The 60,948-nt window shown below is 45.3% G+C and overlaps 1 protein-coding gene and 1 long non-coding RNA gene across 2 annotated transcripts; one reads left to right on the top strand and one right to left on the bottom strand.

Annotated features, from left to right (window-relative positions):
• Positions 1–7,275: 7,275 nt before the first annotated feature.
• Positions 7,276–18,705, top strand: LOC125162823 (uncharacterized). The gene is made up of 3 exons (XR_007151189.1): positions 7,276–7,422; positions 18,429–18,540; positions 18,617–18,705. It is a non-coding gene; the product is annotated as an uncharacterized LOC125162823 (long non-coding RNA).
• LGALSL (galectin like) lies at positions 13,193–21,037 on the bottom strand. Its single transcript, XM_047854274.1, has 5 exons — positions 20,483–21,037; positions 19,606–19,677; positions 19,367–19,455; positions 18,549–18,726; positions 13,193–16,343 (listed from the first exon to the last, which is right to left on the bottom strand). Exons 1-5 carry the CDS (start codon positions 20,516–20,518, stop codon positions 16,200–16,202), a joined length of 519 nt encoding a protein of 172 aa, XP_047710230.1. The 5' UTR covers positions 20,519–21,037; the 3' UTR covers positions 13,193–16,199.
• Positions 21,038–60,948: the final 39,911 nt, after the last annotated feature.

Below are 60,948 nucleotides of genomic sequence, written 5' to 3'. Positions count from 1 at the left end.
CACATTATGGTATTTTGGGACATTGTAGCGGCCGTGTAGGATTTCATCCTATGATCACATTTATTTACTGAAGACACTCATTAGGTTGTTTCCAGATATTTCCCTACATGAAACAGGCTATAACGAATTCCCTGGCATCTCTGTCTTCAGGCATACCTTAGACTGTTTCCTTGGGGTAAGTTCCCAGACGTGGTATTTCTGGCTCAAAGGGCAGATGCACCTTGGATGCTTTTTGCTAAATGGCCTGCCAACAAGTCTGCTCCAGGGTGTGTTTGAAAATGCCTATTTTCAAAGGTCTGATCTTTACTAAATGTTCTCTTTTGCTTTATCAAGTGTTTTTAGAAAGCCTGTTGGAGGTGCGCCTGGGTGGCTCGGTCGGTCAAACGTCCGACTTCAGCTCATGTCACGATCTCATGGTTTGTGACTTCGAGCCCCGCGTGGGGCTCTGTGCTGACAGCTCAGAGCCTAGAGCCTGCTTCGGATTCTGTGTGTCTCTCTCTGTCTGTTCCTCTCCCGTTTGCTCTCCCTCTCTCAAAAATAAAAAAGGTTAAAAAATTTTTTTTTGAGAAAGCCTATTGGCTCTTCATGTCCAGGTGAGGCTCCTGACAGGAAAAATTGGCTTGGGCGTCTTCAGGAGGTGGTGTGCAGGCATGTACCTGGGCTGCCATCAGCAGCGGGGATTTGACCTGGAGCAGCCTCTTGGCCCATAAGGTGCTCTTTGCAGTTCAAAAAAGGAGCAGAAAAAAGAGCCTCAGTGTTCACACACTCTGAAGCTCATAAAGTGTTGAAAGACAAGGAGAGAGACTTCTTTTTACAATGCTTTCACCAGAAACTGAGCCCTTTTGAGACTAGGGGCCATAGGAAAGTCTGGCTGCCGGGAGGTGACATCTACTAAGTGCCGTGTGAGTCCGAGGACCACACAAGGCCGCTCCTGGTTCCTTCACATCTGGGAGTGGAGATGGGTCTGAGTCCTGCTTGCGCCAAAGCCCTAGATGACGAGGCTCGTTGTCAATGACCTGAGGACCGTCAGTGACTTGAGAACCGCAATGTATTATCCACGACGGTAAAACCTACATCTTAAAGCATATTCGCATGTGGATAATTTAATCATCCCGGTGACCGAAATCAAGGCCACAGAAACCGTTCATAACACATATGAATTGCTCTAGGTCACACAGCTAATAACCGGCAGTTTTAAAATTGAGAACAAGTTTCCTGAACCTGTACAGTTTGGCCTTTCTACTCTCCTGTGGTGAATATTCTTATCCTGTGCATCCCGGGTTATATCATTTTCAACAGAGCCACCCTGAGGCCAGCGGTGGGGGTGGGAGGTGGGGTGGTGGGGGGGGAACAGACTCTAGAGTGAAAACACGAGGCATGTTTATTAAGTGCTTCCTGCCTGGGTGACTGGAGGCTCCGTCAGCCTGGATCTTTGAGCGAGGATGATGTGGATGCCAATGCCATCCACGGACCTGAGTTAGATACATAGCATCAGGCAAGAAATAAACCTTTGTTGTTTTCAGTCACTAAAATTCCAGGACTGTTTATGACTGCAGCACACTACCTAAAGGGAAGAAAGATAGGGAGTCTGGTGGAGTATGAGGGAGAGAAAGTTACCCAGCAACAGAGCTGGCCATTCTTAACACCTTCTCCCTCAAGACCCACCTTACACTTGGTCACTGCCACCTGCAATTCCTGCATGAAGTTATGGGTCAGTTTTTGGAAGGAGAAGTGAAAAGCTCATCTTCTGGGGAGCGTGGGTAGAGAAGAGAAGCCCAGAACCTGGAGGGTCTGGCTGTGAGGACAAATGTCTACCTCCCAGAACCACAGATAGCCCAGTGGAAGGTGTGTGGAACTGCAGAATTCAGTGCCCTCTCTGTTCTCAGCCTCAGCGACACATGCAGGTGCAGTGGGCACTGCAATTCAGCCTCCTGTCCACCAGGGGGCCATGCACTGCTCCTCAGGCACATGGGCTACTCAGGACTCTTTCAGGGTATGAGTGGGGCTTCAACACCCTTATTAAGGTCTAGCCATCCTTCTTATTGTCCCAACCTTATGTCCTCTTGGCATTCATAGCCCCATTTTCTGACCCAGTTGAAAATCCTCTCAGGAACGCTTGCTCTCCCTCATTTCATAGGGGTGAATAGTCCTCCCCAAGGTGGAGAATCCCAGGACCCATGAGTGAGCCATCTCTACAAACCAGTGCCTGTTCGGAGTATGGGCAGTGGGCATGCCTGGCAAAGGTGGCCCTTGGCACCCGTCTTTGGATAACTATGTCATTCTTAGGTACCACAGATGATAAATTTATCTGTGTTCTCTTTCAACAGACTTTGTGCTAGAAGTATCTCTATAGAGCTGAACCATCTACAATGCCTCCGGGAGACTACTGTACTTTCATACAGCTTCCCAAGTTCACCGGGCAGTGCTTCATCTCAGCCCTTCTCTTTGGTAGGGCATCTCTCTAAACTGACTAGGCCCTTCTCTCTTTCTGTATCTGCTTTCCTTACCCTTGAAGACAAATTCATTTTCTTGGAGGGCCACCTTCATTACTCCCTAAGCCGGGATAATCCTTGGAAAGCACGTGAAGTATTTGGAGTACACAACTCCTTGCCTTCCAGGGCCTCTCCGGCAGCCCTGGGTCTCCCATCTCACCTCTACTTTACATACTGCCTCCTCCTGCTCCTGACTTTGCTCCTGCAAAGACTCCTAGGCAGAAGGATACCTGCGTTTCATCTCCACATCTACCTTTGAATTTTTTTTTAACATTTATTCATTTTTGAGAGAGAGAAAGACAGAGTGCGAGTAGGGGAGGGGCAGAGAGAGAGGGGTGATGCAGAATCCAGAGTAGGCTTCAGGCTCTGAACTGTGAGCACAGAGCCCGACATTGGGCCTGAACCCACACCCATGAGATTTAACCTGAGCCGAAGTCGGACGCTTCACTGACTGAGCCATCCAGACTCCCCTCCACATTTACCTTTGGCAAACTGTAATTTTAAGCAGTTGACTTCATCTCCCTAAGCCTCCGTTTTCTCATCTGGAAACTGGCAATATTGGATCACCTCAAGAATGAGTTCTATGCCTTCTGTCAATTCCCTCTCTCACTTTATTTATTTAATGTTTATTTTTGAGAGAGAGAGAGAGAGAGAAAGAGAGAGTGCATGCATGAGCAGGGGAGGAGCAGAGAGAGATGGGGACAGAGGATCCCAACCGGGCTCTGCGTTGACAGCAGAGAGCCTGACATGGGGCTCAAACTCACAAACCATGAGATGGTGATCTGAGCTGAAGTCAGATGCTTAACCAACTGAGCCACCCAGATGTCCCCCTCTCTCACTTTAGACCTAGCCTTCCAAGTCTCAGTCCTTCAGGACAACATCTGTGCTTCCAGATATTTTCTTTGAATTCTTCCCAGGTGCCTTCTAGAGGTGGGGCCTCATCTGTGAAGTGTGACTCTGATGGTGGGAACACCACAGCCTGCATCAGGTGGGTGAGTGGAATTCTGGAACATGATTTTGTGGTTTCTACCACCCGTTGCAAACAATCAGCCATGCAGAACTTGGTTGTCTAAGTGGTACTCTGGATTTCTTCTGTAATATGGGACAGAGGGTATGACATCCTACCCTCCTGACCTAAAAGGGGCTGGGTGCTTTGTTCATTGCTTCACCAGGGAGTTACTTTTTGTGGAAACGAGAAAATATGATCCTTTTCTCCTCTAGAGCCCTGGGTAGTTGTGGCAGCTTTCTAGAATGGATTAAAAAAAGAAGTATGTGCCCTTTGGGGGTGAAGATGGAAGCCATCTGGGTGACTTGAAGAGAGCTTGAGACCAGGCAAATACAAACCCAGTGTCATGACCTCACATTTGCAAATGACTAAAAATTTGCCCAGAAAGCATGGATGACTAATCCACGCAGGAGCCTTCCCAGTGAGGAAACTTTAAACAAGAAACAACAACAAAAAAAACCTATAACAAAAAACAAAACAAGGCCAAAAAACCCCAAACAACAACAAAAAGATGGGATAATTAGTAAGGCTCTTAGGACTCCCCAGAATTACAGCCGAGCAAGCTCGTTAAGGCCTAAGTGGTTGTTTTCCATCTGGCTATAGCTGCTGGATGCACTCGGGTGGCTTACCAGAATAAGGATGCCCTGTCACTGCTGTTTTACCAGACGCTAATTAATCCCTTCAAACTGTCGCCGGGAGGTGGGTCAGGCACATAAGCCTCCCCTGAAGAATCGACCAAGACAGCAACCGGGGCCCCAGCTCACCCCAGAATGGCCCCAGGGAGCCATTCTATCTCAGGTCACTCATCACCCTTCCTCAGCTGGTTTTCACTGTGTCTCCACAGAAAGCCCTGCCCAGGATCCCAAAAAGCAGTGAGGCGCAAAGTCGCACCACGGACAAGTCACTTAAGCTCTCTGGACTTGTTTCTCTCCTCTGCCATATGAGAACCTAGCAAGCCCTGCTATTCAGGTAGCCTCAGTAGCCTCAGAACTGCTAAGTTGAGGTCGGTCCAGAATATAAAGTATCAGATGAGCGAGTCTGAATTCTCGTGTAGTTCTTTTTTTTTTTTTTTTTTTTTAATGTTGCTTATTTTTGAGAGAGACAGAGAATGAGTGGAGGAGGGGCAGAGAGAGGCAGACACAGAATCCGAAGCAGGGTCCAGGCTCTGAGTTGTCAGCACAGGACGTGGGGCTTGAACTCATGGACCGTGAGATCATGACCTGAGCCAAAGCCAGACACTTAACCAATTGAGCCACCCAGGCGCCCATCTGACATAGTTCTCACAGAAACTGTTTGTTGAGCTCTCGTTACACTCCAGGCACTATTCTAAGTGCCACAGGGATAGTCGTTTGCTTAATCCTTATAATAATCTTGCAAAGAGTTTTGCAGTCCCATATTACAGAAGAAAAAACTGAGGCTCAGATTTGTCAAAACTTATACAGGGAGATCACAGAGCTGGCAAGCAGCAAGATTTGAACCCCAATCTGTCTGTCCTAATGCTCTTTTCCTTTGCATAGTATTTCTTTTTTAAAGTTTGTTTGTTTGCTTATTTATTTAGAGAGCACGAGCAGGGGAGGGGCAGAGAGAGAGGGAGACAGAGAATCTGAAGCAGGCTTCACACTGTCAGCGCAGAGCTTGATGTGGGGCTTAAACTCATGAACAGTGAGATCATGACTTGAGTCAAAACCAAGGGTCGGGCACTCAACTGACTGAGCCACCAGGTGCCCCTCTTTTTTTTTTATTAACTTAAAAAAAATTCCCGTATAGTTAACATACGGTGTTATAATAGTTTCAAATGTACAACATAGTGATTCAACAATTCTATACATTTTTCAGTGCTCATCATAAATGTACTCTTAATCCCCTTTACCTATTTCACCCATCCCCCTGCCCAGCTCCCCTCTGGTAACCACCAGTCTGTTTCTTGGTCTCTCTCTCTGTTTCTCTCATTCCTTTGCTCATTTGTTTTGTTTCTTAAATTCTACATAGGAGTGAAATCATATGGTATTTGTCTTTCTCTGACCGGCTTATTTCACTCAGCATTATACTCTCTTGCTCCATCCATGTTGTTGCAAATGGCAGGATTTCATTTTTTCTAATGGCTGAGTACGATTCCATTATGTGTGTGTATGCGTGTGTGTGTGTGTGTGTGTGTGTGTGTTGATGGACACTTAGGCTGCATCCATAGTTTGACTTATTGTAAATAATGCTGCAATAAACATAGGAATGCATGTATCCTTTTGAATTAGTGTTTTTGTCTTAAAAAATTTTTTTTAATGCTTATTTATTTTTGAGACAGAGACAGAGCGTGAGTGGGGGAGCAGAGAAAGAGGGAGACAGAGAATCTGAAGCAGGCTCCAGGCTCCAAGCTATCAGCACAGAGCCCGACGCAGGGCTGGAACTCACAAACTTTGAGATCATGACCTGAGCTGAAGTCAGATGCTTAACCGCCTGAGCCACCCAGGTGCCCCTAGTGTTTTTGTATTTTGTGGGTAAATACCCAGAAGTGTGATTATTGGATCATAGGGTAGTTCCATTTTTAACTTTTTTTTTAATGTTTGTTTATTTTTGAGAGAGAGAGAGAGAGAGAAAGAGACAGAGTGCAAGTGGGGGAGGGGCAGAGGGAGGGAGACACAGAATCCGAAGCAGGTTCCAGGCTCTGAGCTGTCAGCACAGAACCCGACGCGGGCCTCGAACCCATGAACCATGAGATCATGACCCGAGCCAAAGTCTGTCGCTTAACCAACTGAGCCACCCAGGTGCCCCAAGAGGCAACTTCTTTACAATTATTAGGGAAGTCGAAGAGGAGACATTAAGCCTGAGTCTTGAGGACAGAAAGAACCAGGAGGTTCTGGCATTTTCCTCCCCACCTGTTTTGATGTCCTCACTCTTTGCTTCCTTGAGTTGTTTTGGAAATGAGGCAAAGTGTTAAAGAAACTAGCAAATGGCATGATAGAGAATTCTCAGTTTTCATGGGGCCTGAATCTCCCCCGTGGAGAAAATTGCCTTTTAAAAGCCCCTTTTGGAGAGCTGGTACAGGCCAAATAGCTCTCTGCATAAGGCAGGCAATTGGGGAGATACAGAAACTGCCTCGGAGAGCGTTGGAGAGGGCTAGAAGTTAAAGAGGGACTTGGGGAGAAAAAAATGTCTACTAAGGGTTTTTATTCCCTTGTTTTTTGAGTGGTGTGTGATAAAAGACGCCTTCCCACAAAATGACCCATAAAATTTCTTGTTCCCAAACGCTTTCTGGAGTAGGTTGGCTTTTTGAGGATATGAAAAAACGTTGGGTCCTCCTCCAATCGTGGCTTTAGGTCAACCCAAGACTGTTCACAGGAGGCCAACCACTTATGGGTTAGACAAACACCTAAACACGATGGCGTGAGTCATAAAAATAAATAAAGGCTTCTGACCACCACTGTGATTCTGAGATGGACGGCTATGCTCCTGACGCTGTTCGGTGGCATCTGTCGTACTGCTGACAGCTGTGCAGAGGCTGCTGAAGACTCAGGGCCAGGCAGGTGCCACGGCAGCTGCCCACATGGCTGCCAGCATCTAGCACCATGCCTGGAACGCACGAGGTGCGTGGGAAACGTCGGTGGGTACACGACTGCATGTCGTCCGTGCTGCCGCTACCTCACCCTTCAGCTCTCTGAGGGGTGGGGTTCACACGGAAGCAGGGTGTTTATTGCAGCCCCTTGTTCTAGGATTCAAGTATAGCTCCACTGACTTGGGCCTGGGACAGCGTGAGGGACAACACAGAAGTGACTGCAAAGTTATCACTTTCTCCGGAAGCTTGCCTGCCTTCCTGGAACAAACTGCCTTGTGGACTCTCTCTTCCTCTGCAGTGTGTTCTTCCCCAGAGGCACGTTGGTCTGTCATATGAATATGCCTTCAGAAAGTGCCTAGACGTTCCTGAATTTGCGGGTGAGTGCGGCTTAGGTTCAAACAGGAAGTTCTGCCGCCTACAAAATTCCCTGAGGGTCTAGACCGAGCATAAGCTCAGCACAGTCTGATGTTCTAGACGTGCGCTGTCCAGTATGGTAGGCACTAGCCACATTTTAAGTGCTGAACAGCCATGTGTGGCTGGTGGCTACTGTATTGGACAATGCAGATTGCAGAATCTCTCCAACGCCCCAGAAAGTTTATTAGACATCCCTGTCTAGAACCAGAGCTCAGAAAATGGATTCTGCTATCAAGAAGCTGGCTATCATGTATAAACAAGAAAACTGTTTACTTGGGCTAAACGGTGGAAATCTGTCACATGTCGTTAGGTACAAAAGTCAGCATGGAAAGCTTGGGGACAAAATTTCCCTTGAAAAAAATCCCTTAAGAAGGGGTCACTTTGGAGGCTAGTTCTCAGTAAATTCAACAATGCAGTTCTTCGTTCAGTGATGGAGAAGGTCTTTGTTCCTCTGGTGGAGCACCAGAAGGAGAATCTGGTTGGTGGTTAGGAGCGAGGCACAGGAAAGATCAATGGTATCTTTAGACATGGGCCCAGGGACCTTAGAGGACCTTTGAGGGCTCAGCTGGGAGGCCCAGGAAGCTCAATCACGGAAGGCACATCTGAGTCACATCCCCACTCTCAGGCCCTTTGCTCTTCCAGTGGATGACAGGTGGAGTATTTAATGGTTCTTTTCTATACAAGGTGGTTTTGTCTTTTTGCTTTGTTTTGTATTTTGGTGCCAAATGGTGGGGCTGAAGTTGAGTACTTGAAATGCATCTATGATATGATTTCTCCATAGATATTCTAGGAAGGAGCCCTTTCTTTGCTGGAGGCTTCTGAAAGGAAGGTCTTCTCTCTACCAGAGACCCATGTGTTTTGTAATTTAAAAATAGCAAATTCCTCCTTGAACTTGCTTTGGGAGGCCAGAATTTCAACTACATCACTGAACTTTGGGAGACATAACACTGGCCCCTCAGCTCAAACCCAAAGTTGGTATGTACGGGGGCGGGGGTTGGTGTAGCACGGAGGTGCAAAGGGCACTCGGGGCCTTGGAAGCCCAGCTGAAGTCTTCCGGACCCAGACGCCGCTCCTGGGTCACCCTAGCAAGCCCTGTCCCCTGGAACTCCTAGAGCATGTAATGTTCTGCCCACTCAGACTGGCTCTATTTGTTGACGTGTATCTTCATGTGTATTTTATATGTCCATGACCTGTCTTTCCAGTTAGATCATAAACTCTTCCAGGTAGACGACATATGTCCTTTATCTCTTTTTATAACCCACGGTGTCCAACACGGAGCCTTCATATAAAAGTGCTCCGTTTAATCCCAGCTTCACTACATTAGCATCCAGTTATAAGTGATTCCCTTACGAGAGAGAAGAACTATGGGCATGAATAATTATACAGATGTGCTTTAAGAGCGTGAACTGTATAAAAGTATTTGCCCTTTCAATTGAGCAAGCTGAATTTTTAAAAAGCATTTACGTAATTTCAAAGTTATTGAGGATTGCCAGGGGGAATCCCAAGTCAGGAATTTACACTGCTTACAAAAGCAAAGAGAATGAAGGTTAGTTGCCTTCTACCCCAAACTGTGAGGTAACCCCAATATTGGATTTTAATCAGAGTCTTATGAGAACAGGTCTCTTTCCAACCTCCTCAGATAAAGTCACTGGACTTCTCCATAATGTGTGGGTTTTTTTGTTTATTTAAAGATTTAAAAAATGTAGGATAAGGGTGCCAGGGTGGCTCAGTTGGCTGAGCATCCAACTCTTGATTTCAGCTCAGGTCATGATTCCAGGGTCATGGGGCTCCAAGCTGAGCATGGAGCCTGCTTGGGATTCTCTCTCTCTCTCTCTCTCTCTCTCTCTCTCTCTCTCTCTCTCTCTCCCTCCCCCTCTGCCCCTCCTCCCCACTTGTGTGCATGTGCTCTCTCTCTCTAAAGTTAAAAAAAAAATGTAGGATGGGGCACCTGGGTGGCTCAGTCGGTCGAGTGCCTGACTGCGGCTCAGGTCATGATCTCATGGTTTGTGGGTTCAAGCCCCTCATCGGGCTGTGTGCTGACAGCTCAGAGCCTGGAGCCTGCTTCAGATTCTGTGTCTCCCTCTCTCTCTGCCCCTCCCCTGCTCACGCTCTGTCTCTCCCTGTCTCTCAAAAATAAATAAACATAAAAAAATTTTTTTAAAAATGTAGGATAAATGAATGGTGAATTAGCATCTTAGAGTAACAGACCACACTACTCCATGAAGATTCTCATTAAAAGAACTGTTTTCAGTAGTTCCTTATCTTTTTTGTGCATGTCTTCCTTATTCACTTTTTAACGTAACATGAGAAATCATTTTATGTTGGACTAAAGATTATTTTTACTGCATTAGGAGAAACCCATGCTTCTCATATTGGAACAAATGTAATAATTCAGCATAAAAAATCTCTAATTGTATTTTACAAACATCATTTTAAATATTGCCTAACACACTGCTAACTTTGGCTAGATTTTAAATAAAATAGACTTCAATGAGACAATATTAAAAGCATATCCCAAGGGATTAGACACAGCCTCAAACACTGGAGGTTTTCTTACTGTTTTACAACGTTGTGGAGAACTGCTACAGGAGTTGGTATCATGATTATTTTCACTCTGGCTTTACCAATCGTGACAAATGTTTTACTCCTGCCCCAACTGCTATTACCTCTGGCTCTCCAAACGTGATGATACAATGATGATACAGTGTCATGATTTCCGTTTCTCACAGGAGGCATAAAGTGCCCACTTGAACTGGTGACTGATGGTTAGTGTGATATTTGGAAAGTTCTTAATGTGATGGTAACTGCGTCTAGCACTTAGTGCTGCGATGCAGATTACTCAATTTACTAATGTATTTCAACAATTAAAACATTTTTCCCCCTCTTTCAAAAAAAGCAAATAAATAAAGTGCCTACCTAAGCTTACACAAGGAATCCCTGAGGCAGGGGTGCCCCATTCTCACCTCTCACCACAGACTCGCTGCTTCTCCCTCCTGTTCCCAGACCAGCTGTTTAGGTGAGCTTTGATTATTTTCATCTCTCGGTTTAGAATTAATGACAGCATACTGACAGAGAGGGAGTTGCTGGGGTCATTAGCAAACATTTGCTATCATCCTTATTCATGAAACCTTGGAAGGCCCCCCAAACCTCACATCGTCCCCAAGGCTCATGGCTGGCTTGCTGCTTCCCAGGGCCTATTATTTAGGGACAGTCTGTTGCTCTTTCAAAGAACGATGTCTCCTTACTTCTGTAAGACTTTGCTCACCTGGTCACCATCTTTCCCTGGGAGATGGAAGGTACATCAAAGCAAGAGAAAGCGTCAGTGGCTATTTCTTCCCCTTCTGTCTTGGTTGAGTATTGTTTTGGCATCTGTATACACCTATTTTAATTAATTATTTAGTGTTTGTCTTGCAAGGCAGTTCTTGGCCTTGTGCAGGAGACTTTTTTTTTTTTTTAGGGAAGAATCATTGTGAAATTAACATGGTGGTTAGTAAGCAAGGCATGCACGCAGTGTTGCAGCGTTTTCTTGTGAAAGGAAGACTCTAAATTCATTTCCAAAATGCCAGGAACAGCTCATTTGGGCCATTACTACTTGCCCTCTGACCTCTTTACAAGTTATATGTCACTCTGTGTTATTTGTCTCAGAGTAACGATTGGGTCCCACCCTGACAATTCTCCAATGAATAACTGATTGAAATAGTTACCAATAAGGAAGGCAGGCTTCCCCCACAACCTCAATCTTTCTCAGAGCATCCACTGTTTAAAACAGGTGTCAGGTCCTCCTGAGGTCCAAAGTCAATCCAAATAAGGAAGATTTCTATAAAACTTGGTTGAAAGGCACTTTCTTTTACTTCAGTGTCTTATATTTGAGGTAGGGATAGAGTGAGAAGAGGAGGAGGTTAAATCAGGGATGTTGGCACACAGCTGTAGAGCTGTAATGACAGTTGCATGATTTTTTGGGGGAGTGCAAGGATGTCCCTGCGTCGAAATGCAATTTTCACAGGAAGATATGCACAGATCAGAGTATCACAGCCCCATAGAATCCAACAGTTTGATTAGGTGAATGTGTATGGAATTCACCAAGGCAGAGCTCCTTAATTTGGGATCCAGGATGTTTCCCAAAAATACAAACTCTTGGGACCAACTCCAGATCTTTTGAAACAATCTCCCGGAATGAGGCTGGGCTTGCGCCTTTAAGTGGGCTTTCTGGGTGATTCTTAAGCACACTAAAGTTTAAACCCACCAGAGACCTTCGTCAGTTTTACTCACTGATGTATTGTCTGAGTGCCTAGAACAGCCACTGGCACAGCTCAATAAATACCTGTTGCATGAGTGAAGACCTTCAGTGTTTGAGGCACTTGGAGGCTCCAATTATAGCTGTCTTCCACACCATCTAATCCACAATGCTGTCACAAAGCAAGTATAATGTCATATTTCAAAAGGGATCTTTCTAGCGAGGCTGTGGGGCACGGAAGTTCCCCCATCTCTGTCCAATAGTGTCAGCAAACTGTCCCCACCTTAACAGGTGCGCATATAGGTGCCTCCCTGCCTATACTTAACTGCAAAAGCTGTGACAGAATCATGCCTCATAACTTTGCATCTTTGAAAAACAAAAATGGAAAAAAGGGATTAATAAAAACATTTAAGGCGTAAGTAGGACCCTAGAACCAGCATGTGAGTAAATATCTCTGCTCACCTCCCGAACTGAAGCTAGGCAAACTTCTATAAGCTATAGTTTTATTTGTAGGCAGAATAGCCAAGGAATCAAGTTTCCTTCCTAATCATTCAAACCACAGGAAAGAGAAGACATGGATATTCAGTCTTGCTTTTGTATATATACTGTGCTAAGATTATATGTAATGGGGCGCCTGGGTGGCGCAGTCGGTTAAGCGTCCAACTTCAACCAGGTCATGATCTCGCGGTCCGTGAGTTCGAGCCCCGCGTCAGGCTCTGGGCTGATGGCTCGGAGCCTGGAGCCTGTTTCCGATTCTGTGTCTCCCTCTCTCTCTGCCCCTCCCCCGTTCATGCTCTGTCTCTCTCTGTCCCAAAAATAAATAAACGTTGGAAAAAAAAAAAATTAAAAAAAAAAAAAAAGATTATATGTAATGATTTATTAAGAACCCACTGCATCCTTAACAGGTAGATGGATAAAGAAATTGGTACATCTATACAACAGAACACTACTGAGCGATAAAAACTATTGATAACACACCACATGAATCTCAAATGCATTACGCAAATGGGAAAAAACCGACCTCAAAAGATTACATACTGCATGATTTTCTTTCTAGGACACTCAGGAAAAGGCAAAACTATAGAGAGGGGACATGGAACAGTGGTTGCCTGATTAGGGGTTAGGAGTGAGGGACAAATTTAACTATAAAAGGATAGCACAAGGGAATTTTGGGGGGTGATGGAACAATTCTGTATCCTGGTTGAGGTGGTGGTTAACAGGAATCTATGCATGAGTTAGAACCCGTGGAAAGTACATCAAAGTGAATTTACTGTATATAAATTATACTTAAAAAGAAAACCCATTGTACACACAACATAAACTCATTAGGTCTCCGAGGCACTTTCCTTCCCTTGATCAGTTTATCAAAGTGGGAAACATGTGAACAAGTGGTCTTGGAGCATATATTAAAGTGAGGGAACACTGTTAATACCGTTTGGTTTATACTTAAGTACATCATATCTGGTGCCAAATTTAGCATGTTACAAACCAGAAACCGCTTTGTAGAAAATTCCTTTATTATAGTGCAAATAACTTTCAGCAGTGACATAATAATGTAAGAACACATTTAGCAACATTTTACACCACGCAGTAAATAAGAAAGTGTTTCCTTGAAAATATGTGATCATAAGAACATTATTTCTACATTAATGCCGGAAAATGCCAAGGCTGTTTCTCTCAAGGCCACAGGGCTCCCTCCCTCTTTTTGGATATATATATTTTTTAGTACAAATGAAAGGATTTGCCATTTTAACAAGTCACCATCAATTCCAAGAGTGATCTCTTAGGGGTTTTGAACTGAGGTTGGCAAGATTCGAAACGGGGTTTCAAATTTTAAAAAAATAGTATTTTTCAGACAATTCTGGGACAGCCCAAAAAGCAGAAGTCACTTCTATTAATTTTTAAGTAGATATACACATTCAATTCAATTTTGATGCAGAAATGGACAGATTGTCTAAAGCCTGCCTTTCGTTCCCCCAGAGCCTGACTGTTATTTATATTCCTTGGTTTTGGTCATATTGCAAAATTAGGCTCTGGTCAGAAATAACTCCTTACACACCCAAATGCTCTCCTGTGAAGCTTTAAATTGCACTTTCCACCCTGAATTCCCACCTTATACCTCACATGCCAACGAGAGGCAAGAACACGGTTTCCAGTTTCCAGCTAATGATTAACACAGCCCCCCTGCTAATTTCGTTATACCTGAATCAAACCATCACATCATTGAGATTAATTCCAACAGGCTTAACCAAGAGGTTCCCACTGGCCTCCCAGAGAAAGGAAGGGTTAACAGTGTATCTTCACACTAAGCTGCGTAAGGGCTTGGCCGATAAGCAGTTAGCCGATAGGTAGAGAGAACAGTGTCATTTCCAATCAACACACCCAGCTCCTCTGGTTTCTGCTGAATTATGCAGTGCGTGGGGATGGACAGTCACTCAAAGGAAACCTCCCGTGGGGGTCTTCCACCAAAACCCCTACAAATATAGTTCAGGGTGCCCTCTAAATGCCTGTACAAACACTCCTCAAAATCTAGTGGCTTGAGAAGCCACGAGAAGTTAATCACAGGCTTGAAAATACCTGGAGCCACAGAACAGCCCTCTTGGCTGAATATGGCTGATTAAGTCAGCTGGTACATAAAGCTTTTCAATGCTCAGCCAGTCTCGTTGGATAAAGTATCTTCTTCTATAACACAGTGGAACTGTGCTAAACGGTTTCAAAGTTGAGAAGAACCCAAATACATCACCTATAAAAAATTCACAATTTTAGGTTGCTTTTTCTTAAGACTTTGGTACTGAAACACTGTCTACATTCTCGACACGTGAAAATGACGTGGCCACTTCCGTGTCTCTGCATGTTGTGTAAAAAAAACTCCAAAGCAAAGCAGGGCAAGGACGTGTCATAACATGATGCAGTATGCTGTACAAACAAAACCTAAATTATATATAAATACACCCCCACCCCAGCATCCCTCAGTCCTCCCCACTACCTGACCAAAGCAATGCCAGGGGTCCTTCTCTCCAGGGCCAATGCACTTTGTGACGTCCAGTGCCCAGGACTCCGACCATCCCTTGCCGCGTGGTGACATTTACAGTACTGCAGGCTCCTCCTGATGACGCTCTGCTGTCGGATGGATCAGTTCCACAAGTGCACGGAAACTCTTCCAGCTTAAGTGGAAGCATTCATACTATTGGCTGGGCTCAAGAGACCTGGAGTTCTGGGAGTTAACCTTCCAGATAAACTAACTGGATCATTTCCTAATCCGGATCCCCTCTTATCCTAATGTCTCAGCACAGCCAACACAGCGGGAAGCATCCTCTCCTCTGAAGCTCCAAAGGCATTGCTTAGGGACATTGGCGAGGGTCACGTGATAAAAGTAATACAATGAGCTAACAGCTTAAGTCGATATAAATTACTTCCAAGTAAGTTATTTGGGGCCACTTGCTTCTGCTTTACATTGCATTCCAGAATCATTTTCATAGTATACTTTTAAAAGTTTATATAACAGTTATTTTCAAAATTGTCTATGCAATCATCTGTTATATGTTTTCAATCAGTTTAATAACAACTTAATGAGCTGTTATAAAGACCTGGGAAAAAGTAGTTAATTAGTCTTAAGGAAGCCAATACTGTGCTAATTCACAGTAAGGAGAAAAAGTCATGTAAGTAGAATTCATGTAATCGTCGATTACTTGAAAAGCAGTTTTATCGAAATGTTGCCAAGTTTTCCCAAAAGCACTTACAGCAATTTATATCAAGAGATCCTAAGTTTAGGGGTATGGAAGATACAATTCTTTCATGATTGTAATATGTAGTTTTCCCCTTTGGACCTAAGATATTTGTACATTCAAAAGTTCATAACTTGTTTTTGAGACATTAATCATTCCCTAATACATACACTGAGTATAAATAAATAACTCCGAGAAAGCTTTCAAAATCTGAATTAACAATTATGTTGTGCAAAAACAAACAAACAAAAAAAAAAAGAAGAAAAAAACCAAAAAAAAAAACCAACCAAACCTCGAACAACCTACATTCTATGTAAATACCCTGACTAAAATGTTGGTTGTGCTACACGATCCCACTTCAGTGCAGAAATGAGTTGATTTCGGTGTACCGTCTTTGTTGGTGGTGGTGTTGTTTTAGGTCTTTAGCACTTTTGTTTCTAAGTATCACCTTGTTTTGAAAAGATGAATAACTTGCTACCAAATCACAAATTATCACAAATCCATGTCCGTTTAGTCTGAATAAAATCCAGCATAAATGTATTACTTGGTTCTGGAAATAATGGCTCGGTGTCTTTGTTCTGACGGCTTCCTAAGGGCAAACCACAGTCTGAAGTTGTCATTTTGGGTCTAAACTGCACGGAAAGAAGAGACAGGGAAGCTTGCTTTTTTGTTTTTGTTTTCTTTTTAAGTCTCCAGATCTTGCTAGGACACTTCTTCCAGACCGACAGTCAGATAGTCGTGGCACCTGATCCTATTTGAAACGGAGGTGGTTTCAACAGTGTCAGCCAAGCTTAGTGATCTGGAGGTCCCCGTTTATCTTTATGGTGTCGATTGCAGATAACGTTTGAATGCGGTGGTAAAAATCAAAAAGTTGGTGTCCGTCCACAAACACTCTGAAACGTGGGTGCTCACAAAGAATTTCCACCTGGAAGAAACAAAATCATCATCTATCTCTCTCTCTCTCTTTTTTTTTTTTAATCATCATCTATCTCAATTCACAATTTCACTGAACCCTGCTGGGGAAAACAAATAAATAATACTTCATTTTAGAGAAAGGCACCATCTTCAGTGGTTCTCAAGCATCGGGGTGTACTAGACTCATACAGAAGGCTTGTTACGACACAGATTGCTGGGCTCCACCCCCCAAATTATCCATTTAGTAGGTCAAGGGTAAGATCTAAGAATCTGCATTTCCATCAAGTTCCAACACGATGCGGGCATGGCTGGAATGAGGAACACACTTTGTGAACCATTGCTCTATACTATTCAATATCCTTTAAAGATTTATTCATGCTTTAATTTCTCCCTTCTCCTCGTACTCCAGAAAGGGACATAAAGTAGCATATATTTATTTATATGAAACATAATGTCTCCACTGTCATCCCCTGAACAATTTTTTTCTTTTTAAAAAAAAATATTTATTTTTGAGACAGCGTGAGCAAGAGAGGGAGGGGCAGAGAGAGAGGGAGACAGAGGATCTGAAGCAGGCTCTTCATTGACAGCAGAGAGCTCAATGAGGGGTTCAAACTCATGAAGTGTGCGATCATGACCGGAGCTGAAGTCGGATGCTTAACTGATGAAGCCACCTAGGTGCCTCCATCCCCTGTACAATTCTGTCATACCCTCAGAGAAGACCCTAACAAAGCAGAACCGGTACCCCCTTAGTAGCATGTAATAACAGTCTAGACACTCAAACATGGTAAACACTACAGCAGAGAGGAGGTAATTAACCCTGGACCATGTGTAATTAACAAGGCTTTGTTAAGCTAAACAGAAATGCTGATTCCATACGGCAAAAGCTTTTTCTTCCTCTTTTCCTCAAGTAATTCACCATACATTTTAATCATTGGTTCTGTACTACGTATTCATTAAAAGCACTGGTGGCTCCCATGCAAGAAGAGACTTTATATGTGATATTAGTCACATTTAATACATATTATTACTAAAACTGTATCACCAAGAAGGGCTGATTTCATTTCAATTTGGTTGTTGGGGAGCATTATATTCTTGGCCGTCAGAAGCTCTGGTTACTCATACTCATGAGCTACGCATTAAGATTCATCATTGAGAAAGTGTCACAGTCAAAAAAAAAACAAAAAAAAGGAAGAAAAAAAACCTGTCACAGTCAAGAGGAGTCTAAGGGGTCATTACCATTCTAGAGAAGGGGGAGGGCACGGGACATGGACAGGGTTGCCTTCCCCAGGCTACGATGAGAACAATCTCGATTCTATCACTGATGTAGACGTCGTGGATTCTTATTCCTCCCACTACTTCTTTATAAGGCCCTTGTAAATTTCTAGATGAAGAGCAACAGGTTAAGGATAGCTGTGCTTTTAGTAGGCTTATATGCAACAGGGAGCTTTTAACTGAGTTGTCATTATTGTGATGTATATTAACAAGGTGTAATGCAGACAACTTCATTACCAGGACTGATAGTTCAGTAAATCCTTTCCTAACACAGTACCCACACTACTTGTATCTCTTGGCATTGGCCTTCATAGAGGAAGGTGCTACTCATATTGCTTGGTTGGATGGGAAGTTTGGGCTGTGCTTCCTGCCCACGAGATAGTGGAGAGCCAATTTATACTCATCTAGGCCCAAGAGAAGGAGTCTGTCAGCCACACAGCCTGTGGCAATAAAACACACTGAGGCTACTTAACCCAGAGGCAGAAACAGGACCAGGCCGTACAGGCAAAAGCAACAAGAAACAATGAAAAGATCATCACTATATTCTTTAAAAGGTCACAACCAATAAGGCTTACTGCTCCTTACAGGTTGAGGAAAATTCTAGCACTTATTATTATTTATTAATCAGGTGTTTCGGGGCCAGTATAGATTACGTTCCCAGTACTAGGTTGAGTACTACATAGAAAAGTATTTATTCTTAGCAATCCAGACATGGGTTTATTTACTAAATGTACTAGCTAAATAGAGCCAAGAGCTAGTATGGTATTAATTCCTATCAGCAAACAGAGCTCTTTTGATCTTTTTTTCTTTTTTTTGCCGTCAGGTGACAAATTTCCTGGACATGCAAAAATTCTGGCTGCTTAAAGCATTCTTGGCATACACTGCCGGAGAACAGCATCATCACCCTGCCAGCAGTTAGAATTGAGGCACTCGAGGTACTCACCCTGAATGGCTGGTCTGGGATGAATGGAAAGTAAGGGATTGCTGACTGTTCTTCACCTCTTTCCCCAGATATACAAGAATTTCTGAGTAGCTGCCGGTCTGTGAATACAGCTTTGAGTTCAATTGCCACATCGGCGGGAGGGTCTTCAGAGTCACCACAGGTCAAGCTGATGGCAAAGCTGAACAGAAAATTACCTCGTTAATCAGGGTTGGCCATGACAACACTTGCCAATGACCCAGGCCCCCATACTTGCTCCTTCTTCTCAGGGTGTGTTTGCTTTTAATGGGCCACTTTTTACACAGGGAATTGGGCTACGTATGGAGAAGGAGGATTACAATCAAGCCAGGCGTTTTGATACCTAAAGGAGGCTTTGCAAAAGGACTGATATTAGGGATGTCAGATACTTCAAACCACCCACACATTTGTACCTTAATCCATTTCAGAATTCTCAGAAGCAGCCCCAGAAATTGACCAGGGGAATAATAGCTTGTAAAGTCTGCCTGCCATTTACATTGACAGATCTTGCTCTAAGCACCATGTTTAAAAACCCTTAGAAAAAAATCCTTTGGCCTCCCTAAGGGTCAAAGAGAAAATGATGTGGGCCTATATTTATAATCTCTGATATAAATAGCTGTCTGGACAAATGATGGCTAGGATTCATACACATTCTTTTCATGGGAACATGGTACTTTCTTGGCGCTTCTAACTAGCAACACTGGCCACAGGGAGAGGAGGAGGGACAATAAACCACAACAAGAGTGGGCGCCGCCTTGTAACTCCCTGATAAGCCTTCCCGTGACAAGGACTCTCTGTCTTACCTCTCTGGGTTGAGGTCTACGATGCCCATCACCAACACCTTCTTGCCTGGTCTCATGCCACCTTTAATGTGCCCACAAAATGGAACTATCTGCAAAGGATGACAGGAGAAGCAGGAAGTTTACAGCCTGTAGGGGAAGAGCCAAGCCCTCAGATCCTGGGGACCTGACTCATTAGAAAATGCAGTTAGAAAGAAAATGGGTACAGGCGGAGACACAGAGCACAGAACTAAATCACTTACCAGTCGTGGGAAGTACACGTCGGCTTGAACTGGAGAGCCCAAAGAGTTGTTTAAATGCCCATCATCTAGTTTCTAAAAATAGAAGCACACAGATTGGCTTTCCAAAGGCTCTAGTTTTGGGGGTGGGGGCGGGAGAGGGGAAGGGGAAGGGGTGGGAAAGAACCTACAGGGATCTGGCTGAATCCAGCAGCCTTGGCAGGACACAGGCAGCGTCTGCAGATGCTGCCACCTCACAGCCCATTGAATAACCGCAGAAAGCCCCGGAACAAAACCCGTCCTTTCCACCTGGTAGCTAAGCTTCTGAAGATCCCCAGACCTTCAGATCTGGATCAAAATCCAGGTCGAGGCACACCGGGGAGCCAGAGCCCCGCGTCGGTGGAGGACAGGCCCCTCTTTAAATGCAAACGCCTCTGGACCCGCTGTCGCCCAGGCCTGTCCCGAAGGACGTGGCTGGAGTGCAGGGCCGCGCTCAACTTCTCTCGGGAGCCCCCGGGCCAGACCCATTTCCAAGGGGGAATCCCCGGGACGTCGGAGGCGGCGGCGGGGCGCGCGCCCCAGACACACTCACACACGCGCACACTCACACGTGCAACGTGCACACACCTGGCCGCCGGCTGCACGGCATCGAGGGGGCAGTCGGTCACCCCCATGCCGCCGTCCGCCCCCACGCACGCTCCCTCGGCTGCACCCGGGGCGCCCCGCCTGCCCCCCAGGCCTGCCTCTCACAGCCGGCGCTCGCTAACAGGTACCCGGCGCCTTCCCACGCGGGGGGCGCCGGGCTGGGCCTCACCACCTCTCCGCCGCAGCCAGGCTGGGCAGGCGGCGGTGTGCGGGGCCGCGGGAAGGGGGCGCCTCGCGTGCACCCCTCCGCACTCACCACCGCGGCATCGCTGTCGGCCACGGATCCCGCCATCTTCTTGCACTGCGCGCCGGGGTGCAGGGCTGGCGGCCCGGCGGCGGCGGGGGACGTGGGACGCGGCGCGCGGGCGGGGATCCCGGGGCGGTCCTGCGCCGGGCGGGGGCGCGGGTCCGAGGCTGGCTCGGGCGCGCGCACACAGGCGGGCACGCGTGCGCGCACGCCTGGGGCCAGGCGCCGACCAGGCAGGCTGGGCCGGGGAGGAGGGGGAGGGGAGCGGGAGGCGGCTCCGGCCGGGAGGTCGGAGGTGGCCGCTGCTGCCGGACCGCCGCTGCGCGGTCGGGGCTGCTTTCTTCCTCGGGGTGCTGCTGTCGCCGCCCGAGGAAGAAGGGTGGCGAAGGCCGCGTCGCGCTGGCCCTGGGCGGCATTTAAAGGTCGCAGGGGCCCGGCTCGGGAACCGGGAACAGGGCGGGGACCCAGCTGGGCTGCCGCGGCTTGCTCAGCTTGCCCTGCCCCTTGGCCATTGGAAGGTGGCGGGAGGCTGGGGCGGGAGGGACGGGCTAGTCGCAGTCGGGGCGTGCGGGAGGGAGGGCGGAGGTTCTGGGGGCTGGGGAGGTGGGGACCAGGGCCAGCCAGGTGACAGGTGCTTGTGACACTTTCGCCCCTCCCTTCCAGCCAACCTCCTTCCTTCTGTCACGTCCTGGGGCAGGTGGAACGACGGAGGCAGAGGTCAAGGGAAGACTGGAGGGTGGGAGCGGTATCCCAGAGCTCGAGATTTTTTTCAGAGAGTAATTTCTTTCAGAAAATTCCTTCAGAGTGGAGGGGGAGATTCATTCGGCCCTCTAGGATAGAAAGATAATGAAGTCTCTAGACTTGAATAAATAAATATTTGACCCACAAGCAAGAGGCAGAAAGGACTCAAAGTAAGGACTTTTATATCCCAGGAGGCTAGATAACAGAATAGGCCTCTTTCTCCCCTGTGGGAGGGGGCCGGTCTGGGGGACACTGGAGGCTGTCTAGGGCAGGGGTCTGGCTAAGTCTTAACCAAGTGGAACTGCCCATAGTGAATCCTTAGCCCCCATTGCGACCTGTCTTTTACAAGTCACCTGCTCTGTCCAGGGTAATAAGTTTCTTACTGGAAAACTCCTTATATCCTTTGTGGAGTCAGTCATTCCCAGGGGTACATCTCTCTTTTATTCCAAGGCACAAATTCCCTTTTGGCATTTCCACATTGGGATGATTATGTAACTTCTCAGATAAAGCTGTATCAACATACCCTCTATTAGGTGACATCTTGGCTTAAGCATTCCACTGTGTGAGTCACCAGGGTGTTTTACACTAATAAGCAGGGAGCATGTGTGGCCTGCTGCAGTCCCAGAGGGGCCCTCAATGGCTCCCTTCCAGCCACTGTTCCTGGCTGTGTGTCCTGGAACATCACTGCAGCTTTTATGTCTTAGCTTTCCCTTTATGGACCAGAGCTAATAATGGTAATCCCAGTCCAGTGTGGAGAGTTGCCTGCACACATGTGTATGTCACAGTCCTATGGTTTGTGTGCTCTGAATTAGACACCCAAGTGCATCAGAACTGTGGCTCACATTTTTGCTCCTGTTTATGAGTCTTAGGGATTGTTTAAAATATTAGGCAGTTATAGGAAACTGCTGACATTTTGAAAGCACACTGAAATGTATCCCAATTTCTGAGAGTATGGTGTGGAGAAAAAAAAACACTGAAGTCATTTTTCGTCATTAGTTAAGCATGACACAATACATCTCGGTGGTTAAAGAGCCTGTGCTCTGGGTTCAGATTCTGGATTTACCGTTTACTAGCTGGGTGATCTTGGACAAGTTTCTAAGCTTCTCTGTGCCTTAGTTTTTTCATCCGTGAACCAGAGATGACAGTGATGACAATAGTTGGTTCTTGTTGGGAAGGCTGAGTAAATTGGTCCTTGTACCTTCCTTAGAATAGTACCTGGCACATCGTAGCACTTAGACTTCAAAAATACTGAGTGTCTAGGGGCGTCTGGGTGGCTCAGTTGGTTGAGCATCTGACTTTGGCTCAGTCATGGTCTTGCGGTCTGTGAGTTCGAGCCCCGCGTCGGGCTCTGTGCTGACAGCCTGGAGCCTGCTTCGGATTCTGTGTCTCTCCATCTCTCCGTCCCTCCCCTGCTCATGCTCTGTGTCTCTCTGTCTCTCAGTAATAGATAAACATTAAGAAAATTTTTTATAAAAAAAATACTGTCTGGGGATTCAGCAGGGATTTTTTTTTTTTTTATCTTCTAGTGGGGAAAGGCAGTCAATGAATAAATAAATATGTAATGTGTCAGGTAGTAAAAGTGTTAGAAAAAATAGGAAAGAAAGCAAGGTGGGAGAGAGGGAGAGAGAGAAAGAGAGAGAGGAGGTGGAATGGTGTTATTTACATAGGGGTGGTCAGAGAAGCCACCTCTGGTAAAGGGATGTTTGGGAAGACCCCCGAAGAAAGGAAAGGAGGGAGGGAATCATTTGGCAGTCTAGAAGAAGGGGCTTCTGGTGGATGGAACTGTAAGGGTCAGGATCCAGTGAAGAAAGTGTTGGGTGCTTTGATAGAAGAGACAAATAATGACAAATAGATTAGGCTGCGTAGGCCACGTGAGGATTAGCTTTCACCTAAGGGAGGTGGGAAGACATCGGAAGTTTCTGAGCAAGAGGGTGACCTAGTTTTCCCTCTGTTGTAGATACGTCCCTCTGGCTGCTGTGTGGAGTGATCTTTGTGGGGAGGGGAGGGCACAGGAGGGAGGGTAGAAGTAAGACTTCTGTACCAGGCCCGCTACACGGCTTAGACACGGTGGAAGTGATAAAGATGTGAGAAGCTGTGGGCCTTTGATATAAGTCCTAGCTGTTATCATTATGTAGCTGAGAGAGTTCATATTGCCTTCTGAGCCTGTTTCTTCACCTGCAAAATTAAGGGGTTGGGCTCTTTTGTCACTCCTTCTTAGCTCTTAGGAAGTTCTTCTGATTCCTGAAAAGATGTGTAAACATCATCTGAATTTGAATGGCTTTGAGAGTAAGTGCTGCTGAATGCAAGCAATCTTGGGTTGAATCTTCACCTTTATAAGGTGAAGAATAGTCCTTTGATTTGTTTTGTAAGTGGAGTTGAAGATATTTGGATTGCTTGGGATGAGTTTCTTACATCTTGGGAATGGGAACAATAGGAAGGTACTGAAGCTTCCCAGAATACTTTAACATGGAAAATTGCCTTTTATTCCAAAATTGCCTTTTATTCCCAAACTACTTTTTATCCCCAAAATGCTTGATTTCTTCTCAGTCTATAGAGTGACTCATTTTGAATATGAAGAGGAAGGAGAAAGCCTAAATCAAATTTTTGTTACAACTGAAGCTGAGCAGAGTCAAACTGCTTTTTACAGGGAAGAGTCGTTAGCAAATTAACAAATTATAGAGCCTAATTAATTTTTATTTTTAGTTGTGTAGTGAAGGATAGGCAAACTGCCCTGTGCTTTGATCTCAGGCATTTACGTCTAAAATAACATTAACCAAGATTGTGACCCTTTTATGAGATGCAGCAGTGAAATTTCAAGATGAACCGCATTACTACTGGAAACTGCTAAAAAGGCTCAAGAAAGGGGGAAGGCAGTCAGGCAGATGGTTAGCATCAAAAAAGAAGTATAAACAGGTCTTTGAAGGTAGAGTTTGCTGAAGGATTTTTCCAGATGAAAACAGTAGATCACTTCCTTTTTCTCTTCCCACGTAACGTGTTTTATTCACACGTGTGCATGCAGCGTTTCTAATATTGGGGGGACACTACAACATTGATGTAAATTCAACAACCATTTCACGGGGATTGCTTTGTTCTATGATCCCATGGACCACAAGGAAATATTTGAAAAGGCACGAGTCTTGTCTTCGAGGGGCTTACAGCTCTCTCTGAGGACCACTGGCAGAAGGTAGTGGTTGGTAAGGTAATAAGGACCTCGGACCCATAGCCTGAGCACTGAGGGGGGCGGCTCTCTCCCATTTGGAGGATTAAGGCGGTTTTCTGGAGGAGACAGCACATTTCTGATCAGATGCGTACAGCAACTTTCACAGTCCCACAAAAGCACATCTTCAAACACCACATTGCCGTTCCATCTATGGCCTGAAGTCTAAATCTCCCTGGTCTGGCAACTAGCTGAACCCCTGTCCCCCGTGGCTGCGTTTTGTCTCTTGCCTGGTGCAGATAGACATGTGTCTCCTTGCCTTGCACTGTGACTGCCTTCATAGGCCTTCTGAGGGCCCTGATCCCCAAGGCCTGACTTTGACCTTCAGGCCACTAGTTTTCTGTCTGTGTGTATGTATACACTTTGGCTAGAGCAGGGTTTCCTGACCTCAGCACTGTTGACATTTTGGGCTGGGAAACTGTGGCAAACTGTGGGGGGCTGTCCTGTGCGTTAGAGGACATTGAGCACTAGATGCCAGTAGTAACGCTCCCCTACTCCAAGTTGTGATAACCAAAGATGTCCTCAGACATTGACAGCTGTGCCCGACGGGGTGGCAGTGGGGAGTGCAAAATTACCCCCAACTCAAGACCGGTTGTCTGCAATGTGCTTTAAGATTCCTATCATTCATATTTTTATACAAGAAATGAGATTTCTCCAATCTAATCTCGAGTAGAAACTTTGCACACCAGGGGCGCCTGGGTGGCTCAGTTGGTTAAGCGTCCGACTTCGGCTCAGGTCACAATCTCGCGGTCCGTGAGTTCGAGCCCGGCGTCGGGCTCTGGGCTGATGGCTCAGAGCCTGGAGCCTGCTTCCGATTCTGTGTCTCCCTCTCTCTCTGCCCCTCCCCCGTTCATGCTCTGTCTCTCTCTGTCTCAAAAATAAATAAACGTTAAAAAAAAGAATTAAAAAAAAAAAAGAAACTTGGCACACCAGAAACACCTGGCTTTGTATTCTGCCAGTCGTTTCTTCCTGACACTGCAAGAGCACTTCACAAAGGGTCCCGTGAAGAATGCCTGACATGAAGGAGGGCCTGTGAAGCCCCGTGTACATACAGCCCCCAGCTCAGAATGCCTTTGTGATATTGAGAATTTTACACTCTGCTTTATAATATTGCCATGTTTATTTTTGATAAACCCAATGTGCTCTCTCTCCCCTTAAATACAGTGAAATTGAAGCATCCCAACGTTTACCTTATTTTATACTGTGGCTCGATGCCCTCCCCACCCCAGACCCCCCAAGATGGTTGCAGCCCATTTTGAGGAGGAAAACACTGCTCGGTTTTATAGGCCTTTCAGCCTTTCAACTCCCCATAATTGTTTTTGTCAGGCCAGTCTCTGCTCAAGAGAAATATTCATGTAAGCAGCAAAACATACAAAGTCAGCGTTCGTTTGTTTACCTAGTCAGGTAGGAGGGCAAACATTTATCAAGCTATTTTTCTATATTTCAATACATGATTACAGTTCTTAATTATTTTAGGAACTATGGTCACCGTTATCAAATAATGATTTCAGACACGCACGAATCTGTGATGTACGAAAGTAATTAGGGGACAGACATAAAGCTTGGCAGTCAATGCCAGTTCCTAACCTTTCATTATTTTCGGTTTATTTATGAGGAAACTAGAGTCAGCCTCCTGCCTGTGTTTTAATTACTTTAGCACAAGAAGGATTGATTTCAGAAACCGTCCACGCTGAAGGAGATAATAATGAACCCATTCCCCGGAGGAGTTCAGGGCTTCAGAAGTCCTTGCTGTTTCCTACCCTGGGGATGTCACCGTGGGCCCTTTAGCGTGTCTGAGACTTGCTGGGGTGTACCCTGTCCCGAGAGAGAGCTCACTCCTGGGAGGGGTAAAGAGAGCTGACGGAGCAGTGAACGTATTCTGCCGAGGAAAACATAAAGAACACTGCTTTCGGCGTTTGGAGCCAGAAGCATGAATGAAAGATATTTTAAGATTCTTTCCAGCATGGCATTGGGCGTATCCTGAGAGCTGAGGATGCGCTTCTGCGCCTTCTCCCCAGCCTCATCTTTCGGCAATCCCAAGAGGTAGATCTGGTCTTCGGCCAGCCTTCTTCCAACAAGGAATGTGACAGGCCTGTGTGACGGCACCCCAGGCCGAATTTCACCCCTGTCATTATGCTGGATGTTTCCGTTTTCATTTGCTGGTTTATTGTCCTCCTTTTTATTGCCTCTGTGATTTTACTTTCTTGTTGTCGAGTGGCATAAAGGGTGTCTTAGTTTTGTAGTTTCATGGAAACTTGCACGGCTTGGCCAGCTGGGAGGAGACCAACATTCAGATGTAGCGGTCATTTGGAAATCCCAGCTAGTGGGCAGGGAAACTCTGGCCGCATGCTGCCAGGGAGTCTTTTGGTTTGTAGAGAAATGTGTTTGGGTGACACAGACTTCTGGGTTTCTTAAAGGGCGAACTACACCGAGTAGGGATGAACACAGCGTAGCTTCTGAACGCGGACTGCCAGCCGGGACAGACCCGGAAATTTAAACTCGGCATCCAGATTTGACCAACCAAAGAGATGCAGAGAAAACAGACTTCATGTATTTATTCATTCATTTATTATTTATTTATTATTCTTTATGGAGCCGGGCTCTGTCTTTGTTGTCAGTATGGTCATTTTTTACTTTCTTAAAAAAAAAAAAATAAAGCAACCATACACATGCTTGCATTTAAAATACTTGCCCCTCTCTTCATACGAGTTTCTTGGGGGTATCTCTAGTCTCCTCAGATTGCAGATTCCTCCCCTGCACCCTGCCTCTTCCATCTGAGAAGGTTCAGAATGGGTCTAAGAGCTCCTTGCCAATATGGCAGCATAGCCCAGAAAATAAAAATGAAATCCTTTGGATCCAGAGGCTGGTTACGTTCCACTTCCAATCAGATAACACATTTTCTATCTAAATTTAGATGATCTGCTACGCGTTTATTTTAGGCCTGAATTGTTCAAATGATTAATTTATCCCACAGAGAAAGATTAAATGAAGAGTTGAAGAAATGCTTTAAATTGCAGAAGAAGTTCAAGTTGGCAGTCTACACTGATGAAACTCACATTTCCTTCATTCACAACCTTGGCCGGCGTTGGCTCAGTGTTGCTCCAATACATAAGAACTAGTCGGAACTCTCTGAATTCAGGAGGGCTTGGGCTGGGCACGGATTTTCAAGATGCCTGGCGAGCCTGCGCGTGTGTGTCAAGGCTGGGTTGAATGGGGGCGTAAGGAAGATCTTCAGCTTTTCTGAAAAGCCAATCCTCATTTTAATTACCAAGAATAAACACAAGTTACTTGGAGAGAGAAAACAAAGTAGCTGCCCGTGCTTGTTTTTGATCCCATCCATTTAATGCCAGGGAAAACTCCATCAGGAGAAGAGAGGAAACGCATGCTTTAAAAAATTGTGTGTGTGTGTGTGTGTGTGTGTGTGTGTGTGTGTGGTGTTTTAATGAGTGAGGCAGAGACACAAGTATTAAATTTATATCCTCTGAAGCTTTCTCTGGTAACAGATGTTCCCCTTAACACTGATCTGGAATCTGCCCTCCCACAACTGGATTCCTGGCCAGTTCTGCCCACCTCACACATGGGTTGCATGGGCACTTAATGATGCAAAGTAGCTCATTTCCCTGGTAATCCCAGCTTCTCCCCTGGGCAGGTTGGTCTACTTCCTTCCTGGCCTTGCAGACCCCTCCCTACTCCTTCTGTTAGCCCTGGGCTCTCCTGGCCCAGTTCTTCCTCCACCTGGCTTGAATAAGTAGCTTCTTAGTCTGAAAGAAAATTAAGGACAAACCAACATATCCTGTTTACATTCAGTTCTTTGGAAGGCAGAAGTCCCCATCTTTCAGGAGGCCAGTGCTCCTCCTTTTCTCTTTTAGTCACCGTTGACAAACTGATGCCATAGCTAGGACAGGCCAAAAAATGATTATCATCCCATTTCAAGCCAAGGTGATATAGCTAACAATTATCCTAGAGATGTTACAACCAAGGGTTGGCTCTAGATGATTGATACAGATGAGCCAATGCCACGTGATATGCTATATATAGAAATAAGAAGGAATGGGCTTGGTGAGAACACAGGATGGATGCAATTTCTGAGTGTGGGCAGGAGGAGTGTTTTTTCAGGTCTGGTGATGGTTTTAACCTACAGTATTGTTCGTTCTCAGTGCCTTCATAGTGGCACGTAAAATAGCCGCAGGTTCACCTAAAAGCCCTTTGAAGTAATGACACAATGCTAAAATAGAGCATCACCCAGGAACCTGGGAGAAGCCATATCTTTTAGTAAATTGTAACTCAGCTTCCTTCTTCACTGCTGAGCTTGTGTTTAGTCAGCATGGTCTTTTAGAAAACAAATTGTGTGACGTCAACACTCCTTAAGATCACCTGCTGGGGTCTCATCGTATTTAGAATGAAACCCTAATTCCTTTCTGTGACTTTTAGGCCTATAGGATCAAGCCCCATGTTCCCAACTTCACCTGGAGGCCACATTCTCCCTCAGCTGCTCTTCAGCCCAAACTGGCCTCCTGGTGTTATCCACACCCCACCCCCCCGCCCGCCCCGCCCCCCCCCCCCCCCCCCCCTCCGCCCCCGCCAGCCAAGTACACTTATTCCTCAGGGTCTTTTCATTTGCTGTTCGTCTTCCGGGAATGTGCTTCCCTAGACACTTTTCTGGCTTCTCATCCTGAAATTCTTAAATGTCACCTTCCATGAGAGGCCCTTCCTAATTTAGGCCCTTACCAGGGCTCCTTACGGTCTCCTCGTCTTCTCCACGGTATTTACCTCCGTCTTTGGTTGTCCTGTTTATTCCTTGGTGTGGCCTTTCCACACCAGAGGGTAAGGGCCTTGAGAGCGGGGTCCTTTCTTTCTTCTTCACGAAGTGAAGTGAATCTGGGTACAGCCACAATTCGCAGATGGAATACAACCTCAGAGCTGTTGAGGACTCCAGGGTCCCCAGGCCAGAGTCCACTCATTTCCCTCCTGTTACACAGCCTGCGAACGATCTGCCCTGGGTTGTAAAGACGGCACTGAGCGTTCTTCCCACCGCTGAGAAATCTTGATTCTAGAAGCCATATAGGGGCTATATATAAAGTCATGTTAGACATTGGGAAACGTTACTGAACCTAACTTTAAAACGTCAGAAAATACCCTTGTAAGCAATAACAAGTTGAGTTGGTAAGATCAAGCACAGAAAAGATAAAAATATCCTAAAGCGTAAACATAGCAATACAATAGTTATACTAGCATCATTGTTTCCTCACCCTGATTAGGGAGATTCTGAGGTTCTTTAAAATAACCTGATCGTGAACATTAATTATAACATCTTCTCTAAGAGGGAGGAGCAGCGAAGGTACTGCCTTTCCAGATTCCTTATTTAATTTTATTTAACAAGCACTTACAGAGTGTTCACTGTGCTCCAGGTACCTGTGTAAATCCTTGGGAAATGCTGTCTCGGGTTGAGGTCTTTAGAAGCAATCGCTGAAACAGAGTTTGGGATGTGAGATGCTTATTAGGAATGGACACCTTTGAAGAGAAGGGGAGAACGCAGGAAGATGTCAAATTGCAATGCAGGCTCAACAAAGCCTCAGCTGGCGGACCTGGCAGGGAGCCTGAGGCAAGCGTTGCCTGTCAGTGTCCTGTGCTGGACTAGAAGGGGTGGCCTTTATATCCACCCCCTCCCCCCCTGCCCCTCAAATGTGGGCTCCCCTGGGAAGGGCATGGCCTCTGGCGTGTCTGCCAGCTCAGACGCACTGAAGTTGCTGAGAGCTGGATTCTTCTTACCATCCTTTCTGTACCTGAACAGAAGGTCCTCCCTTGAAGGGGGATCTGGGCAGTGAGTGCACTTCTGTGTCTGTTCAAAGATGAACTCATTTAACCCACAGGACAACCCTATGGGGTAGGTCTTTTCATTATTCCCATTTAGCAGATGAGAATACTGAGGCATGGAGAGATTAGCTCACTTGCCAAATTAGGTCAGGTAGCAGAGCTGAGATTTGACCCAGGCAGTGGGGCTCTAGAATCAGAGCTCTTAACTACTCAGCTATGCTGTTTTAGCTACTCAGGGAGGATTGAAGAGAGCCTAAAAATAGTAACAGCAGCAATATTGTTTGTTGTTGGTTCTCTCTAAGGTCCTGGGTGCCTGCTCGTGTGTGTGCGTCTGTGTGTGTGTGCGTGCGCATAAGCACATGCCTGGTGCTGGTGAATTTATTAAAAACAACATCAAAAGAATGATCATTTTGTATTGCCTGCTACATTTGAATATTAAATCCTGCCTGTGAAAATCTAAGAATCAGGACTAGATGCAATGACTGGGCTTGAATTCCAGAACAAGACGACACGGGCTAGGCTTCTTACGTTGGCCTGGAAGAAGGAAGGGCTCCTTTGGAGTTTAGGGCAAGAGAGTGAGTAGGTGGAAGAAAGGCTATAAAATGCAGGGGGAGGCCGGTCCTGTGCTTTGCCGGTCACGGGAGCGAGGTGTTAGCTAAAAGCGCCCGAAGGAAAAGCAGGTGGCACCACGGGAAGAGGGTAAAGGAAGGAGAGTGAGGCTCAGCAGCTGTGAGTGAGTGGGCCCTGGGCCCTTCGGAGGGTGTGTAAGGTAGTAGGACACTGTCAAGGACCAGGAGGGCACCAGAGGAGGTAAGAGCCGGGGGCCTGGGCTGCTCCGCAGAGGGGAAGTGTGTGGACTTAACCAGAAGAGGAGAGAAAAGAGGAAATTCAGCAGAACATCTTTTCCATCACCATTTTTGGCATTATACATACACATACCCTTTTAAAGATATTTTTAATTTTTTCATGTTTATTTATTTTGAGAGAGAGAAAGAGAGAGAGAGAGAGAGAGAGAGAGAGAGAGAGCACAAGCAGGGGAGCAGCAGAGAGAAAGAATCCCAAGCAAGCTCCACGCTGTCAGTGCAGAGCCCAATGTGGGGCTCACTCCCATGAACCGTGAGATCATGCCCTGAGCTGAAATCAAGGGCCGGGCACTCAACCGGCTGGCCCCTCTTTTAAAGATACTTTTAAATCATTTCCAATATTATGGAATTAGACTTCTTACTTCTAAAGACTAGGCTTAGGCAAGGGAGATATCCAAAGATGATAAGTTTTATTTTGGATGAGGCAGAATACACATCCCCCCCGCCCCCACGTGCAATTCTATTTCTGTCATTATCCTTAAGACTTTGGCTCCAGAAGATTCACTGGCTTCACATTCTTTTTACAGGAATTTGGTAAAATCCCCTCTTTGAGCCTAATAGTGAAATGCTGTTTGAAACCCTCTCTACCTTTATTTGCGTATGAAATCCTGGTCCAAAAGGCTGGAACAAAATTTGGTAGTAAGTGCTCGTCGCATAACTAGTCAGCAGGAATAACATTCAACAATATGCCACGTAAACTTCCCAGCAAACCAAATGTGTCCTCTGAGCCAGAGGGATTAAAGGATTCTACTTGGGATCTGAATAAAGATCATTCTTGCTACTGAACTGTGTCGCCATCATTGACCCTTCCTTATGTTAATGTGTCTTTTCCTTCACACCTGCTCTGTCACCTTCTCTTATGGATATTTCAACAAGATTTACCCATTTCACAACACATGAAGCTATCTTAGAAACTTACCCTGTAGCTCACAGCATAACAATACTCTAAAGAATTCACACACTTGTGAATAAGGCAGGAATAAGTCTGGAGGGCCATCGTCGAGGAGGAGGCGTTGAGTGATGGTGGAAGGGAGAGGAACCATTTGGGAATTTTTCATGCCCTCCATTTCTCTTGGATGATTCTGAACTGCCTTTCTGCAGTCACTTCTAGCTGGGTATAGTACAGGGGACCCAGTGAAAATAAGCCCTCAACCAGGTAGTGCTCAAAAGGCGAGCTGTTTCAGGATTTGAGATGCCTATATTTTAATCCTTAGACACTGCACTTGCAAGCTGCTTCTGCTTCTAGAACGTTTGTCTCTTCCAAGAGCTGGATTTAGTATCAAAAAGTGAACTGTTTCATAGAATGCGACTCTTACAAGCAAAATTGGGATACGTTCTTATGAAAAATCTAAGCATTGGCTCACGTAGAGCTGAAATTGCTGGATCATAGGGTGTGCACATCTAACAGTTTTGTGGTTTCTGCTGGGTTTCTGTCCAACAATGGTTGCACCAACTGCATACATTTTCAACTCCCCTGTGTGATGCGTCCCCATGCAGCTTCACCACCCTTAGGACAAATTCATTTCCCCTTCTGAAAAGCAAAGACAAACGCAACATCCAGGTCACCAAAATTCAGTCTCCAAAAGATCTTGGCTAACAGATTTAAAATGAATTTGATGGAATCCGATACGGACCCTCGGCCCTGTGCTCCTCCCCGAGATGCAGGCCCCACGCATACTCTTCAGCCTGGTGTTATCCTAGAGTTAACTGTACACTTCTTTCATGAGATGACATTCCAGCTGCAAAAAGACAGCAAGGTCAGCGAGGCCTGGAAGGGAAAGTGAGTGTGGCTCATAAAACTGAGAGGCACTTAAGATTTAACAAGATTAACAAGGACCTACTCGCCTGCGTCACGGTGGGGGGGGGGGGGGTGGGAGGGGAGGATGCCAGCTCAATTCTCTTGGCTTTGCTGTCACACGAGTGGAAAGCTCCTGAAAGCCTTCGTGAAACAGCAGTAAAGCTCTTGGGAAAATGTCTGTGTTTTTAATGGTATTTCTCTTGGACTTTTACGGAAGGAATGAGTTGTTCTTTTTCACTGTCCCAGTTATCTGCTGTTAACACTCTGTTGTCTGCCTTGCTGGGATGGTTATGTCCCAAGTTTGCTCAGGTTCTGACATTCAAGTCATTGAATACACAGTAAACTCACACTGGACTCTTCGGGAACAATTTCTAAAAAAAAAAAAAGCCTACAGTGGATTCAGCAACAGCAAGTTGTAGAAGACAACCCATCCCTTTTTCAGGCTGTGTGTAAATACATGGATTAGTGGAATTCACTAAAAAACTTGTCACTCAAATAAATGCCTACCAACCTTTTTTGTCACTGGGCAAAAGCAGTTTTTAGCTTTGATGACACTTGCAATTTTTCAGGACACATCATGGTTTCTGTTTTCTATTTTGAATGCCTTTTAGGCGCTTAAATTTCAGGTTGTGTCCATACAGAATCTACAGTGCTCTCTGCCTGACGGTGCTGGCAGCCTGGTGCCTCCACTGAGTCAGACACTTCTGGCTGATTACTTAATTTCCAATCACCTCTTCTTCTTTGCAAGCAGAACCCATTTGGAGGTGACTGGCTCTTTGTCAGCTAAAAAGCTCAATTTCCCAGACTTCCTTGCTGTTTATGGTAGTCGTGTAATATAGTTCTTGCCAATGGGATTTAAATAAAAGCCTGATTGATGGGGCTTTCATAAATGCCCCTGTTTCCCCCTCGTAAAGAGCTGGCCTGTGTCTTTTGTTCTTTCTTCTTCATCCTTCTTTCTTACTGGAAGGTAGGAGCTACGTGCTAATGATGGCACAGCAGGAAGGTAGGAGAAATCAGTCCTTGATGGTGTCAAAACCTTTGGATGGCTAACCTTGGAGTGCTGCCTCCACAATTCTTATCCTAGGGAAATAAGCCATTTGTCTTAGCCACCGCAGTCAGGTTTCTGTTTCATGCATCTGAAGCACTGATACATGTTGCCTCATTTCCTTAGAGCAGGGTACTTACGTAAGGAGACCTGGCACTGAACAAGAGTGGCTCAAAGGGTCGCAGGACGTCCGTACATTTAGGGTTTAAGAAAGATCCGTTTTCAAACATCCTGAGGATTTGATCTGACAAAGAAAAAGAAAGAAAACTCTGAAATTCCGCTCCTAATGCTTGAGTTGTTTTCAGGGGTTGCTGTGACCCAAAAGACAAGGAGATATTTGTCTGATGCTCTCAACTTTGCAGAGATTTAGTGGAAGAAGATAACTTTATGGAACCTGTCTGTGCAGCCCTGGGCATGCTTTCGTCTTAGGTTCTCCCTCCCAATAATGCAACAAGCTTCTCTAGTAAAGAAGAACAGCAAGAACAAAAGTTGGTTTCATACCCCGCAGCACCGAATTATCAAAACTTCCTTGGTGGGGGTGCTTGGGTTGCTCAGTTGGTTAAGAGGCCGACTCTTGATTTCGGCTCGGGTCACGATCTTACGGTCGTGAGTTCAAGCCCCACATTGGGCTCTGCGATGTCTGCTTCAGATCCTCTCTCTCTCTCTCCCCCTCCCCCACTCACACACACACACACACACACACACACACACACACATACACACACACACACACTCTCTCTCTCTCTCTCTCTCTCTCTCCTCTCTTGAAAAATAAATAAATACAGGTGCCTGGGTGGCTCAGTTGGTTAAGCGTCTGACTTCAGCTCAGGTCATGATCTTGTGGTCCATGAGTTCAAGTCCTGCTTCAGGCTCTGTGTTGACAGCCCAGAGCCTGGAGATTGCTTTGGAATCTGTGTCTCCCTCCCCCGCTTGTGCTCTGTCTCTCTGTCTCTCAGAAATAAATACATGTTAAAAAAAAAAATTAAATAAATAAATAACGTTAAAAAAAACCCCATTCTTTGGTGTGCGTGCATCTGTGAATGTGCATGTGAACCCGTGAGCATGCGCATCATTGATACCATTCTTTAGCATCGATGAGGAACCTAGACTTCTTTTCCCTTCAGCTGAAGATCTAGTTTACGTTGTGTAAACGTACACTTTAGTTTGGTAAATCGAAATGAGCCTGTGGATTGATAGGACAAGAATCAGAGTGGTTGACTCCTGTTTGACTCTCAGAATAAAGCTCTTTCCACCTCAAGAGAGAAAGAACAAAAAGTGTTGGTGGAGTGGTGACTCGTTTGGTCTGAGTGGGTATTTCAGGCCGGTGTGTGACAAGGCTGGAAAGGCAGACCCGAGATCTGACTATGGGCTGCCTTGGGGCCAGGTTCTGGAGTTTGGAATTATTTAGGCTGGCCTTTCCCAGAGGCTTCCTTAAAACTCTAGAAAAATGAGATGTTTCATCAAAGGAGGATTCCACGGTCAGATAAATTTGGAAACTACACATTACATCACTCTCTCTTGAAAATTCACACTCTATAGCTGCATATTAAATGCTGAGAAGCTTTGCATTTAAGGAGCTGGTTAAAATCAACCCTGGGTTCCTCTCTCCCCTCCTCCCCTCATAAATACTTGTCAGCAGGTGTCCACACTGGAAGGTGCTGCAGGGGCAGTGGGGGAGCCAATGGAAGTCTTTGAAAAGAGTAATGTAAGTAGCTGCTTTAGAAAGATTTCTGAAAGCAATGTACAGCCTGGATTAAAATTTGGAGAAGAGGGTGCTTGAAGAAAACACGAGAGGCAAGGAATCATTAGGTCAGGGGCTCCTCAACTTGGAATTATTTGGGGATTTAAAAAATTCTCAGACTCCATTGCACTTCTAGAGGTTCTGATCTGTAGGTGTGGGTTTTGGCATGGGTGTGTGCGTGTGTGTGTGTGTGTGAGCGTGAGCGTGTGTGATTCGGAAGCAAAAACTAGTATTGGAATTTATGAGTTCCTATTAATTGTGAGGATTATGATAGTCCAGTTGAAAGTTAATGAGACTAGTATGTGGATAGAGGAAGGTGCAAAGGACACAACAAACAAAGCAAGGCAAGAATTTACATGTTTTGGCAAGTGATTGAATGTGCGAATGGTATACAACAGGATGGAAGTCAAAGATTTTCAGCCTGGATTATTGGGAAAGGTGATGCTATCACTAACGGCAGATAAAGGTTAGGGGGCCAGGTGGTATTCTGAGAAAAGAGGATGCTTGGACATGTTTAGGTTGAGATGCCTGACACATAGGAAGGTCTACCAGGCAGCTGGAAATGCAGGTTTCACATACAAGGGAATGAAGGGGTCTAGATCCGCAGACAGATCATAGTTACAACTCTGGGGACAGCTCAGTGTTCCAAGGGATGAAGTGTAAAGAGGGGGAAAGTCAAGAATAGAGCCATGGGAATGCCTCCATTCCAGGCTTCTGCTCTCAGGATCCAGTAGGGATGGCTGGAGGAGCTGAACCAGGAACTGCATTAGAGATGTCAGAGAGGGGAAGCCTCTAGAAGGGTGCCTTGGTTCAGGGTCCTCTCCGTCCAGCCAGATCTTCTAGCAGGCAGTGGTAGGCTATGGTGGTGGCTCCCAGCTCTACTTCTCATTTGCATCGTGTTCTTGAGCAAGTTTACATAACCTCTCAGCCCCCTGCTTCCTTGTGTGTAAAATGGAGACTATATTACTTTCATGTTTTGTGTTAAGTGCCTACTGTAGTATCACGTGGTATGGCATAAATGGTATACGATGCAGTGTATTACTGTATACATACTCTATTATATATTATTATTTTAGTGAAATATCCTTTGATGCCATTAACAAATTAGTTGTATAGACAAAGTAAGTGAAAAAGAGCAATAACCAAACAGAATTCTAGATCATCTTAAAAATAAATTCTTTTTAGGGGCACCTGGGTGGCTCGGTCAGTTAAGCGTCTGACTTCTGCTCAGGTCACGATCTCGTGGTCCGTGAGTTCGAGCCCCGCGTCGGGCTCTGTGCTGACAGCTCAGAGCCTGGAGCCTGCTTCAGATTCTGTGTCTCCTCTGTCTGTGCCTCTCCCCTGCTCGTAGTCGGTCTCTCTCTGTCTCAAAAATAAATAAACGTTAAAAAAAAATTAAAAAAAATAAATTCTTTTTATTTTAATCGTTGTATTTTAGTCTTCGACCGCATGCATAGGTAGTTTTTACATAGCTACAATTTTGAACCATACTTTTGAACTTAGCATTATACCCTGGGATTTCCTCTCATGGTTACTTAATTTTTTTAATTATCATTTTATTTACCCAATAATTTTCCAATCAGTAGAATTTGAGTAATTTCTAATGTTTTTTTTAAAATTTAAGCATTGATCTAATTAACCTAAGCATTAATATAGCCCTCTCATTTTCATAAATTATTTCCTTTTGGATGAACTATCAGCAGAAAAATTACTGCATCAAAGGGTTTGAACATTTTTTTCGAAATATATTGCTGAACGGCATTCCAAGAGTTGTATTAATTAACACGGTTTCCAAAAGTTATACCTGTTAACAAAGGCTCACCATATCCTTGCCAGAACCGGTAATATCATTATTTTTTATGTTTTTGCCAGCATAGTGGGAACTGACCGGCAGAAAACAAAGGTCACTGTTGCTTAATTTGTGTTTTGATAATAGTTGAGGCTAAATATTGGATATTTCCCCTTATGCTTATTTTACTAATTTTATCTCCTGTGGCTGAGGAGTCCAGTTGATGCCAGTACAAAGGTAAACTTGTTGGTGACACATTTACTCACTTGTAAAAATGAAAGTCTTATGGAAGTCGCCCCTGGAGTTTTGAAAGAAAAGAAAGAATTGGGTAGGACATTTCTGTCAGTCAAGGTCATAGCCTTGAATGAAGTGAGGAGTGTTTAATAAAGAGGATATTTATGAAGGTGTGGTAATGTTAAGGGAAGCTAACAAGGGTAGTCCAGTGCCCAGGGCTAGCAATAGTGGTACCATTTCTAAGCCCAAAATGGTGAAGGGAGGGCCCAGGTAATGGATCCCAGAGAGACAGTTGTAGGAAAGGGCTGCCTGACAGAAGCTGGACTTTAGAGAGACACAGTCAATCCCTGGTGACCCAGCAGGGAGGGTACAGGTAATGAATATCCTGACCTAGATGATTTCTACTTGCCCTCTGATCTCCTGGGGTGCCTCTCATTGACCCAGCCCAAATGCCAGAGGGAGTTAATGCAATCCATAAAGGCCAGTCTTCTGAAGCCCTAAGCAGGATGGAAAAGAGAGTTGAGTGGGTTTAGAAGGACAAATGGAAAATATTCAGCACAGATATTCTGGCATTAAGATATTTCAGGGGCGCCTGGATGGCTCAGTCAGTTATGCATCCAACTTCGGCTCAGGTCGTGTTTGTGGGTTCAAGCCCTGCATTGGGCTCTGTGCTTGATAGCTCAGAGCCTGGAGCCCCCTTTGGATTCTGTGTCTCCCTCTCGCTCTGCCCCTCCCCCACTCATGCTGTCTATCTCTTATAAATAAATAAACTTAAAAAAAATTAAAACAAGATATTTTAGAACGGCTGGTAATACGAGCCTTCACAAATAAACGCAAGACTATGGATCTGAGGTCTCACTTAATTCAACTTGTAAATGTTGTTAAAAGCTACTTAATTTCCATAATTTAGCTATTAAATAAAAGAAACATAATGTTAATGCCATTACTGCATTTTTTTAAAAAAAATATGGATAAGAGCCTTTTTTTCCTTGCTTGAAGGAAGTCTTACTATGCCAGAATTTTAGAAGCAGGCAAGAAGGAAGAATTCCAAATCTCGAAGTCAGTAAGAAAGCAAAAAACAAGCAAAGGGGAAACTGTCTAGGAATGTTAAGAATGAAAGGGATTATAGTGAGTCTATCGCAAACTTTCTGATCCAGAAGGTTGGCTGGGTCCTGGGCATTTGTATTTGTAACAAGGGCTCCGAATCATTCTGATATGGCCAGTGGACTGTTGCTTGGTACAACCCGACAACACAAGTTTTAGAAAGAGGGTTCAAAATCTACCACCTCACAGACATTACTGGAATCAGTTGGAATGCAAATGGCAGGCTTGAAAATGATAAAGACAAGTCACTGGGAACAGGGACCCCCTTGCCTTAAAAGCCAGTGTTTGGAGCCATGGTTGCACATGACAGCCAATAACAATGGTGGTTCTAACACGAAGCACTTCCTACAGGCCAAGCCCGTGACAAGTGTTTAACACTCCTTGTCTCACTGAATCCTCTCAACAACCTCATGAGGTACTTCTAGTTTCTGCATTTTATAGATGGGGAAATTTGAGTTTATGAAAATTAACCATAAACCAGGACACTCACCACTGTCACTCCTTAGGCCCTGAGGTTCCTGACCTGTCCACCTTCTTCTCTCTACCTTTCAGAGTTTCAGTGTTTGTCTTATATTTAATATCCAGAGTTTTTAGAAGCACCAGTGGGAGGAATAGAGACAAGTATGTCTACTCCATCATCCTAGAGGCAAAAGTACTTTAAAATATATATTTTTAAATCAAAGTTTCATCATATTTCACTCAGGCACAATGACTATTCTCATGCCTCTTTGGTCATATACAAAAATATTTGTATGAAGTTATAATCACAGTTCATAGCATTATGATGGAGCAGTTGAGGACTTGGGCTTTGGAGGCCAACGTACTGGGGCCTGAGTGTCAATTCTACAACTTACTAACTATGGGTTCTTGGATGAAGACCACACGGGGAGCCTGGACTTCTGCCTCCACCCAGCAGTAATGAGGAACCCATTGTCCTCCTTGCTGGGATGGTGTCACAGGAGGCCTAGTGAGGAGTCGGGACTTTTACCACCACACAGGAGTAATGAAGCCACCCACCAGTGTCAACAATGACCGTGTGAGGAGCTGGAACTCCCGCCCCCGCCCAGCAGTAATAAAGAATCCCCCCTCCATCTTCCTTGGCTGAATGGGGCAACCTGGGCTTCTATCCCCACCTAGGAATAATGAGGTGGCATTTCTCTTTTTCACCTGCCAGAGCCGTGTCAGAAAAAGTCATCTAAGACAGGTATAAAAAAGATCCAGAGTCTCATAACATAATTCAAACGTGTCTAAAGTTCAACGAAGAAGAAACCCTCATCATACCAAGAACCCGGAAGATTTCAAACTGAATGAAAAACGGCAGTCCATAGATGCCAACACTGAGAGGACAGTGATGCTAGAATTATCTGACAAAGATTTCAAGGAGGCCTGATGAAATCTTCAGGATCTTGGTCTACGTAGAAAGTTTTTAAACTGGTCACCAAAAGCACAGTTCATAAGAGGAAACATTAATAAATGGGATTTCATCAAAATTAAACGTTTTTGTTCTGCAAAAGACGATGGTAAAGGATGAAAGGACAAATTACAGAGAGGGAGAAAATATTTGTAAACCACATTATCTGAGAAAGGAATAGTGTCTAGAATATAGAAAGGACTCTTGAAACTCAACCGTGAGAAACAGAGAATCCAATTAGAAAATGGGTAAAAGATGTGAAGATAGGGGCACCTGGGTGGCTCAGTCGGTTAAGCGTCCAACTTCAGCTCAGGCCATAATCTCATGATTTGTGGGTTCAAGCCCCGTGTCAGGCTCTGTGCTGACGGCACCGAGCCTGGTGCCTGTTTCAGATTCTGTGTCTCCCTCTCTCTCTTCCCCTCCCTCCTTCTCTCTCTCTCTCTCTCAAACGTAAATAAAACATTAAAAAAAAAGACATGAAGATATATTTCACTGAAGAAGATATACAGACAGAAAATAAACACCTGAAAATCTGTTCAACGTCACTAGCCATTAGGGAAAGGCAAATTACAACCACAGTGAGAAATCACAGCATACCTATCAGAATGGCTAAAATAAAAAAAATAGTGATACCACCGATGGCTGGCAAAGATGGGAACAAACTGGATCTTTCACACATTGTCAGTGGGAATGTCAAGGGGCACAGCCACTCTGGAGAACGATGTGATGGTTTCTTTAAAAAATAAAACATGCAACTATCATACAACCCAGCAACTGTACTCTTGGGCATTTATCCCAGAGAAATCAAGCCTTATGGTCACACAAAAACCTGTGCATGAATGTATAAAGCAGCTACATTTTATGTAAATGCATCTTTAAGTCTCCTGAACTAATTTTTAAAAATCCAATTTATACCTTCTAGATAGAAATTCTGGAGTCACTACGTCTGCCTTTGTAGACTGAAAGAGAAAAAAATATATAGAAAACAAAACCAAGTGCTTGATTTGAAAACTCGATACTAAGCCTTCCAGGAAAAGGATTGTTTCTCTTACAATCATTGACCAGAACCTGGACACTACTGGACGTAATTCAGAGTCCTGAAAAAATAAAATGTTTTAAAAGTTTAATGAATATTTATTGAGCATGTACTATATGTGAAGCTTGAGATTTCTGCATTAAAATAACCTGTGTACCTAATAATTATCCACATTTCACACATGAGCAAATGGAAGTGCGGAGAGGTTGAGATTAGATTCTACTAGAGATTCAGTTGTTATCTGATTTAATTCTTCCTGTTGGTCTCGGTAGAACTTTCCTTCAGACTGTGAGTTCGAGCCCCGCATCAGGCTCTGTGCTGACAGCTCAGGGCCTGGAGACTGCTTCGGATTCTATGTCTCGCTCTCTCTCTGCCCCTCCGCTGCTCATGTTCTGTCTTTCTCTGTCTCAAAAATAAATAAAAAACATTTTAAAAATGTGCAAAGAAAGGAGGTCTTGAAATATCAATCTTGGCGCTGTTCCTTCTCCCCCTGCATTCTGGGTCCTTTCTTTAATGGGCTTGTTATAGCCAGAATGCAAAGAGAATACCAATATTGAGGTTATCGTAAGCTTCCAAAATCAGGTTCTTGCAAATTAAAAGACAAGGCTCTGAGGGCCCTGGGGCACAGAGTTTGTGCCATGGCAAAGACAGGAAAGAGGTGAGAGAGGAAAAGCCAGCTACACTGCAGGGAGCCTACTCAGGGGTCTCCTGTACTAGATGGGGAGAGAGCTGGGGGAACTTGCCAGAGGGCCCTCCTGCACAATTTGAGAATATCACTTGTCTGCTAGGCAGCGGAGCCATGCGGCAGCTTATCTCTTGCTATTATAGGCTGAATTGTGTCCTCCTCAATTCACAGGCTGAAGCCCAGTACCTCAGAATGTGACTGTTTTTGGAGATAGGGCCTTTAGAGGTGATTAAGTGGGTGGGCCCGGATCCAATCTCACTGGTGTCCTTATAAGAAGAGGAAGTTTGGAGACACAAAAAGAGACACCAGGGATATGTGCACACAGAGGAAGGACCACGTGAGGACAGTGGGAAGGCAGCCACGTGCAAGCCCAGGTGAGAGGCCCCAGGAGAAACCATACCTGTTGGTTACCTTTATCTTGGGCTCCTAGCCTCCAGAACTGTGAGACAATAAATTTCTGTTGCTTAAGCCATCAAGTCTGTGGTATTTTGTCAGGCCAGCCCTAGCAGACTAAGGCACTTGCCATCTGGGGAGAATCTCCCATCAGCTATGGGAAAGACACTGTCCCACACACAGTAACTTTGCTGAGCTCCATTCATGCCACCTTGGCAGGCTCGCTCGACAGCATCCCAGGGGACTGGTAAACCCCTTCACAACGGAGGGTCCTTGGCCTAGCAGGGGGGAGGATGGTGTGGGACGAAGACCCAGCCCAGGATCTTGGGTGAAGCTGGACTGTGGGGAAAACCCTCCTGGCACCAAGCGCAGAAGTTCCTCATGGTGTATCCCTGTAGATAACGATTAACCTGATTATGTAGCAGCCAGAGGCCCTGGGAGACCAGGGTGAGGGGAAATCGGTTTCTTTCTTTTATGGGGCCCAGGATCCAAAAGTTCTCTCAGTTGACTCGGTGAGGACGTGTCTTGTCTTCAGCAGAATCAGGGTGGCCTAGAGGGCCAGTTATGAAATGGTCAGTGTCCAGCATGGCTCCTGGACAGCAGCCATCCGCGGTGTGACCCGTGGAGTCGCATTCCTGAGGAGTCCCAGAAAGTCTCGGGTAGAGGATCCAGTGGAAGGCTCGCCTCCTGGGGTCATTGGTTCAGGGGCTCAGGTGGTGTCTGTGGGGCACCGAAGGGAAGGGTGAATTCTGAGTGTGGGGAAGTGAGGGACATCTGGGTGACAAGAGGCTCTACTTGTGGCCTGCATTTTCTCACTTTGCTCTGAGCCTCTGCTACCACAGCAATTTTATCCTTGCAGTTTTCCGATCTGGGTTTGGTGCACAAACTGAAAAACAAATGATGAGATTATAGATGTTGGAAAGAAAGGAAGCCCAGGGTTTTATGCATGGGTAACAAAAGGAAGCAACAAATTCCTTTTTTTTTTTCCTTTTAAACTTAAGTCAAAACAACAGTTGCACAGACGAGGGTATGTGTGTGTGTGTGGGTGTGTGTGGGTGTGGGTGTGTGTGTGTACGTGTGCACGCACGCACACGCGGCTGGGGCCGAAGTCTTCACCACCATGGATATTTTTAGAACTTGAGAAGAGGCACAGCGAGGGCTTCCCTAGCAAGATCTGACAGAAAGCTCCAGCCTGGGAATGAGAAGGGACACTCCCACTTTCAGCTACACCCCAGCTTCTTTGCCTCACAAGTGGTGACATTGGATTAAATGATTACAAAATATTGTAATGCTAGGATTTGTAATTTTACACATTTAGATTCGTGCAAGGATTTGAGTCAAACCCTCCCTATCGCCAGGTCCCTCTTCCTGAAGATTAGATGGCTGTATGTGTGTGTGTGCATGTGTGTTATGCGTGCGGTGTGTGGGTGCCACGTGCATTGTTGTGTGTGGTGTGTGTGTTGCATGTATAGTCTGCGTGGGTTTGGTGTGTCACGCACGATTTGCTCTCGCCGCCCAGAACAGCCCCCGACATTGCCGCCTTCATGCTGGATGTCTGGATCCTTCGGAAACCCCCTGTCCCACACCAGCCAAGCAAGCAAGAACACGTGTGAGAAGCCCTTCGCACTGCAGTGCCTCTTGAGATAACAGTCAAACGGCTGGAATGACATGCTCTGTAGAGAACCGGGGACGTGGCAGGGCGATAGGGATTCACTCTGTATTTGGAAGCCAGATTCCTGACCCCAGACCTGAGAGGGCAAGACAGGATGGAGGCTGGACTATGTGTATGTCTTGCTGGCAGCTTGGGGTGTGTGTGTGTGTGTGTGTGTGTGTGTGTGTGTAGGACGCATCTTTTATAAAAATCTGTCTTCTCCAGCATTCCCCCATTTACATGTGCGTTTGCAATTCGGACCCCGATTTTGAAAGCTGCCTCTTTCCTCTGCGTCTCTTCCTCTAGTTCTGTCTCTCATTCATTTCTCCCGCCCGCTCGCTTTCTCTTTTGCCCTCAGAGCAGTGCGTCAAGCTCTTTGTGGATAGTAGTTCAGACTTCTTAATCGGCTGCGCGGAGGGGGCCCCAGATGAAAGCGGGGAAGGTAAGAAGCTCCACAGCAGCCAGGCTGCAGGGCCTCGGAGTCTTTGACCCTTTCGGCTTCCTGGTAATGGGAGGGCTTCCTCTTGATTCTGGGGGTGCCCAGAGCTGTCAGGGTCCAGCTTGCCTTCGTTCCAGTCACCTATCGCTGCTTAACAAATCACCCCAAATTAAGTGGCTTTAAACAACAGTCATTTGTTTCACTCAGGAATCTGTGATTTGGGCAGGGCCCCACTGCTCCCACATGGCACTTGCTGGGGCGGCTCAAAGGTGAAGGGTGACTCTGCAGTGGGGGGTTGGAGTCATCCGAAGCTCACTCACTCACATGTCTGGTGTTTCTTGCTGGCTGTTGGCTGGGACCTTAGCCGGACCGTCTACTGCAACACCTATATGTGGCTTTTCTATGTGACTGGGGTTCTCAGCATGGTGGCTGGGTTCCAAGAGTGAATGTCTGAGGCGACAAGGCTGAGGTGCCTATTAGTTTTATGACTTAGTCTCAGAAGTCATTTAGCATCATTTCTGCCATAGTCTATTGACCGAGACTGTTACAAAGTCCAAGTCCAAGAGGGGGTGACATAGACCCCACTACTCAGTGGAAGGAGGTTTCAATGTCCATTGTAAGAGCAGCATGGGTACTGTGTATGTGTGTTCGTGTGTGTATAGTGGACTCAGCACTATATTGTAGTAATGTTGTGTACATGTATTAAGTGTAATGAACACGCGCTGTATCAGGGAAGCTGTGCTTGAAAATACAACCTGCCACATCTCTTTTCCACATTCACTATCCCTTTCGTTGCCTCATACAGTCGTATTGGTTTAAATTCGTGGACAGAGGGGCACCTAGGTGACTCGGTCAGCACCTAGGTGACTGAAGCATCTGACTTCAGCTCAGGTCATGATCTCACGGTTCGTGGGTTCGAGCTCCGCGTCGAGCTCTGTGCTGGCAGCCCAGAGCCCGGGGCCTGCTTTGGATTCTGTGTCTCCCTCTCTCTCTGCCCCTCCCCTATTCGCACTCTGTCTCTCTTTCTCTCGAAAACAAACAGACATTAAACTTTTTATAAAAAAAATAAAATAATGTTTAAATTTGTGGGCGGAAATAGAATTTGCATTGAGAAGTGTGTTATCACATGGTTGCTAAAGCTTACACTTTTGCTTGAATTGTGTGGGAGGCAGAGTGTCCTCAAAATGGACCCCAGGGTTTCTGCTCCCTGGTGTACATGCCCTGAATAATCTCCTTGAGTGTGGGGGCCTGTGAATATGATGGGATTTTACTGGGATGATTAGGTTACGTGAGATGGCGAAGAGGAGGGGATTTTTCAGAGGCTATTAAGGTCCCTCAGTTAAGCAAAAGGGAGATTACCCTGGATGGGCCTGGCACAATCAGGTGAATCCTTTAAAGGAAGATTTAAGCCTTCCCTAAAGAGATTCTCCTGCTGGCTTTGAAGAAGCAAGCTGCCATGTTGTGAGAAGGCTGCGTAGCTCCAATATGAGAGTGGCCGTTAGGAGCTAAAAGCAACCCTCAAACAACAGTCAGCAAGAAAACAGAGACCTCGATCCTACAACTGCAAGAAAATTCTGCCAACAACCTGAATGAACTTGGAAGAACTCCAGATGAAAACATGGCCCAGCCGATTTCAGCTTTGTGAGACCCTGAGCAGAGAACCTCACTACTCTGCACCCGGGTTCCTGACCAACAGAAACTGTGAGGTGATAAATGTGCGTTGTTGTAAGCTATCCAATTTGTGGAAATGGGTTATACAGCAATAGAAAATGAACACAAGTCATAACCAGGAGCTCCACCGGCAAGAAAACTTTGTTGAGTGGGTAACTGGAGAAATGCACGGCAGATCCTGTAGCGAGACTATGCCCATGTTTAAGGCCCAGCTCAAATGTCACCTCCTTTAAGACCTTCATGGATTTCCTTCAGCCAGAAGTAATCTCTTGCATCTGAAATTCTATAGCTTTGTTTGTATCTCTTTTGTGGTACTTCTCATATTCTACTTGTATTTACCAGTGTGTATGTTTTGTCTCCCTGACTGGATTGTGAGGTCCTCTCTGGAAATGATGTCCTAGTTATTTTTGTGGCACCAAGGTACTTAGCATAATTCTATGCAACTAATGTTTATTGAGAGTTTATTAGGTAATTTCCTCAATGATAGAACTTCAACTTTTATTTGTTGAGAGAGTTTGAGACTATATTTTGATATAAGGAAAATCAGGAGATGGTCTTTGCTACTATTTTATGGGCGTTAGTTTCAAATATCAAAACTAGCCAAGCATTCTCGTCCTCATTTGCAGTCAGTGGGAATGGGTCCGTCATTTGAGATTCTGGAATTAAGCCTATGAATGTTCATCCAATAGATTCCGGATTTCAGACTCGGAAACTGTCGGCCAAGACAGAATCACAGATCTACCCAAGTAATCTTTATTTTGATCCTACCAATGGAGAAAAGAATTTCCTGAGCCAGTAGGACAAGCTACTGTTTAGCTTTCTACCTCTAGAATCAGGACTATTATGTTTATGAAGGCAGGGATGAAATGTCTTCTTGGAGCACTAAATATACATCTATTTAGAGAAACAAGTAGCCTACTCTTTTGAATTTAGTTTTGGGACACGGGACACAGAGGAATCAGGAAGGCCAAAGAACATAAAACAGTCATAAAATGCTTTTAGGATGGCAAAAGTAGCCAGCAGCTCCAGCGGCTGGTTGGTCTGAACCCCAGGAGGCCCCTTGTGTCTCAGGGAACCCCACACAGGTTGTGCTTGAGGACCTGCACACTAGAGGAAATTGTTTTTGGCAAGCTTAGTTATTAATAACAAAAAGAATTGCCATTAATAATCTTCCTTGTAGCTTTTATAAAGATAGAATTGTGGTGCCATGAGGGATTCTTCTGGGGCCAAGTTGTTAGTCAATTCTGTGCTTATGATGTGCTTTAGGGGGTGCCGACTGATTAATCTGGGCTCAACAGCATCTTTCTAGGACTTCCAGATCTGGGCTTATAATAACTGTGAGTAGAAACACTACATTTATATTTCTCCTGAGAATTTGCAGAGTTTCATATACATTACCTCACTATACCTGGGAAGAGGCAAAAGTTGTCCTCTTGTAATTTGGGCTCCTAGGAGAAGGTGAAGTTCAGGGACCATGATTGCTAAGGCCTCAGATGGCATCCACTTTGGAAATGAACAGTGTGTGTCCTGTTCTGGCTGCTAATTTCATGAGGCCCCAGACATCTGGAGCCAACAGATCAGATCACTGCTAGTTAGCATCAAAGTGGTGTTGAAGGCCTGAGTCAGAAATTAATCACACTAGCTATTCTCTGGTTCACCCTGTGGTTATCCCCATGGTCAGTAATGAAACTGGATATGACAGCTCCAGATTTTACAGTTCATGTGGAGGAGGAATAAGCATTATTTTCCAAAAATCCTGGTGTGGGATCTGGGATCTTTTTGCTATTTGGATAATCTTTGGAGCTCACTGGGTATTTATCCTTGAAAATGGCTTGCAAGCCAAATGTGTTAGGGAAAAGGGCTGTAGTAGTGTGTGTGTGTGTGTGTGTGTGTGTGTGTGTGTGTGTGTTGTATCTACCACTTCCTTCTCCACTGTATTGGGAGAGGGAGTGGCTAAGAGGAAGGAGACAGTGTAGGGTTTGAGGAGTAAGGAGGTTGGGATAAGTAAGCTATGTCCATCCATCTCTGCCTTAGCTTCTCTTGGAGTGGTTTTTAAAAACTCAGATTTCTAGGGGCGCCTGGGTGGTTCGGTCCGTTAAGTGTCTGCCTTCAGCTCAGGTCGTGATCTCACAGTTCGTGAGTTACAGCTCTATGTCGGGCTCTGTGCTGACAGCTCGGAGCCTGAAGCCTGCTTCAGATTCTGTGTCTCCCTCTCTCTCTGCTCCTCCTCCATTCATGCTCTGTCTCTCTGTCTCTCAAAAGTAAAACAAACATTTAAAAAAATGTTTAAGGGGTGCCTGAGTGGCTCAGTTGGTTAAGCGTCCGACTTCGGCTCAGGTCATGACCTCGCAGTTTGTGAGTTCCAGCCCAGCATCGGGCTCTGTGCTGACAGCTCAGAGCCTGGAGCCTGCTTCAGATTCTGTGTCTCCCTCTTTCGCTGTGTCTCCTTTTCGCTCCCTCCCACTGACGCTCTGTCTCTCTGTCTCTGTCTCTCTCAAAAATAAACATTAAAAAAAATAAATAAAAATTAAAAAAATTGTTTTAAAAAAACCCTCAGATTTCTAGATCCAGCTTTAATGAATCACAATCGCTGAGGCCCAGAAATCTGCATTTCAACCAACCAGGTAATTTGGATGCGCTGGGTAGTTTGCAAACTGCTGGGTTAACAAATAACAGACTGCAAGCAGCACGGTCAAAAGCACTGGACTGGAATCAGGGTCCTGAGTTTCCGGTCCTGAGTTTCCGTTCCACCTCTAGCTTACTGTGTGACCTGTAACAGTTGCTTTGTCTCTCTGGGTTCATTTCCTCACCTGTAAAATGGGTGGTAGACCCAAGTGCTAACATTCCATCCACATTATAATTCAAAGACTGTCCATGACACGACGTCTGGAGCCACTGGGGGATTCTGTGAAGATCTCTGCAGGTGCGGGGAGGAAAGGCAGTGAGAGAGAGAGACAGAGGTGTAAGAGGCAATTAGGGAGAGTTTCAGGCAGGTGGGCTCTTCAGGGCGGATCCTGGTTTTGTGATACTTATATGATGGGAAGTGTCCTCTTTAAGAAAAAGGATACAATTACAATAAAAATTTAAGTACGGGGGTGCCTGGCTGGCTCCGTCGGTGGAGCATGTGACTCTTGATCTCAGGGTTGTAGGTTCCAGCCCGATGTTGGGTGTGGAGATTACTTAAAAGATAAAATCTTTAAAAAAATTAAGTATAAAAGTGAATCTTTATTCAGGGTAATAAAAGAAATCACTGTAAACTGCATATTTTATGAAAAAAAATACCATAAACATAGAATCCAGAAAAATAACAATACTTTTATTAGTTTGTGGCCTAATATACCCTTATCATATTTTTTTCCCTATAGCTCTGGTCTGCATACACTTTGCTATTCTCTTCATGTGACGAAAAAAATTTTTGTATTCTCACTCTCTCTGGAGAGAATAGAAAGACAAGTTGGCCTTATCTCTAACATGTTTGAAATTTGTTTTTCTCAGCTATTGAAGGCTTAGTAAAGTTTCTTCCAGTTTCACAACTCATTGGTAACATTGTGTGCGTTTTTTAGGAGGGTACCAAGTCTGGGAAAACCTTAACTGAGTTTCTTTCATCTCAGAACTTTAAGGATTATAAGAATTTTTCCGTATACTAGCTTGGGCTTATACATTTTAATCCTTGTGTGTTTTCTCCCATTGCCTGATGAGTTCTGGTGCTGGGTGTCACAGGTCCCATTCATGGCACAGCATCCCCCTGTATCTCTGCTCTGATGCTAAGACAGTGACCAGAGTTGATCATGGGAATCACAGGGCTGAGGTTCTGCCCCTGAGGGTTCTGAGTATTTCGAAAGGCTTGGGCACATACCTCTAGGGTGCAGTGCTGTGACCATGGCAGTGGTGAGGGTGGGGGGTTCATCTGTGTTTCTTCCCTCTCCTCTCAACTCCCACCTGGGAGTCAGGGAGGTTAGAGTCCTAACCATCCAGGTAGCTCGGCTGCTTTTCCCCAATTAGTTATCTTTACTGCCCCTGCCCCATGAAAATGGAAGGGTTCATCTTCAAGAGAAGTGGGGAGGGAAATTCTAAGATAAATAAGTATCTTGAAGAAAGGCTGAGAAACAGCAGCCCTTCCTTGGCACCCACTTGGAGAGCACAGGCAAAACTAGACTATCAGCAGAAGACCCAGCAGAAAATAAGGCTGACATGTCATGTTAGGGGCAGAGCAGGCAGAAGACTCCAGCAAAGAAGTGAGAGGAAACTCTGCTTGATATCAGGGGGTGGGGTGGGATTGGGCAGTGAAGGTATCTGTCTAGGTGATTGACTTCAAGAGGCAGAAGGCAACTGGAAACCTTCCAGAATCCCCAAATATGTGAATAGTCGAGTATGGACTATACCCAGTGGAATGTGGACACAAAGACAGCAGAGAACAGTAAATTCCCCTTGTGATGTGGTTACTGCACAGTTGGCCAAGTTTGCTCACACTAGCCAAATGATATTCTGGAGCATCAAACTTCTAAATTTTTTTTTTTCAACGTTTATTTATTTTTGGGACAGAGAGAGACAGAGCATGAATGGGCGAGGGGCAGAGAGAGAGGGAGACACAGAATCGGAAACAGGCTCCAGGCTCTGAGCCATCAGCCCAGAGCCCGACGCGGGGCTCGAACTCACGGACCGCGAGATCGTGACCTGGCTGAAGTCGGACACTTAACCGACTGCACCACCCAGGCGCCCCTGGAGCATCAAACTTCTAGAGGGAGATAGTCACAAGTGAGCCTCATCCAGAGGACACCTGCATCATAGGCGTTCTGGGTCATGAGGACTAGTCAAATACTCATCGTTAAATTAATACCATGGGACTACTTTAAAATTATTAGTTCTTCCCAGAATTTTGCAAGTGGCTTCATTTTGTAACTAGAAAAGGAGCTTGTGTGTCGCAGGGAAGTTCCCATCAGCCAAGGGAAGGCTGAAGGAAGGTACTAGAATCCAAATTCTGGGAACCTCCACACACTCTCTGCTGGAGATTCAACTGGATGCAAGACTGGTAAAGAGATGGACAAGGGATCCTCCTTCAGAATTCCCTCTTTCCCTTGGTTTTCTTCTTCTTATTTTCTAGAATTTTCAAATCAAGAACATGACATATACAGTATAGTGTTTAAAGCACATTTGTCTGATGCATACAGCTCAATGAATTTTTGCATATATATACATCCAGGTAGCCAGAACAATACACAGAACATTTTCAGCATTCCAGAAAGTAACCCTTGCTCCTTCCTAGTTCATAATCCCTCCTTCACTCTAGAGGTAACCACTATTATGACTTCTATCACCATTGATTAATTTTTCTTATTGTTGAACTTGGAATCATTCAATATATTTTCTGTGTTAGTTTTCCATTGTGGCATAACAAATTACAATAAACTTATGGTTTAAAACAACACACGTTTATCATCTCACATTATCTATGGTCAGGGGTCAGGGCACAGCTTAGCTGGATCCTCCACTCAGGATCTGACAAGGCTGCAGTCAAGGTGTTGGCTGGGCTATGTTCTCATCTGGTGGCTTTGCTGGGGAAGGATCTATTTGCAGTCTCATCCAGGTTGTTGCCAGAATTCCCTTCTTTGTGATTGTATGACTGTTGGCAAAAAGCCACTCTCAGCTTTTAGAGAATATCTGTAGTTCCTTGCCCCGTGGTCCTCTCACAGGTTCTCTCACAACATGACAGCTTACTTCATGAAAGTAAGGAGGAATACCTCTCTCTACAGAGTCTCATGTAAAGTAACAAACCTATTGAAAAAAATTAAAGTAACAAACCATGGGAGTGATGTCTCATTACTGTGACATATACCATAACCTAACCAAGGAAACAACTTCCCATCACTTTTGGCATATTCTTTTTGTTGAAAACAAGTCACAGTCTCTGTTTGCAATCAAAAGGAGGGGATTATATAAGGGTGTGACTTGTTGGGGGTCACTGTAGAGTATGTCTGCCATATTCTATTTTGTGCCTGACTTCTTTGGTTCAACCTGATACCTATGAAATTCATCCATGTTGATGAGTGTATCCATTGTTCATTCTTTTTCATTTTGTGTAGTATTCCTTTATGTAAATAGACCAGAATTTACTTACCCATTCTCCTACTGATAGATATTTGGGATGTTTCTACTTTTAGGTTATTATGAATAATACTGTTTTAAATATTCTTGTACATGTTTCTAGGTGAACATATACATTTGTTTCTCTGGAGTATATAATTAAGCACACTTAGGGTTTTTTTCCTGTAGTTTAATTCATTCAACATGTATTTACATGAAGCCCTCTTGCTGCAATTTTAAAGGTCATGACTTGGGCCTGAGCTGGACGATAAAAGACAGGTTGACTCTCATTGTGACAATTATGTTCACCTCCTCTCCCCACTTTGCCAGGGGTGGTGGTGATTGGATCCCTATTTTATGAATGCTTTCCTGATGATTCCTCTCCCCTCCACCTTTTCTTTCAGCAACCAATAAAACATAAAACAGCAACCACCCACCCTAAACTTAAGAGACTGCCTTGTGATTGCTAATCTGGTTTCAGTAGGATACAGGTTTCCACTTCTCAGGAACACCACTTTCTCAGTGCATGGTTTCAATATGCACCTCTCTGAGAGTCCTGGATAACCAGAGAAGCACGTGGAGCTCTCCAGGGCACTGGAGCCTGAATCTGGAACCTTGGGAGGACCGCCAGAGGGCCCTTTCCCCTTAAAGTGCAAAAGAAATGGAAAGATCCAGTCACATATGAAAGGCAAAGCCACATGATAAAGAAAACTTAGAAGGACACAAAAAGAAAAACACTCCAGCTTTTCCTTATCGCTTCAGATTTCTTCCTCTCACTGGCCAGGAACAAGTAAACTCCACTTCACAGGTATCCAGAGCTAAAAATTGAGCAGTATGTATCTGAATTCAAAATGATTCGAGGACTTATTCTACACAGCAGCTTTTGCATGGAAGTGTTTGCATGGCATGACTGCACATCTAATCGTCCGGCTAGGAATTTCAAGTTCCGTTCAATTAATGTTGCTTCATCTCTCACACTCAATCCAAACAATTACAGATTTTATCAGGGCAATCCCACAATCATGTGTTGAATTTATCTCTTGTTCTTTGCCTCCGTGACTCTGCTCCAAAGTCCTGCATCATTGCTTCCTGGATCCATAACAATGACTACCGATCAGTAACATTCATGATGTGTGGGGCTTTATTATGTCATTTATTTCATTTAATTTTCTCTATTACATTATTTAACTTCAGAACATTCCTGAGAAGTAGGTACTTTTCTCTCTAGTCCACCTATAAGGACAGGGAGGCTCAGGGAATTACACCTTGCCAGACCATGCAGCTTATAATAGCAGAGACAAGATTCAAACTGTTTGGAAATGTCAATGCCAAAGTCTGTGCCACTGTAATGGCTCTGGACAATTAAAGGGGTGTGCTCTGCTCCACTGATGAGATGGTTTAATGGTGGAGACCTGGAAGCAGTTTCAACAGGAAATTGCTCCTGCTTTTCCACCACTGCCAGAAAGGAAGGCTCAAGAACAATTATTCTAAAAACACAGCAGTCATTTTGGCAGAAGCCTTTGAAATTTAATGAACGCGTACCCAACAATATTGTGCAACAGATCAAATCATTCAGTTCCTTATGGGTCCATTTTCCACATAATTTATTCTGGCATGATCACCATTCAGTTAGTGTTTACAGAGTACCTAGAATATGCCAGGCTGTCTTCCAGGTGCTAGAGAGAAAGCCATGAAAAGAAGACAAAGTCCCTGCCCTCACGAATCTTACATTCTAGTAGAAGAAAATAAAAACAGGCAGTAAGTAGATAACCTGGCAAAGGGGTGATGGTTAGACGTGAGTGCTGTGAAGGGCGTTTATAGGTTGCTGTTGGCAAGAATAGTGGGAGGGAGGGACATTTAACCCGAGACATGAAGTATACGGAGGGGACAGACATGCTGCACGTAGCAGGAAGGAACTTTCAGGCAAGCACATCGGGTGTAGAAAGCTTCTGAGCTGTGACAAGGCTTGGATTGCCCCAGAAACAGATAGAAGCTGGGTGTGACGGCAGTGTGGTGGCTGATGGGGAGAGGGACAGGAGACTGACGCGGTAGACTGGAGCCAGATCATGCAAGGCCAGGAGTTTGGGTTTTGTTCTAAGTGCAGTTGGAAGGCACTAAAGAGTTTGAGACAGAGGAGTCAAATGGTAAGATGTATGTTTTTAAAAATCCACTTAGGATTCTGTGTGGAAAACGAATTGGAGGGGGGCAAAGAGGGAAGTGGGGAGAGCAGTTATAAGACATCTGCATCTGCCCTTAGTCTTGTAGTGGTCCAAGTGTTATGGGCTGAATTCTGTTCCCCTGAAATTCATATGCTGAAGTCCGAGTGCCCAGTACTTCAGAATGTGCCTGTATTTGGAGACTGAGCCTTGAAAGAGGCAATTAAGGCTAAACGAGGTCATTAAGGTGAGTCCTAATCCAGTTTGACTGGTCTCCTTACAAGAAGAGGTTAGGACACAGACAAGCACACAGGAAAAGACCACGTGAAGACACAGGGAGAAGGTGGAATCTCCATGCCCAGTAGAGAGGCCTTTGAAGAGACCAACCCTACTGACACGTTGATCTCAGACTTTTAACCCCCAGAACTGCGAGAACATCAATTTCTGTAAAGCGCTCAGGCCGTGGTCCTTTGTTACCGCAGCCCTAGCAAACGAACTCGTGAAATGAGAGCCGATGGGGCTCGGACCGGGAGGGGACAGTGGAGATGAAGAGGTGCAGTTGGGCTTACCGTATGCTTCTGAGGAAGAGCTGACGGATGAGTTAAACATGAAGAGTGAGAAGGAGGGAGGAATTAAGGGTAACCCCTGTATCCCTGACTTACTGTAAGTCACCTCAAAAATTTTTTTGATGGTATGTAGAATATGTACGACTTTCCCTTCCTCACCACTCCTTTCCCCCTCTTGTGTGGGGTGTCGGGAACTATACTTCTGGGGTACTTTGGAGTGAGGGGAGCAAGGGCTGTCCTAGAGTCTCAGCTCAGCCTGTTTGGATTGAGCTCAGCAATGTCAGGACCCAGGCACGCCCCCCTCTGCAGTGTGACTGCCAGCAGCCCTCAGCAACTGTTGATGGATAACTTGGCCCCACAGAGGTGTCCACAGTTTCTGCCCGGGTGTGGAGATCTTCTCATGGGAAAGAGAAGGAAGGGGCCACAGGGGTAGGCATCATTTCTGCACAGGCTTCTAGTCGTCAAATCCAAGGGGCTGACAGCCTCTCACTGGACCCCCTCATCCCCAGCGTCTCCAGCCACCCTCTGTGCCATCCCTCACCCCAGGGGTGGGGGAGGAGGACGTCTCCATGGGAGAGGTGTCACAAGCCCACCCCTCTCTCCTGTTCCCTTCTGAATTATCCTCCCTATAGCCGTGCCTACTGATGTTCAAAAGCATCATTTGGAAGAAAGGGGAAAAAGAATCTCAGCTGAATATTAACTGAGTTTTTCTCCTTATATTTCTACTAAGAAAACTGGAATTCTCCTGGGCAACGTTTGAGTTTCTGACTGGCTAGGAGAGAGGGAATAGAAGAAGCAAAGCACAGTAACTGATGTATCTAGGTTTATCTGGGTGAAATATAAATACACATATGTATTCAAAGCGTGTACTTATTTAGATTATTTAGATAATTTCTTTTTTTAATGTTTATTTATTTATTTTGAGAGAGAGAAAGAGAGCAAGAAAGTGCATAGGGGAGGGGCAGAGAGAGAGAGAAAGAGAGAGAATCCCAAGCGGGCTTCGCACTGTTGATGCAAAGCATCACGAGGGGCTCAATCTCACAAACTGGGAGATCATGGCCTGAGCCAAAATTAAGAGTTGGGTGCTTAACTGACTGAACCGCCCAGGCGCCCCTAGATTATTTAGGTATTTTAACTGATTTCACTGTATATGCATCTATATGTTTTAACAATATGTATGTGTGTATATATAAATATATGTGGGGATATATGTGTGTGAGTATATCTCTCAGATCTGATCATGTCATGCCCAGCTTTTAAAAACTTTCCATAGTTTCCTCTTGCTTAATTATAGGACAAAGTCCAAACTCTCCTTGGCACAGCCTCCATACCCTCTGGCCTCTCCACTCTCGGCCCCAGGCTCCCCTCCAATAGGCCACCTCCCTGCCCCCACACTCAGGCTTGACCCTGGGGACGTGCATTGGCCTTGCCGTGAACCTTGCTCTTTCCTGCCTCTCAGCCTTTGCACACAGGCAGTTACTCTGACCACAATACTCCTGGCGCATCAGGTGCCTGCCTTGAAATCTTCTATTCATTCATCTCCAGTGAGTTCCCCATCCCTTCTGAGCTGAGGCCTTTGAGATCCCAGTGCCAAGCACAGTGCATTGGATACTGAATGAACTCTGGAGATCACACCATGGTACAGGAGTGCCTTTACTGAGCACTCAGCTCAGTGGTCCCCGCATGAAAGTATTTCTCAGGTGTGTGTTCCTCTCCCATCACAACCCTCAGAATGGGATGCCTGCCTTTCCTCCAAAAGTACATTTCCAGTGCCTTGCATGGGGCCTGGCAGACGGTTGCCAGCCAGTGTATTTTTGATGAATGAATGAAGGTGTATTTATAGGCCACTATTCGTGTGACAGATAAGCTGGAAGCAGAGAAACTGAAAGCAAAATGTTGGAGGCAATGCTCAAGAAACAGTAATCAGAAACAGTGATAAAGCCTCCCCACACAGATGACTAGTTCACTGTGGAACATGGAATTTGATCTGGAGACACACGGACACTACCACAGCTCCTGAGGAAGGCAGTGGTTGCATCTTTTTGGGTCCTCCCCTTCTGTCATCATGGGTGACCAGGGGGTATAATGGTGTCACAGCTCCTACAACAACCAGCACCGGGAAAGGAAGTCCGAGCCCTTCCCCCAGCCTGAGGTAGACCCTCTGACTGCCAGCTGCTCCCCAGACGTGAGCAGAGACATCTGCTGCTGCTGGGTCCAGCCCCCTCCCTGAAGCTTCAGATGGCCCACCTCCTTCCACACTTGTGTTGGGGAAAATCAAAGCCACGTTTCCAATTTCCCACTCCCATTAGCTGTTATGCTCCTGGCTGGGTTTCTGGCCTTCCTGATTGCCAGATCTGGGCTTCAGGCCCGGTGAGCCCTGCATGCAACAGGGTCAGAGGATAGTGTCGTTCTTTGGCACTCAGCAGCCTTCTAATTACTCTTTTTATTGTCATATTTCCAGTGACTTCCTATTCCTTCCTTTGCATTAAATTCCTCACGTGCATCAGTACATAAGATCCACAGGGGGACAGTACTGTGAACAGTAGCTGGTATGTAGCCGATACCTTGTTGAATAGCGAATGAATGAATCAAAGTATGAATGAACACCTTCTGCTCAAAGAGTAGTGTCCAAACTAAATGCCTGAAAGCTGTAGACACTCCTTTGGTTGTTTTTTCAACTGTCCATCTCCCTGTAATCTGCGCTGGTTTAAGTCTGGACTCAACTGAGGGACTGGGGCGAGATGAGCCTGTCTAATTCTCCTGGCCTCAGGATTCCTGGTCATAGAGGCAGGGGGAAGGTCGTGAGAGGGGCTGAGGGAAGACGTGGCTGGAAGGCATTTGGGAGCCTCATTGCCCAGTCAAGTTTCCTCTGGCAGCTTCCCCCCACTGGCCTGGAGCCTGCGCCCGCCGGCCCTGCAGAAGGAGGTTGGCTTCGGTTACACTGCAGACTACAAAGCCAAGAATGGTGAATGGAGGGGGCTTGCTCCATGGGGGCCAGTGTGTGGGGGGCAGACAGGGGAAGGGCAAGGAGCCCAGGCTCCATGTGGCATCCGGTTTGAAACAACTCTGCTTAGAAACTGAAGAGAACCTCTCCGGAAAATGGGAGGGCTCTGGCCAGCCTCCCGGGGCAGAGGAACAGCGAGTTCCTGTCAGCTTGGGACGGAAGTAGGAGATTTGTGGGAAGGGAGGAGGGACGAGGGCACTGAGGGAGTGGACACAACCCTGTGGCGTTTTTCCTGGTAAAAATCCTACTCTCAAGTAAACACATTTCTGAAAATCAGGAGAGTTTTTATTCTTCCAGGCCGATGTGCACACAGCTGGCCTACTTCCCAAGTGCAGTTATTCCCAGGTGTGTGTGTGTGTGTTTTAAAGAAAGAACATTATATGCTATTCATGGTTCCTGCCTGGAAATGAATTAGAATAACAGAATGTGAAAATCAGCTCTACCTCTTGGTGTTTCTGAGGCAGGAACAGGCCTTCTAGGCTCTCTCTTCTAGGGCAGTGCTGGGAAACTCGTTTTTTCTCTTGGGAAGCTCCTTTCCAGCCCAGTAGAGCCCGAAGGCCAATAATGGCCTCCTCAGGGCTTTTTTCAGGCTGGAGTGGGTAAAGAATCTGGATGTGCAGAAAATCTGCCCTCGCTATTTCAGCAAGGTGAACTCAGGGAAGGAAGGCCCCGGGGCCGGGGGGTGGGGGTGGGGGTGGACAGACCAAGGGGCCTTGAGGAGGAGGGGGAAAATAGTGACCATTTTTAATTGCAAAAAGATCTAAAATCAACATGATTTCTCCAAGACCCAAAATGGATGAACAAACCACAAGCCCGCACTAATCCATTCTCCTTTCCAGAAACTCAACCCACAGCTGTCCTGCCTCAGTGGGTCCTACAATAGCGTTGACTTCAAATCTAATCCACCTGGAAAACTCGGTCAGGTAGGGGGAGACAGAGGGAAGAAATGGATGCTTTTGAAACCCACCCCTTCATAAGGCTCTCTGAGATAGTCTATGCGGTACAGGAACCCCGGATATTGCTCGGGGGAGGGTGAATTGGTACAACCACTTGGGAAGACTCTTGTTACATTATACAGGGAAGTCCACGATGTACAAAAGCTACAACCCAGCACTTCCATTTCTAGACATGTCCTGGAGCAGCAGTTCTCAACCCTTTTGGTCTCAGGACCCCTTTACACTCTGAAATATTATTGAGGACGCCAAGGAACTTTGCTTAGCTGAGTTATACTGACCAGTATTTACCATATTAGACATTCAACCTAAGAATTAAAAACATCATTAACTCATTTAAAAGTAACAATAATAGACCCATGACGCACTGACATAAAAAATATGTTTATGAAAAATAACTAGATTTTCCAAAACCAGACAACTTAGAGGGAAGAGTGGCATTGTTAAATAGTCTTGTAAATCTGACGCACTAGAAGACAGTGGGATTCCCAGCTGTTTCTGCATCAGTGTGTTGCCGTATTGTTTGTCATGCAGCTGCTGGGAAATGCCACTATTCTCTTGTGTGAAAATGAGGCTAAAAAAGGCAAATTGCGTCTTATTATCATGAAAATAGTGTTGACTTCACAGCCGCCCCTGCAAGCAGGTCTCAGAGGCTCTAGGCAGTAGTCTCCAGGCCACACTTTGAGAACTCCTACTCCAGAGAAAATTCCATATTTCTATCCCCGCAGATGTGTACAAGCATATTCAGAGTGGCTATATTTCTTTTTTTTTTTTAATTTTTTAACATTTATTTATTTTTGAGAGACAGAGAGAGGCAGAGCATGAGCAGGGGAGAGGCAGAGAGAGAGGGAGACACAGAATCCAAAGCAGGCTCCGGGTTCTGAGCTGTCAGCACAGAGCCTGATGTGGGTCTCAAACCACGAACCGTGAGATCATGACCTTAGCCAAAGTCAGGCACTTAACCAACTGAGCCACCCAGGTGCCCCTGAGTGGCAATGTTTCTAACAGCGAAGAAACCCAACTTAACCATTTATAAATAGCAGAATGGATAAGTTGTGGTATATTCATGGTACTGATAAATCTCACAAATCACACTTAAAAAAAAAAACCAAAATATGATTTCGTATTTATAGAGTTCAAAAACACATAAAAATATATCATTTAGGGGTATAAGTACGTGGCAAAACCTTAAAGAAGAGCAAGGATGGTGGATGTCTCTGGGATACCCTTGCCGAGGGACATGCGTGAAGTTTCAGAGATATCGCTATTTCGGTCATGATGGGCTAGTTATGCTGCAGTAACACATAAGCTCTGAAATCTCACTGGTGTAAGTACAGGAAAGGTTCATGACGGGCCAGCTAAGGAGGCCTCCATTAATCCGTGGTCTCTGGTGAGTGTGGTCGGGGTAGGGACCATGACAAACCATGCTCTTTTTTTTTTTAATTTTTTTTTTCAATGTTTTATTTATTTTTGGGACAGAGAGAGACAGAGCATGAACGGGGGAGGGGCAGAGAGAGAGGGAGACACAGAATCGGAAACAGGTTCCAGGCTCTGAGCCATCAGCCCAGAGCCCGACGCGGGGCTCGAACTCACGGACCGCGAGATCGTGACCTGGCTGAAGTCGGACGCTCAACCGACTGCGCCACCCAGGCTCCCCCAAACCATGCTCTTAAAGCCCATCCCAGAGTGCCACTTGTTGCTTCTTCTTACATTCTATTAGCCAGAGCAAGTCACACGGCCATGGGTAACCTGAAGAGCGTGGAGGAGGCACCATGTGATCATGTACCCAGGAGGAAACTGAGACATTAGGGTCATTTGGTATTGTTCCATTTTGTAAGTTGAGTGGTGGGTTAATTATTATATACTATATATATTTATAGATAAATAAATGCTTCTTATTAGATACTATATCTTATTCAAATAAATATGTAAGTGTATCATTTTTAGGCATAAAATATTGGAAAGAAAGAAAGAAAAGGAAGAAAAAAAGAATAGGCCCGTAATTGTGCTGAACAAATTTATGTATTTGGATTTAAAAAAACAAAAGAAAACAACTCGGGTGGGGGGCGCCTGGGTGGCTCAG

Source organism: Prionailurus viverrinus, chromosome A3, assembly GCF_022837055.1.
Source record: "Prionailurus viverrinus isolate Anna chromosome A3, UM_Priviv_1.0, whole genome shotgun sequence".
NCBI lineage: Eukaryota > Metazoa > Chordata > Mammalia > Carnivora > Felidae > Prionailurus > Prionailurus viverrinus.
This window is presented reverse-complemented; position numbering and strand designations above follow the sequence as displayed.

Excerpts from the sequence above, each read along its gene's own strand:
- LGALSL (XM_047854274.1), bottom strand. The coding sequence starts at position 20,518 with ATGGCGGGATCCGTGGCCGACAGCGATGCCGCGGTG. Across the intron at positions 19,456-19,605 it reads ACGTGTACTTCCCACGACTG|ATAGTTCCATTTTGTGGGCA; the intron begins GTAAGTGATTTA and ends CATCCTTTGCAG. Across the intron at positions 16,344-18,548 it reads TCCCAGACCAGCCATTCAGG|GTGGAAATTCTTTGTGAGCA; the intron begins GTGAGTACCTCG and ends TGTTTCTTCCAG.